The sequence below is a fragment of the Brassica rapa genome, chromosome A03 (assembly GCF_000309985.2).
Source record: "Brassica rapa cultivar Chiifu-401-42 chromosome A03, CAAS_Brap_v3.01, whole genome shotgun sequence".
Classification (NCBI taxonomy): domain Eukaryota; kingdom Viridiplantae; phylum Streptophyta; class Magnoliopsida; order Brassicales; family Brassicaceae; genus Brassica; species Brassica rapa.
In genome coordinates, this window is record NC_024797.2 from 34,693,681 (window position 1) to 34,765,769 (window position 72,089).

A 72,089-nucleotide genomic window follows, 5' to 3' on the forward strand; every position below is an offset into this window, starting at 1 on the left:
ACCGTCCCAACATTCATGGTCATAGATTGGGAATCCGAGCACCCGCCGTGGCAGCCAACAACTTTGAGATCAAGTCAGGACTCCTCAACGTGATTGAGAACAACAAGTATCATGGCTTGGCTCTAGAGGATCCATTTGATCACTTGGACAGGTTCGACAGCTACTGTGGGTTGTCAAAAACCAATGGTGTGTCCGAAGATGCCTTAAAGCTCAAGCTATTCCCTTTCTCTTTGGGGGATAAGGCACGTCAGTGGGAGAAGTCTCTACCCAGCGACTCCATTACCACTTGGGATGACTGCAAGAAAGCATTCTTGGAGAAGTTCTTCTCTACTTCAAGAACTGCTAAGCTGAGAAACGAGATCTCCAGCTTTCAACAGAAGGGCTTGGAAGGTTTCAGTGAAGCCTGGGAGAGATTCAAGGGCTATCAAGCTCAATGCCCACACCATGGTTTCTCTAAGGAGAGCTTGCTGAGCACATTCTACCGTGGTGCTCTACCTAAGTACAGAGCCAGACTGGATACAGCTAGTAATGGGTTCTTCTTGGGGAGAACTGAGGAGGATGCAGAGGAGCTGGTTGACAACATGGTTAAGAGTGATGCAGTCTACAGTGGAGACCACGACAGAAGCAGTAGAACTGAGGATAAGCAAACGAGGAAGGAGTTGAAAGCTCTACAGGATAAGATAGACATCCTCCTTGCTGATAAAGCTACCCAAGAGCAGCTGCACTTTGTCGGCAACCCAAGCCAAGAGACACCAGCTGTTGTCCATGAAGTTGAGGGTTTGGAAGGTCAGGAAGAGCTGTGTTTCATCAACAACAATGGTAGCTGGTACAAGAAAGAACCCAACTTTCAGTACAACAACTACCAACAGAAGTCCTATTCCAACAACCAGCAGAGTGGTTATCAGCCTCGGAACAATCAGCAAGGCAGCTATCAACCTCAGCAGAACCCTCCTCCTGGTTTCAACAACAAGGGCAACCATTCTTCCCAACAACAATCTAATCCCTCTACCTCCACCCCTCAAGTCAGCAGCACTGATGCTCTACTGAAACAAATCCTGGAGTCCCAAACAAGAAGTGAGAAGCATGTTGGCTATGAGTTGAAGAATCTTCACTCAAAGATTGATGGGAGCTACAATGAGCTCAACAACAAGTTCAGAGCTTTGGAGAACCAGTTTGCTGCCATGAACACTCAACAAAATCGCCAACAAGGTTCTCTACCTGGTAAATCTGAGCAAAACCCCAAGGAAACCATGAAAGCTATCACTCTCAGGAGTGGTAAAGAGTTACCTCAGAGAACTCTCACCAAGGATGCTGAGAAACAAAGTGAGGGGGTTGCCATCACCATAGATGATGAAGTGGTGATTGTTGATGAGAAGATCAATGACGAGATCTTGGAAAAAATTGTGGAAGCAAAAGGAAAAGGAAAGGTTGGAGAAGAGAAGAAAACAGTTAAAGATGGTGAAGTCGTCACTCCAGCAAGTGAAAATTCTTTTGTTCCTCCTGCCTATGAACCCAAGCTTCCATTCCCAGGTCGATTCAAGAGGCAGCTGCTAGAGAAGTACAAGGCTTTGTTTGACAAGCAAATGAGTGAAGTCCAAGTCACAATGCCCATTATAGATGCTTTCATGCTGATCCCTCAATACAGCAAGTTCCTCAAAGATGCTGTAGCTGCAAAGAAGAAAGAGATGGAGGGCATGGTGATTCTCACTCATGAGTGCAGTGCTATCATTCAGAGACTGGTCATTCCAAAGAAGCTAGAAGATCCTGGATGCTTCACATTACCTTGCGCTCTTGGGCCTATGGTATTTGATAGATGTCTCTGCGATTTGGGAGCCAGTGTCAGCTTGATGCCCCTATCCGTTGCTAAGAAGCTGGGTTTCACTCAGTACAAGAAGTGTAGACTTTCTCTGGTATTGGCTGATCGTTCAGTGAAGTACCCTGTGGGTATCTTGGAGGACCTCCCAGTGATGGTCGGAAATTATGAGATCCCTACAGACTTTGTGGTGCTTGAAATGGGTGAAGAAGCTCAAGATCCTTTAATCCTTGGAAGACCTTTCTTAGCCACAGCAGGAGCTATTGTTAATGTGAAAGAAGGCAAGATTGATCTCCATCTGGGTAAAGGGCATGTTCTGCATTTCGACATCAAGGAAGTAATGAGGAGACCAACAGTTCAAGGACAAGTGTTCTACATCGAAGAGATGGATGCCCTTGCTGATGAACTCCTTGAAGAGTTGTCACTAGAGGACCCTCTACAGCATGCTTTAACTGTAGAGAAAGAGGCTGAGGTGATTGAGAACCTATAGAGTACTGCCTATGGGATGATGCTGGATTCACACCAGGCGTTTCTCAGTAAGGACCAGTACGAGGAGCTTCCACAGATGGTTCACCAACAAATCTCAGTCACTCAACGAGAGGACAACCAGCAGGATGACTGGAGTGAACTAAAGGCACCTAAAGTGGAGCTTAAACCTCTTCCCCATGGTGTAAGGTATGCATTCCTTGGTCCTAATGAAACTTACCCTGTCATTGTGAGTAGTGAACTTACTGAGAATGAGCTATCTGAACTTTTGAAAACACTTAAAAGATTTAGAAAGGCAATAGGTTACTCACTAGATGACATCAAGGGGATATCACCCTCTTTGTGCATGCATAGGATACATCTTGAGGATGAATCAATGACTTCTATCGAGCATCAAAGAAGGTTAAATCCTAACCTGAAGGATGTTGTAAAGAAAGAGATTCTTAAACTCCTAGATGCTGGTGTTATTTACCCTATCTCAGATTCTAACTGGGTATCACCTGTGCATGTTGTACCAAAGAAAGGTGGTATCACTGTGATCAAGAATGACAAGGATGAATTGATACCAACAAGAACCATCACAGGTCATAGAATGTGCATTGATTACCGAAAACTAAACTCTGCATCTAGAAAGGATCATTTTCCACTACCATTTATTGATCAGATGCTTGAGAGACTTGCGAATCACCCATTCTATTGTTTCCTTGATGGGTACTCAGGATTTTTCCAAATCCCCATACATCCCAATGATCAAGAGAAAACGACATTCACATGTCCCTATGGCACCTTTGCATATCGAAGGATGCCATTTGGTCTATGTAATGCTCCAGCTACCTTTCAAAGGTGCATGATGTCAATTTTCTCTGATCTGATTGAGGATGTTGTGGAGGTATTCATGGATGATTTCTCTGTCTACGGATCTTCGTTTTCTGCTTGTTTGTCAAATTTGTGCAGGGTCCTACAGAGATGTGAAGACACCAACCTTGTGCTGAATTGGGAGAAGTGTCACTTCATGGTCAAAGAAGGGATTGTGCTAGGACACAAGATTTCAGAGAAGGGGATTGAGGTGGATAAAGCCAAGATCGATGTTATGGTTGGTCTGCCTCAACCAAAGACAGTGAAAGACATCCGGAGTTTTCTTGGTCATGCTGGATTCTACAGGAGGTTCATCTAGGACTTCTCCATGATCACTAGACCTTTGACCAGGCTGCTGTGCAAGGAAGCTACCTTCAGTTTTGATGTGGAATGTCTACAAGCTTTCAAGAAGCTGAAAGGTGAACTCGTTAGTGCCCCAATTGTCCAGCCACCTGATTGGGATCTCCCTTTTGAGATCATGTGTGACGCCAGTGACTATGCTGTGGGAGCTGTTCTGGGGCAGAAGAAAAATGGCAAAACCCATGTGATCTACTATGCCAGCCAAACCCTCAATGATGCTCAAATGAGGTATGCCACAACAGAGAAGGAGATGCTGGCAATTGTTTTTGCCTTTGAGAAGTTCAGGAGCTACTTGGTTGGGTCTAAAGTCATTGTCTACACAGATCATGCTGCCTTGAGACACCTTCTGGCCAAGAAAGATGCAAAACCCAGGCTTTTGAGGTGGATCCTTTTGCTCCAAGAGTTTGATATGGAGATCAAGGACAAACCTGGAGTTGAGAATGGAGTAGCTGATCATTTGTCCAGGTTGAGGATAGAGTCTGGTGTCCCTATTGACGAAGGACTTCCTGAAGAGCAGATCATGGCTATCAAAGGAGTGATAGCAGTTTGTGAGACTGGTAGGAAGCTGGAAGAGGCCAAAGCTACAGAGGAGAAAGAACCTTGGTATGCTGATCTAGTTAACTACCTAGCCACAGGGAGGGAACCTTTGAATCTTGTAGGCTATGCCAAGAAGAAGTTCTACAAGGATGTGAAAAGATATTACTGGGACGAGCCCTACCTCTACATTCTCTGCAAAGATCAGCTTTATAGGAGAGTGGTTGCAAATGAGGAGATTGATGGGATCCTTGCACAGTGTCATGGATCATCCTATGGAGGACACTTTGCCACCTTCAAGACAGTTGCAAAAGTATTACAAGCTGGATTCTGGTGGCCACACATGTTCAAGGATACACAAGCCTTTGTTTCGAAGTGTGATTCTTGCCAAAGAAGAGGAAACATCACCAAGAGGAATGAGATGCCTCAAAATCCAATCCTTGAAGTTGAAGTGTTTGATGTCTGGGGTATTGACTTCATGGGACCATTTCCATCATCCTTTGGCAACAAATATATCCTTGTGGCTGTTGATTATGTCTCCAAATGGGTGGAAGCCATTGCAAGCCCCACCAATGATGCTAGAGTTGTAATCAAGATGTTCAAGAGCATCATCTTCCCAAGGTTTGGAGTCCCAAGAGTTGTAATCAGTGATGGAGGTTCCCACTTCATTAACAAACTGCTTGAGGGACTTCTCAAGAAGAACGGTGTGAAGCACAAGGTGGCAACTCCTTATCATCCCCAAACAAGTGGCCAAGTTGAGATTTCTAACATGGAGATCAAATCTATTCTGGAGAAGATTGTGGGGATTACAAGGAAGGATTGGTCCAATAAGCTTGACGATGCACTTTGGGCTTATAGGACAGCATACAAGACACCACTGGGCACCACACCTTTCAACCTAGTGTATGGGAAGGCTTGCCATCTGCCAGTGGAGCTTGAGTACAAGGCACTATGGGCAATAAAGTTGCTGAACACATCAAGAGTGGAAGGCTCTTTCAGACACGAGCTTTGAGATAAGAATGGATGCTTTTGAGAACTCAAGAATCTACAAGGAGAAGACTAAGGCTTTCCATGACAAGAACATCCTGAAGAGAGAGTTTAAAGAAGGAGACCAAGTTCTTCTCTACAACTCTAGGCTTTCCAGGAAAGCTTAAGTCAAGGTGGTCCGGTCCTTTCAAGGTCAAGGAGGTTAGACCATATGGAGCAATAGTTTTGTGGAGCACTGATGGAAGAGACTTCACAGTCAATGGACAAAGGGTTAAGCTCTACATGGCTACTGCACCAGAGGAAGATGGGGTTTCAACTCCACTGTCTGATCCTACCCCGGCCTAATCTAAAAGGAGGCAAAGTCAAGCTCGGGACTTAAAAAGCTCACTTGGGAGGAAGTCCCATGCGTATCCTTGTATATATTGCATTGGTGTTTCATTTTTCATCTTTTGCATAAAAAAAAAAAAAAAAAGAGAGAGAGAGAAGTTGTATGCAGGTACTTGATCGATCCATTTTTGAGCTGGAGTCGTGTATGGGAGCGAGGTCTCACAGCGACACCTCAAAGTCGCTCCAGCTGGGAGCGAGGTTTCGAGAGCGACACCACAAGGTCGCTCGTGTTTTCGTCGTCGGATCGAGATAAAATCGCCTCAGAGCGAGGTCTCGGAGCAAGGTCGAAGGGTCGCTCCAGCTGGGAGCGACGTTATGGGAGCGACACCTCGGAGTCGCTCGTGTTTTCGTCGAAACGGACGCTCAAAAACTGACGCGGAGCGACGTCCTAGAGCGACACCTTCAAGTCGCTCCAGCTCAGAGCAAGCTTTCCGGAGCGACACTCCAAGGTCGCTCGCGATTTCGTCGACTCGCGATGCGAGGAAACGACGCGGGAGCGACCTCTCCCAGCGACACCCTCACGTCGCTCCCGACCCGGTCCAGGTAAGTTTCCTAACTCTAAACCCCGGTTTGATTCAAGTAAACCGACCCTAGACCACCCTAAACCGAACCGGACGACCCTAAACCTACCCCAACCCCGCGACTCCAACTCTATCCCCCTCACTTTCCTCCCACAAACTCACAAACTCTCTCAAACTCATCCACACCAAAATCCCCAAAACTTTCTCAATTCTCACCCAAATCAACTACTTTTTGTTTCTAAATCCAAGCTTTCGCCCCTGTAGTCTATTCCTCACCACCCATTCACCATTTCCTTTCATCCAGAGCAAGGTATTGAGTTTTTAAATTCAAATTCGTAGGTCCATGAACCCTAGAATTTGAAAGTCGAAATTTGGTCCTCTTCTTGCTAGATTGTGGTGAAATAGACTAGGGAAAGCTTATCTATCATGTTGGGTTGTTGAATTAACTGTGAAATTGAGTTTAATTTGCACTTTGGCAAAATTAGGGTTCATGGATTTGGGGATTTTTCGAATTTGACCTTAATTGGGTGTGTTTGCGGGTGTACTAGATGCGTTAAGATGTTACATTGTTGCATTGTGTTGAACTTGAGTTTAAACTGAAAAATTCATTTGTTAAGTTCATTCTTGCAAAATGTTCGCTTGCAAAGTCTTCTTTTTCTTCACTTCCATCTACTTATCCCTTTCCAAGTTTGTAACTTTTCAGGTGAAAATGGTTAAGAAGACAAAGGGCAGGTTGGAAGCTGAGAGGCAAGAAGCCGAAAGTCAAGAGTTTGCACAAAGAGGAAAAGCTTTAACCAGCGAGCCAACTGGCTCAGGGACGCAGCGGACTGTGCGACAGCAGACGTTGGCTGCAAGGAAATCGAAAGAACACGAGAAGAGGGCAGGGAAAAGTGTAGCAGTTCCCACCCATGAGGAAGGTGAAACTGAGAGTGATGATGAACCAGCACCTACGAAGAAAGCCAAGATGTCAAAGGGCAAAGGGGTTGCTGTTGATCGAGACAGGGCGAAAACTCCATCTGTAGAGGAGCTGTATGATCATTTGAAGGATGGAGTCACCTGGGCTCCAACCAGGTTCGCCGACCTCAACCTGCTGAAGGAGTTGGGTCTAAACTCTGATATTGAGGCAATGCTGGGACATTTGAAGATGCCGAAACTCCTCACCATGGCTTATCCTTTCTACAAAGATGTCACTTGTCAGTTCCTCTCCTCTCTTGTGGTCACTTACCACGACACGGCGCATGTGAGGCAAGGATGGGGAAAAATCAGCTTCAAGGTCAATGGAAGAGAGTACAACATGAACTTCAAAGACATTGGGAGGGTGATGGGGTTCCAAGACCTAGAAGACCACTCCCTTCCCAAGTGTGAAAACCTTCCCACAGAGCTTTGGAAGTTGATCACTGGAAACAGACACTCCAACGGGGCTGACAAGAACTCACACATCCGACACCCGTCTGTACGCTACCTCCACAGATTGCTAGTCCATGCTTTCTACCCACGGAAGCAAGCTGGTAATGTTACTGAGGAAGACATGCGACTGCTCTGCCCGGCTATCCGTCCCTACACTCAACCCGGAGTGTTACCCCTTCCCAGCACTGATATCTATGCTACATTTGGGATGGTCAGTTTCTTCGTGGGCCGTCTCGAACACTACAGAGACTGGGCGTGGTACACCACTGATTCGCGCTCAAATATGGGGATAGGCGGAATGATCACACCACTGCTCCAATTTCTGAATGTTCCCTTGGGAAAGGACGCAGCGGGGCCTAGGTTCATTGATGGCACCTACTTGAGGATTGCCACCTATTTCAGTGGGATGTACGGGAAAGACTACGTCTACCACTACTACTTGCACGGCAGGCCAGTCGAGGTGGTTCTTCCAAACCGGAACCTGACGAGTTTAGAGATACCTGGAGCTATCAGCTTCAACATTCCCCAGGAGTACTTTCTTGGAGAACACGGGCCTCTCGATCCAATTCAAGCAGCTCCATCAAGGAGAAGGAGTGTCCCTGCGCAACCTGAACCACCTGTTGCAGACACCTCTGAGCATATCTATGGACCTCCGCGCTACTACTTCAAGCCCCATGACGGAGTCCTTCCTCCTGGAGCTCTCCGTGATGCTCATGACCACATTGGTCGTCTCCAGAGGTGGAACAAAGCTCAGGACAGAACGATAGAAAAGCTCAAGGATAAGTGCAAGGCACTCAGCAAGACTGTGAAGAAGCAGGCAAAGACTTCAGCAAAGTTCATGAAGAAAGTAGCTGATGTTTTAACTAGGGGAGGAATAGCTGGATGTAGCTCAGCTGATTTCGCTTTCGCGAACACCTCAAACCCCCAGCCTCCACCCCCGCCTGATGCTCTTGGTTTCCCCCTCACTGCTGCGCAGCTTCAGCGTAAGTGGAGGAACCCACCCACTCAACCTTCCACTTCCGGCAACAAATCCCCATCCCTTGCTTCTTCAGACAGTGAGGACGAGATTGACGAGGTTGAGAGCCAGCCATGGCATGGAGGCTCCGGTACAGCATCCGGTGGTTACTACACCACCTTCCCTCCTGACGACGACGATGCTGGGGCATCTGCCCCTACCTACTATCCATAGGAGGTACTTCTCTCACTTCCTTGTATATACCATTTCATTCCTGCATATTAGTTTTCTTCTCGGTATCTCCTTCTTTCTTTGACAACACAGAGACTGTGTAACTCAAGTTTGGGGGAGGTACCAAGCATTTGATCATGTTTGCTTTGTTTGTGTTTCATTTGAGTCATGCATTGCACGCCTATTTGCATAAAAAAAAAGGATTTTTCATTTAGTTTGCATCATTTGCACCATTAGGAGAGTCTAGAGCATATAGGTTGCATTCACTTGCATAGGGAGCAATGATTTTAAATGCCTTGTAAAGAACACTACGTTGCACCATTGAGTAGCCATGCACCTCTCGAAAAGACTTGTATGTTTCGAGCCTTGAAAACTCTTCTTGAAACTTGTTGATTGCTGAAACTCAGTCTTTGAAGCCAACTACAACCTTATTTGAACTGAATGAACTTAATACTTCTTGCTTAGGGTCCTTTGTGTACTGAGTCATGGCTATACACACTTGAGTTGTCACATCTTTTATGCCAATCTTTTTGACAAACTCTAGTGGTAGACCACTCCCAAAACCTTTCCTTCCTTTTAAGCTTTCATTGTTTGATGAGTGAGGCCTTCTTCGGAAAGTCTTACATGCGCATAATGTTGAGAGTATCGGGAACGACAATGCTTGATCTTCATTTTTGCTAGATTGGACATTCTATTGTCTAGCTATAGGTGGGAGGGTGAGTGTTGTGATCATGATTTGGGAGAAATGAAAAATAAAAGGGGATAGACTCTTTGTGTTTAAGTGAATTGATTTTCTGGGATAAGTAGAGAACCTCTAGCTCTAGTTTTGAAAAGTCTTGGCCCCCAACCTAAAAAAAAAAAATTATAATAAAAAAAAAAAAAAAAAAAAAAGAAAGAAAAGGGGGCTAGCAAAGTTGTTAAGAGCTAAGAAATGTTTTGAGGTTGTAGAAAAATCCCTTGTAGATTTCAAAAGGAAAGAGTTAAAGTTCTTAAGATCTTTTGGTGAGAGATGTGAGTTGGGTTTGACATTTGGGAATGATTGTGTAATTGTATGTTTGGGAAAAGGGTAGAACAATGGAGATTGAGCATTGTATGCATGAGTTGGTCCCTTTCTTAGATATATTATGTGCAATGTCAAGGCTACTTGTTTTGAGAGTAAACCACCTTAAAGATCATATGTTTTGAACCTCTTGAATCACTTTAATAGAAGCCTTCCCTTACCCAACCAAGTGACTTGGACCAACGGACCATTTGCAAGAATTCACCTGATGTTTTGTGCTTAATGAATGTGAGAGTTGGTTGATTTGAATGTGTGGATGCTTGATGATGAGTGTAGGGACAAAAGGATTTGAGATAGGCCTAGAGAAGCTAGAGTGTAATAAGAGAGTGTGCTAATTATATTTGCTAGTTGTGTTTCTTTTGGCTATGAGCTCCCACCTTCAAACCTCTCTCCTTGCAAGTTCTAGAAAGTTCACTTGAGGACAAGTAAAAGAACAAGTTTGGGGGAGTTGATATCTTGCATATTTACATTGTTTTATCCATTTATTCATGTGCATTTTCATCATATAGATTAGGATTTAGCCATGTCTAGGTTGCATTTTGCATACATATGTCTCTATCAGGTAGTTGAGCACCACATGGAGTTTCTGGAGACATTTGGGTGCATTTGGAGCTCAAAAGGAGGTGATTAGAGTGGGCTTTGGACGAGCACTGCTGGAGCGACCTCTCGGAGCGACGGCATGAGGTCGCTGTGCATCACATCCCGGAGCGACTCATCCAGAGCGACTGCGCAAGGTCGCTCGCGTTTTCACGTCCGGAGACACACATTTACACCTTGGAGCGACCTTCCAGAGCGACGTGCTGAAGTCGCTCCCGAAGCTTGGAGCGACCATACCAGAGCGACAGGAAGAAGTCGCTCGCGTTTTCATCACCCGGAGACGCGAGAACGAACCCGGAGCGACCTCTCGCAGCGACACAGCGAGGTCGCTCCCGAAGCCTGGAGCGACTTGTCGGAGCGACGGGCTGAGGTCGCTGCGTGTTTTATTTCTGCTCGAACTTGTGATTTCTCAAGGGCATTTTGGTCATTTCATTATGCACGTTTTTATTTTCTAAACCTATGTTTTATTACTCTGTAAGCCACCAGGAGGCATCATCTTTGTTCTTAGAAAAAACCACCAAAAACCTTTGGAAAGTCATCTCTTTGAATCAATTGATCAGTTTATTATTGAAATTATGTGTTCTTATTTATTTTCTGTGTTTCTCTACATGATTAATCTGAAATCCACCATGGGTTTAAGAGGAATCATGGAGATTAGTGAGTAATCACCTTTTGAATTCATGGGTTAGGGAGATTAAGGGTGATTAGGTTAGAACTAGGATGTTTTAGTGTAGATCATTCATATTTCCTTGCTAGTAGAGTGAACATAAAGCATCTTCTGAGTTGGCCACTCAGTTGTTGATCCTTAGGCATTTCTCACCCGAAAGGTGTTCGATGAAATGCCCGAGACAACTCTCCTAGACTTTTAGCATACCTTGCCAAAGACATTTGTTGTTAAAGATGCTAAGATAGCTAATAGACTTGTTAGTAATGATTGCTTTCATATATTCAACCAAAGACATTTGATGTTTGAATTGTGTTAAGTAAATGAACATTCATCTAGACATAGAGTTTGTTTAGGATTGTGTCTAAGCTTAAAGTTAATAGATTGATTGATCGTTTGCCATCTTTAGTTCGAAGCTTGATCACCCGATGTCTAATCCCTATATCCATGAGTTCTCTTTTCCAATAGTTAAGAAAGTATCGTTTAGTTATTCCTATTAATTAGTCATAGTTAAAAACCCATCTAAATCATTGGTTGCACTTAGATTAAGTGATCACTTGCATTCTCGGTGCTTTGATATCTCTCAGAACTGGTTCGACAATCTTTTATACTACAACATTTGTCTTAGGAGCCTTGAAAACTCTTAACATCAGCTACTTCTAGCTTAAAAACTGAAGTACTTAGGACTAACTTGATTGATCTTTATAAGGAGTATCAGGATGGGACCCGGGGCAGTTCTTCAGGTGCTTCATCTGTTCCAATTCCACAGGATCTAGTTACTGAATCTCCTCTTGAAGATGATTTAGACAATGTAAGTTCTTAGCATCATCACTCATATTTTTCATTTACCCGGCCGTTTGGTTGCTTGATTGAACTCATTTACATGATCTAGTTGCTTCTAACTTTCAATTTAATATTAGGATCTCTTTGAACTAGAAAGAAGCCTTGGAAGTGATATGGGAAACACAAAAACACATTTAGATGTGTATTTGGAGGAGAAAAGGCTAGATAGAAAGTCATTTCCTGATTTGGATGTTTTAGGCTATTGGAGAGAGAACCAGTCTAGATTTGGTGATTTAGCTACTATGGCACGTGATATTCTTAGTATACCAATCACCACAGTTGCTTCAGAATCAGCATTTAGCATTGGTGGTCGAGTCTTAACTCCCTACAGAAACCGTTTGCTTCCCAAGAATGTTCAAGCTTTGCTTTGTACCCGTAACTGGCTGTGTGGATTTGCAGAATATGAAGGTAAATTTCATAATTTATTAAAACTATTGTATAATGTGTTTTATGCTAATTCACCTGTTGACTTGTAGGTACTACAGAAGATGTTGATGATATGTGCAAGGAAGATGATGTTGGGAAGACTACAAATGCTTCTGGAGTTGGAAGTTCAAGATCAGAAGGCTCAAGTGTACCACCATGAAACATGTTTGAGACTTTCTTTTATTATGTTTGGAAACATAACGAGAACAAGTTGGTCCCTTTGTTTTGGTAGTTATTGAACTTGTTTAAGTTATTAAGTTTGTTATTGTAATGCCACTTTGAGATTCTAGTTATTTGATTATATATTTGATGGCATCAGTCGTATGTAGCAACTAGCAAGTGAGCAACTCCATTATTCTTGTTTGGTGTCTCACAGTCTCACGACTCTCTCTTGATCCTTGGTTTTAATATGTTCCCACATTTGGGTTCAATTAATATCAAAAGTTTCAAACATTTCTTTCACAATTGATGATTTTTTTATTATTATACATGTTTTCAAATTGTTTTTATCATTTTATTTTATTTAAATTAAATTAAGTAGTGACCATTAAAAATTACAATATTATTTAAGAATATAAATTTTTGTACCATAAAATTCGATTTACAATATAATTAAAACAAGAAAGGTATGAAACAAATTAAAAAAAGAGTTAAATGGGTGTCTAAATGGATCTTAATGGGTCAAGGTAAAATTTGTGGGTTTAAATGGGGAGCCCTAATAGACCTTAAAACTAAATGGGTCTAAACGGGTTTGGGTTGTAAATGGGGTGGGTTCTAAATGGGGTGGGTCTAAATGGGGTGGGTTTACCCATTTTAACATCCCTAATTACAACAGAGAACAATCAGTCATAAAAATACAGTCTGATCTTGTTATAAATTCAATACAAGAGTAGATAAACATTGATAAAAAAAACAGTAAGAAGAAACAAAGATAATGAGCAGGAGAGATTATTACCTTGATGTATTCTTGGCTTAGAAGAAGACGCTTTGAAGTTGTTGTGGCAGCCGTTGAGTCAGTTTGGCTTTCTCCAACCTTGAGATCCCTCTTGTAGCATCTCTTCAACCGCTTTCTCAATGTCCAGAACCAGTGCCGCTGCTCGTTCGTCAATGAAGGTCCCACCTTTACGGGTGAGAGTATTTCTCACAAGGTCGGGATATGAAACTGGTTCCTCAATACCTTCATCAACTACCTACAACAAAGGGAAGAACAAAAAGTTAGACAATGAGCAGTTAAATGGAGGGAAAAATGGAAGTACAAAGAGATGGAAAGCTGACCATTGTACACGCAATATTAGCAAAGGTGTGGTCCTGCACCATGGACATGCATCTTCAGCCCTGGAGGAGAAGAACAGCAAGAAAATGATGCTGATTGGCTCTTGGCTTTTGCTTCAGGTGTTGACCAATTCACAAGGATTGTTTCCCAGTATTTCGCACTGATATAACTTGGTTGCTCTTTTTTTCTTTTTTGGCTTATGCGTCCGTAGATAATCACTTGAGTCTGAAGCTTCCATTTGAAGTAGATTTCATGATGAAATCTATCTTCCCAGTAGTATTGTTGCTACAAAAGAAGAGAAGTGATTAAAAGCAAAATACTTTTGAAAGGGAAACATGAATGGTTCAGGACCACTTACGATGAATTAGTGCCACCAGCTTGTTCTCTTCTCCTCTGGAATCTTTACCCAGCTTTGCCATAGCCCCCAATAGTTTCCCTGCCATGTTGTTCTGATAAACTCATGGACTTCAGGATCAACTCCGATCCTGCAAAGACATTGTATACCATAACAAACATCAGATAAGAACATGTAACAACATCCATTTACTACACGGTTAAGTATACCTAACACTTAGCTACTAAGTTCATTAACTACATGGTTAAGTAAATGATATCACTTGCCACAATGCTCCATCGATCTTATCAGAATGGAGGTGTGGCTGGTTAATTCTGGATAGATCACGTAGCAGAGCCTCTTCTGTTCTCCTCTCATATGTTGGAGGAGGAGGAGGAGGAAGAGCTGCAGATAAAGTGGAAGAGCTGACCATTCCAGGAGGTATTTTTGGTTGACCAGAAGCAGGAGTCGTACCATGAGGCATTGAAGCGGTTCTCATTTGGGGTCTCATGTTTCTGACATCTGCAGACAGAGAAACAGAAGAAGCGGTTAAGATTGAAACCTTGATTGAAACCTTAAATTGAAACCCTAAATCGAAACCATAAACCTTAAGCAAACTGAAACCAAACCGTAACCCCAAAACGAAACCATAACAATAACTTGAATGAAAAATCAAAACACAAACTCAAGCCTGAAACCGCAGAACAAATTGAAACCGAAAGCAATTCCAAATCTCAAATCAAAGCCCTAACTTGAAACCCAAATGAAAACCCTACTCGAAACCAAAAGCAGCCCCGAACCCCAAATCGAAACCCTAATCAAAATCCAAATTCGAAAGCCAAATCGAAACCCTAATCAAAACCCAAAATCAAAACACCAAGATTGAAACCCTAACCAAAAAAATGAATTGACAGAAATAGAGAGATCGAGAGAAATAAAAACCTTACCTTAAAGATTCAAGCTTGGAGGGTGAGGACAACAACGGTCATTGGTTGCATTTGCGGAGGAATGAGACATCGCAGAGAGAGCTAGATGAGAGATTGAGAGAGCTAGAAGAGAGATCGAGAGGTTAGAGAGATGGATAAGGAATTAGAGAGTAAACAAAGACACGAGGGGGGGGGGAGAGAATAGGTTTGTAGAAATTTTGGAAAAATACTGTGTGGAAAATGGGTTTTGGGCTGAAAAATTTAAGAGGGAATTAGTTTTGGCCCAAAAAAATTGAAGGTAATCATAACTTTTTAGAAATTTAGAAGATTTTAGGGGTTAATGAGGGTTTATAGATATGGTTTAGATAGGTTTTTCATATTTTTTTATATACTCATATATTATAAACTCATATCATACATTTTATATATTACAATTTACTACATAAAACCTTATATTATACATTCATATATCTTACAAACACTAAGAACTTATATTCTACATTCATATATCTTACAAACACTAAGAACTTATATTCTACATTCATATATATTACAAAGCATTAAGAACTTATATTATACATGTATATATCATAAAAACACTAAAAACCTGAATCAGATCCGAATCATAATCTGAATCATCTTCCACAACATAAGTTTCAAAGCGTAACATTTCACTTCGTGCAACAACTTGGTTGTGTGTATCATCTTATAACGCAGTAAGAGCAACTTCAGAAATTTCTCGAACCCCTCTAGGCACAACATTCGTACATGCCCACCAATCGTTTGCTGATGTGCCTCGAACCCGCGTATAAGGAATGAAACAAACTTGATCACAATTACCAGATAAGATAATGGGTCATACTTCTCATACTGCCAGAAGAGAGACACATCGACGATTCCCGATTTATGTTTTCGAATCCCCCGACTTACAATTGTATCAAACCACTTACACTTCAAAACCATGACTTTTAAGCCTAATAGAAACATAATACTCAACCATCATTATATCCTCGATCAACCGTAATAGTCAGTGTCCGTCGTACCCATGACTTGGACACCGTAATGTTGGGTTCTTTTATCTTGGCCATGGCCATGTGTGTGGAAGCAGTATCCTCGTGAGAAATAAATCGGCCAAGCTTTATAATTTTGTTTCGGGCCTTGTACGAAATCCAATATCCATAATGGAAACTGATATACCTTACTCGCTTCATTAACTTGTTAATTAAAATCATGTCAATGATAAATTCACATTGATAATCAAATTATATAAAAAACTTACATAGTTTTTCACCCATTCCGCATGATGGTTGTCTTTCGCTATTTGTAGATCATTACCACATATATCTGGGTTGTTGTCCATCATTAACTCCTCAAACATCTTGTTCTGTAGTTGTTATAAAATAATTATAACTGGCATTGTTAAAAATGTAAGATATAAAAACTAGTTAAAATACTTTTCGTAGGGCTCAAATGAAGGACAATTGAGCATCAAAAACGTTTGTAACACAGTATAGTCATCATCGGTTAGATGCCTCTGATTTATTTTTTCACTAACTCGACTTTCATGGTAAAACATATTTGGCACATTTGGATCATGATATGTAAAGCGAACATCTCCAGGTTGCAAAACAGTAGCTGGCACTTCTGGATTTCCAAAGTGATGTGCAGAAGCTCTAGAAATCTCCTAAGTAAGACACTGGAAAATAATGGAACCTGTAATATGTTCTTTATTTTTATTTTTTTCTTCACATGGTATATGTATCGCTCGAAAGGAGACATCCATCTATATTGCACTGGACCACCTAGAGCAGCTTCATCTGGCAAATGCACAACAAGATGCTCCATAACATCACAAAACAAAGGTGGAAAAATCTTTTTCAAATTACAAAGCTTCACCGCAATGTTTTCTTTTAAAATGGCAACATCTTTGTTCTTTAGTATTTTTGCAAAGATATCCCGAAAGAAGAGTGCTATCTCTACACAAAACATTTTTGAGTTAGTGCATGCATAGTAAGACTTATAATTTTTTTAATTAGTTGAAATTGCGATGTGGACATTTTCCAACCAGTCCTAGTTATTCCAACACCTATTCAACCAGTTGGTTCGCCTGCACAAACTACAGTTCCATCTCCGGTGACAGAATTTCCTGGTAGAGGACATAGAACACGAGCACCACCAGCTAAATATCAAGATTACATCGGTTATCATACAGTCTGTCTTAAAGATACCCCACTTGTTCAGCACTGTGCTTCTTCATTGTCCTCCGAAACTGTCTCAGGTAAGATACTTTGCCCATTAATTGAGTATATTACTGATGTGCGTTTCTCACCGTCACATCGAGTGTATCTCGCAGCTGTTAAGCATAAAGTATGGCGTCAAGCCGTACGTGGCGAAGTAGATGCTCTAGAAGAACAAGGTACTTGCGATGTCACCGATCTTCCACCCGGCAAGGTTGCCATCGCATGTATGTGGGTGTTTAAGATCAAATATAATGACGATGGTACTGTTGAGCGGCATAAAGCTCGTCTTGTTGTATGCGGAAATTGACAAGTTGAAAGAGAAGACTTCAATGAGAATTTTGCACCAGTCGTCAACATGACCACGGTTCGGGGTCTCCTTCGTTTGGCTGCAGCAAATAATTGGAAAATACATCAGATGGATGTTCAAAACTCTTTCCTCCATGATGATCTGGAAGAAGAAGTCTATATGAGATTTTCACCGGGTTTCAGTCACTCTGATCCGAAGAAAGTGTGTCGTCTGCGTAAGTCATTGTATAGACTTCGCCAAGCACCAAGGTGTTGGTTTGCTGATATCACTCAAATTACCCTAAGGAGTGACTTTACTCTCTCAAATAAGAGGTTCAATCGTAGTACTTAGGGATCGAATCCACAAGGAGCTAAGGAACCAATTAGATCTAATATTTTATGATTAAGCTAGGCTAATAGTTTTAAAGCAGTAAATAAATAAGAAAATAAAGCAGTAAACAAGATGAACAAGACAATTGTTCAGCTTGGCAGAGAGTTGTTAACAATAAGGAGAAATAGGTAGATCTAGGGATTTATCAATCAAGAGATTAAAAATACAATTCAAGGATGCTAAAGGTTTATAGATTCAGTTCTAGAACTCGATTTTAATAAGCAAGTAATCCAGCCTTCACATGCAATTACTAATCAGATGCCTAAGTCTTTGTCCTAGCTGTCGCACGCGAACAAAGAGTGAGCATCGATCGATGCTATGGCCTGAGCGTCGATCGATACTACCTCAGACAAGCATTAACGACCTTATCGATTATGTTCAACTAGATTCCTAAACCAACTATCGTATACGCCTAGGTATCTAATCCAGCAAAGCTCGGGTTCCGTTAATTAATTGTACTTTCGTGCCCCTCAATTGTCCTATGATTCTAGGTTCAAGCTATTAGTCACACTGTCGTGCTTTTCTAACTTCTCCAGATCCTAGTATTACGAATCACCCTGGTGTACAGGTCTATAGTTAACCTAGCAATCCTAATTGATTATCGGTTTGACATTAAGTTCTTGAAATCCCTAAACCTAACAAGAGAATTACTCAAACATGGAAGCAATAATAGAAATCATAGTCTGAATAATAATATAATAGAAATCAACGATAAAACCAATGGAATTCCAAGAAAACTCTCAAGGAGTTCCTCTCTTCTCTCCTAACTAAGAACAATGTATAAAATAATGCGTTGCCGTCAACAATGGCTTAGAAATAACATAAATAGGGTTTCTGGTTGTCCAAACGTATTCTGGTAATTTGGGGTTACTTCTGGGCTTCAGTCGGTCATAAAATATACTCGGACCGCATTCTGGCATCCATATCGATCGATGTCAAGAGTTCTGCATCGATCGACATACGTTCCTCTTCTCGACAGCTTTCTCTCGCGAGGCAGACTGACCTCTCCTCAGTAAACGGGCATAACGTTTGCTACATGATGCTGATTAACCTCAAACCGGTGGCATTGGAAAGATAACTTAAAGCTCTATCGTTTATCCAAAGATGAGCTCAATCTAACGGTCGGAAGGTCTTCATCCATAGCTAGACATCTGACACGTCTGTGCAGTTCTGCACCTCAAAAGACTCCAAAATCACCATATTTCTCCAGAACGTACCTGAACCTGTAAATACTCTAAATGGACTCTATATAATTGTAAATGTATATTAAAACACTTATAGACCATGGTTAAAAGTGGGTAAAATCCATGGTCTATCATTTGCAAAGCTTTCTCAAGCACTTCTAAAGTTTGGCTTCGTGCAATCTTACTCTGATTACTCTCTGTTCACTTACTCACGCGATGGGACAGAGATTAGAGTTCTGGTGTATGTCGATGATTTTGTCATTGCGAGCAGCAATTCTGATAAACTGGCTAAGTTTAAAGCATATCTAGGGAAGTGCTTCCATATGAAAGATCTAGGAAAGCTGAAGTACTTCTAGGTATTGAAGTGGCTCGCTCAGCAGAAGGAATATATATCTCTCAGCGCAAATATGTTCTCGATATTATTGCTGAAAGAAGACTGTTGGGTTCGAATCCAGTCTCGACACCTATGGAACAGAATCACAAGCTTGCCTCTGATGACGGTCCATTACTTTCAGATCCCAAAAAGTACCGGCGTTTGGTCGGCAGACTTGTGTATCTATCTATCTCTCGACCTGAACTGTGCTACTCCATCCATATTCTCTCACAATTCATGCAAGCTCCTACGGAAGCTCATTGGGAAGGAGCATTAAGAGTTGTTCGGTTTCTTAAAAGATCTCCTGGTCAAGGAATTTTGTTAAAGGCCGATACAAATCTTGAGCTATCTGTCTACTGCAATGCAGATTGGTCGTCATGTACCGACTCACGTCGCTCGCTCAGTTAATTTGTGGTGCTGCTTGCAGGTTCTCCCATTGCTTGGAGAACTAAAAAGCAAGATATGGTTTCTCTTTCATCTGCAGAAGCAGAGTATAGATCGATGGCTAGAGAAGCAAAGGAAATACGATGGCTACTTCAACTTGTTGCTGATCTTGGTGTTCCGGTTACTACCCCAGTTCCCTTCTATTATGATAGTCAAGCTGCTATTCACATAGCTTCTAATTCGGTCTTTCACGAAAGAACAAAACACATAGAAAGGGATTGTCATTTTGTCAGAAACACTGCTAAAGCTTGCCTTATTTCTCTTCGTCATGTCAGCACAAAAGATCAGCTCGCGGATATCCTTACCAAAGCACTTGGTCGACCACAATTTCATCATCTATTTTCCAAGTTGGGAGTTCAGAATCTTCACTCACCAACTTGAGGGGGAGTATTAGGAAATAGTATATTTCCTTATATCTAAAAGGGATAATTACGTTATTGTTTCGGATATATCCATATGTCTTTAGGATGTTTGCCAATTCTTCTTAGGGTTTTCAATGATTCCCCAAGTATAAGTATCATGTATTCTTCATCATTCATCAATAACAAGAACATTCAAAGTCATCCTATTACTAGATTTACACTTCTTCTCTTGATTCTCCTATATATTTTTGCTCTAGTGTTTGTCGGTGGATGCTATGGTTTCAGTTTCCGGGGCCCGGTGTTGGCCCTCCTCAAAACTGGTTACTTATGGAGTCAAGATAAGGCGCATTTGTCGGGGAAGATGCGGAGGCCGGCTCTTTTGTTGACGACAAAGGGAGCTCTCAAATTTCAAGATCTGTTTTTGATAGACTATAGATTTGACCCATTTTCATCCATAGTTTATAATTGTTTTTACTAATATTTATATTATTATAGAGTCTATTTATTAAATTTATAAGATCAGGAATGTTTTGGAGATAAGCAATTATTTTTGAGCATTTTGGAGATATTTGGAGCAAGCACCCGAGATGACCATCGAGATCGACAATCGGTCGATATTGGAAGGGTAGAATCGATCGATACACAAGTTATGGTGTCAATCGATAGCAAAAAGCGCAGAAAGCCTGTTTGGTCACAGACGACTTGAAGCCCAAGATTTCACTATTAACAATGCTTTCTTTGTGTTTCATTCTTTTATTGATAGATAGGAAAGAAGAAACAAAGTTATAATTTGTGATTGGAACTCCATTGATATTTATCTTATTTATTCTATGAAGTTTTTATACTTAACTATTGTTATGAATTGCTTAGCGATGCCTGAGTAGTTCTCTTGTTAGATTTAAGGGTTTAAATAGGTTAGAAAGGATTAGCCCCAACATAGAATGCTGAGTTATGATAATAATCTTTAGAATTGTTCATTAATGCTTATGTCTAGATTAGCTACCTAGAACCTGCTCTAATATTGATTGATAAAAGCCATAGCTAATTCTCATCCTGAAAACATTCTAATTGAACTTGTTTCTTGCTATGAGCAAGGTGAGAGCTGATCTAGTAAGCTTAGTAAGCATTCATTCAACATGCGCATAAAGCTTGACTATAGTGTGTCGATCGATATCATACTTGAATAATCGATCGACGGTGCAAAAGGTGTATCGATCGATACGCCCATTGGAATATCGATCGACACTTTCTATATATCAATATAACGAGAGTTGAGATCATAGATCTAGTTAATAGTCAACAAGTCAATGCTCGCAAAGACCGAAAGACTTGTTAATCAAATAGTTGAGCTTTACATTAATATGCATGCAACTCATTAGGCATCCAAAGAATTATAATTCCAACATTTCTCAATAAAAACCCGAAGTCTAGCTATTTCCTTTTTAAGCACAAAAAATCCAAAACTTGCTATTGAACAAATACTTGTTCAATATAAAACTGCAATTTACTTTCAAAACTCTTAAAACATCTTGCTTAACAAATCATATTAGAATCTCTAGGTTTCCTAGCTCTCTGTGAATTTGATCCCTAAGTACTACAACTCGACCTCTTATTTGAGAGAGTATAAATCACTCCTTAGGGTAATTTGAGTGGAATCAAATTTGGCACCGTTGCCGGGGAGCTTTGATCGCCTGTTTTCTAATTTTTGTTAAGTATTCTGAAAGAAATTTTTTTCTTGGATTTTCAGGTACATGCAGCACCAGAACCTACAAGGAATCATAACTGATATTCTTACCAGATCCTGCAAGTTTGGAACGAACGATCCGTAAGGAAGCGCGCTCCCTATCGACCGACAACAACACTTCCATGTCGCTCGATTCTGCTCAACCACCGTCGACCCAGACACCAGTCCTGTCGCCAGATTCTCGCTCACCTTTATCGATCGACAACACAAACCTTCCGTCGACCGATACCCTTCACCCGAAATCGATCGACATTCCAACTCGGACATCGATAGATACTGAACCGTGAGCAATGGTTGCACCTTTGATACTTGTTCGGGACAACAATGGAGACATGGATGACCAGGAGGGTCATCTGCGTAATGCAGCAAGTCAGAGAATAGATGCTCAGGGGGCTCCAATCCCTGAGCCTGATGTTACTACTACATGTACTACCTTACATGTAGATGAGGCTGCACAACCCATGACGTTGGCTGACTACAACCGTCCAGATCGCTACTACACCAACATATCAGCTATCCTTCCTCCTACCATTGAGAGGGATTTTGAGCTGAAATAGCAGTACTACACACTTGTGGGACAGTTGCCCTACCATGGACTATCCCACAAGCATCCTATGGACCATCTGGAGAGGTTCGAGGATCTGATTGCTGTTATTAGAGTCAAGGGGGTCTCTGAAGACTACCTGTTATACAAGCTTTTCAGATATTCACTTGCTGGAGAAGCTCTACACTGGCTCAAGCAGTTACAACCAGGACCTCTTAAATCCCGGAGCGAAATCAAGAATGCATTCTTATGCAATTTTTTTGATGAGGCGCATGCTGAAGACTTGAGAAGCAAGATTGCTACATTCACTCAGGAGCCTGCAAAATCATTCAGAGGCTCTTGGATCAGATTTAAGTCTTACCAGAGATACTGTCCACACCACGGATTCAATGAAGTACAGCTACTCAGTACTTTCTACAGAGGCATCGCGGTGCAGTACCAAATGGCCCTTGATGCTTCCAGCAATGGAAACTTCAACACCAAGAATCCAGAGGAGGCAGTCAAGGTAATTGAAAACCTAGCTTCCAACAACAACATCAAGAACACTGATTTTGAGAGGAAGAGATATGCCACCATCCTTGGGAATGATCAGATGGATGAGGTGAAGGCAAAACTGGACAGTGTTCACAAGCTTCTCAAGAAGCAGGTCAGCTTTGTTGAAGATGCAGAAGCTGTAGAGGGTAGAACAGAGGAAGAAGAAGTAAACTACATTGGTGGAGCTGGATTCCAAGGAAACAAGGGTGGAAACAAAAACTCCTATGGAAATAGGAGTAACTTCAACCAAAACTCGCAGTACCAGAAACCCTTCAACAACAGCTACAAAAACAACCGGAATTTTGGAAGTTCCTACTACCAGAAGCCACCCCCGCCTACTCAAGAGAGCCAGATTGAAGAGATGCTCGATAGAATTCTTGAGGCACATCAGCGAATGACAGTGGACTTCAACGGGAAGATATATTCTGTTTACACCAACCTGAACACAAAGTTTGAGACTTTGAGCTCTCATGTGAAGAAGATGGAGATACAGGTTGTGCAGAAAGGAGATACTATTAGGAGGCAAGAAGCTTCAACAAGAGGAGTAGGGGATGATGTGATGAAGCACCACGTGAATGCCATTATTGAGGATGACTTTTGTCAACTGGTGAAGGAAGAGAAGGCGAATTCGAGGTAGAAAGTTTGATGTGTTTCGGCGGGTCACATTGGTGTCGATCGACACCAACCACCTAGCATCGATCAACATACACCTATCAAAATCGATCGACAGGAGTAACAGAGCATCGATCGACAACGCCTACAGAATCAACCGCGTCTTGCAATGCCGTGAAGATTCTAACTCACAAGGAGTTTTCAGTAAAACACCCACATCCGCCTAGTCCAGAGAATATCTGAATCGATCGACATACCAACAGCAACGTCGATCGACACTCATAAGCTAATATCGATCGATACCCATCACCTCCTATCGATCGACGAGCCCCTATCACCTACCGAGTGCAAATGCCGAAGATAGATGTGGCACGACTTAACGCACTCAGGCCCAAACCTAAACCTTCAGAACAACCACCGGAGCCTGTCAACCTTCAGATGATGGAGATGATCCTATGGAAGAGGATAGGGTTTCTACTGGAAGAACCCTAAGGAAAACAAAGGAAAAAGTAGCGAAACATCTGAAGAAGGGGGCTAATGAAAAGGACAAGGAAAATTTCCAAAAGAGAGTCTTCAGGATTTCTCTACATAAGCCATTCGAAGAAGCTTATTACAGCCACATATTGTGGATGTTCTTCAGAGAAACCAGAGAGAAAGAATAAGACATTAGGAGAATGTTCTATGAAGCCAGAAAATATGAGGATAAGGATTACATTGAAGAAGAAGAGTGATCCTGGGCAATTTGGAATATCATGCACAATGCAGGGTATTGAATTACCACATGCTTTGTGCGACACATGAGCATCAGTCAACATCCTACCTAGGGTTATGGCAGACCATCTGGGTTTGCAGGTGGAGCATTCGCAGGAATTGTTCACTTATGTGGATTGTTCCCAGAAGAGCTCAGGAGGAATTGTGAGAGACCTAGACGTGCAGATTGATAATGCCCTAGTTTCAGGTTATTTTCATTTCTTGGACATCAAGTTAAACTGGAACTCTTTTCTACTTCTTGGGAGAGCTTTCTTGTCAACAATGGAAGCAGTGTGCAACTTGCAAACAAACCAGTTGTGTCTAACACTCATCGATCCTAATGCCCACTACAACCCTATTCCAGTCAAGAAGCCACATACGATCTCGAGAAGAATCAATGATCCAAGAATCATTGCAGCTTACCACCGTGGAGATGAGTACAAAACTGAATATTCTGAATCGATCGAGACTCACACAGAAACATCGATCGACAGTGGTAACCAAAAGTCGACCGACATACCACATGATTAATCAGTCGATAGTAATCCAGATGAGTGGGAGAATTATGAGATTTGAGAGCTCTGGCTGTGTATGTGTATGAGAAGCCATTAGAGGCAAAGAATAAGGTCTTGAATTAGTTGAATAAGAGGTCTGATGAAACTAGTATGAACTTGAATCAGAAACAAAGAGACTTTGAGAGATTTGATAGATTAGAGACTAAGAAAGGGGTAGATTAAGGGAATCTGATCAAGAACACACTTTTATATTTATGAAGGAGATGGGAAAACCCCCATACTCTCTTAAGAGAGTTACAAACGCCCATGAGGGTCTTTATATAGGTTTTACACTCTTGCAAACTCATAAACCTATATCTAATGGATAGAAATAACTTAAGAGGAATGGATGGTGAGGATGAGTTGGTCTTGTTGTAATCTGAGTGATGTGTGCTGATTGGATAAGCTAAGCTGGCTCACTTTAATTCAAACTAAGGCAAGCTGGCTCCTTGCTTGTGATTGGCTCTCCTTAGGCTCCTCCTAATCTTCCCATGCATCTGTCCAGGTTCATGGTCGTGGCTCCCTTCTCTTTACAGCAAGAGACAGCCTGTCCAAGACCAGAACTAGCCAATCACACACAAGGAAGCTCCCATTGGTTGTTTGCCTCCACAAAGCATCTTCTTGATTCCCTTTGACTAGATTCAAACCTTGGTGCCTTATCCATATACTATGCACACTCTTCACATCCTGAATAGTGACCCAAATAGTGAATAGTCAACCTGAATAGTGACTAGTGATTCACTATTCACTTTTACACCAACTTGCATAAACTTCTCCAATCTTACTGTGGTAACTCTCCAAAGTTACTGTGGTAACTTTGGAGTTACTGTCTGACCCAAATCTTCTCTAAATGGTGTCTAAGTCCCTCCTGGACTTAACCCTATCTTTGCACACTCATCAGACCACTTCTGAAACCTTAAGACTCTCCCAAAGCCTTAACATACAATCTCTGAAGATCTTGCCATGTCTTTGCACAAGCAACAAGTCAACTCATCACTTTTGCTTCTCCACTTCTTCTCTTCAAGTTAACAAGAATGACTACTACAACCCCAGTATTGACGCTTACACCAGACAAAATTTGCATACATATGAGTATGATGAAGACTATGAGGAAGAACGAGCCATTGAGTATAGAGCCATCCTTGATGATGAAGATAAACTCTTACACCATTCCTCTCAAAATGGACTGCACCATCGATCGACATGACGAGCTGGCCATCGATCGACACTCAACCTCAACAACGATGTCAAAAGCAAGCATCGACCTACACTACCTACTTCAAATAGCTCGAAACTGATTTCAACTCTGTGCGAGACGGAGACTACTCGATTAGTAGTTGGGCAGATAAACACCACCACGAGAGCTTTGCAGTAGAAACAGTAAGCTACATACCAGGAGCAGATAAACTACAAGATAGCTTCACAGACGAAAGGCTGCTCAACATGCAAAAGCGTGATGATACATATCAGATTCAAGCAGAAGCTGCCTGGGAAAGAACTCGTTTCAGCCAAACGATCGACACTCGTCATCAGCAATCAATCGATAAGCTTCCTCAACAATCGATCGACATCAACTATACCACATCGATCGACAACCATTCAATACCGAAAATCACTGTAAGCGAAAAAGATAAATTAGATAACCAGTATCTAACTCGAGATGAAGTTGGTACTTTCAAGGATCCTAATGGCTTCGCAAAAGCAATAGACGGCCGCACACTACACGTATCTCGAGAAGATATCGCATATATCCTTTAGACAACCAATGAAGCAAATAATATGTTCATGCATTAACGCAGCAACATCGAACAGAAGACTACGAAAGAGTTATATGACATAGCTGGTGGCATAGAAAACAGATTCAAACAACGATCTTGCCTTACAAATCATCCATCGATCAACATAGACGTTTTAATGATCACCAGACAGCCAAAATTCAGGAGAAGAGCTTTTGACCTTTATGGTAACAGGAAATTTTACTGGGAAGAGAAAGATGAGTATGTAGTCTACAGAGATGATCGAGAATTTGCCAGAGATCTAGATGAACACTCCATCTCAATTCACAACAAGGATATCAGAAGACTTCTGGAAAGAGCTTCAAGAGATGAGCCAGCCTACATATGTCTTCCTGAACATGCTAGCTCATTCACACTGACAAAGTTGGTACCAGAGATCTACACTAAGGACGAGATCAATGAGATGTTCTATGGCGTATGTGGTGAACATGAAAGGAACAAAGAAGCCTTCCAGATGAAGCTTGATGGTGTCTACTATCCATTGAATGATAGTATAAGTTGGCTAACTACTACATGGAGGAGATGAAGCAAGACATAGCCGAATTCAGAATGCGACCGACACTGTTCGACCTCCATCGCTCGACAGAAGATGACCACAATCGATCTACAGCAGACAATCACCATCGCTCGACCGACACCATCACAAATCGATCGACAACCGCCTGGCCGAATCGATCGACAACCGCCTGGCCGAATCGATCGACAACAATCCGCCAAGCCCACACACAATTAAGTCTCAACCGGATTTCAACACAAGAGAAGAGATAGATCAGTTTGTAGAAGGGATCTACAGAGCTCTGGAAACTACAGAGGAGAGGCCTAATGGGAGATGTGATGACATCTATTTCCAATGAACCTTACCATCAGTGCATTGACCTCCAAGGTTGAAGCTATACAAGGGGATTTGGTGGAGAGTCAGAGTTACATTGCACGCCGACCAGAAACATCGATATCGATCGACATGCGCATCAACAAATCGATAGACACCAATCATTCAGCATCGATCGACAGTGATACAAACCGAGGCCGGCTAGTAGCAAAGACGACATCCAACACGTCCAACACACCATACCATGGAAAGGAGATCTCAGCTGATACTTACGCCACACTTACCAGACATGAATTCAACCTTGAGAGTCTTGGTGAAAGATTGCAGAGGACTGAAACACACAACTGCAGCAATAAAGGATAAATGGCGCAGAGGGGATGAAGCAATGAGAGGCTTCACTGGTACATGGTTCAACAAGCGCAAAGAGGGGATGGATACTTGTTTTCCAACAAGTCCCAGTTCTCAACACTACTAGCCAAAACACCTCCAAAGTCAAGCTAAATGACTATAACAAAAGCGCTGAGTGGGAGGCAACCCACTATTAGGTAATATTTATTAAGTTTTCATTGATTTACTATTTATGTTGGTTTTTAATTCTTGCAGGTCATAAAAAAAAGACAAAACAAAAAGACGATCCGAGTAGACGATTGCCATCTGTATCGACCGATGCGAACAAGTCGACATCGATCGACATTGCCTTACCTGCGTCGACCGACATCAACATCCTTACATCGGTCGACATCTATTCCGGTCTGGTATATCGTTCCTACTTGTTACATTGGGTCCTTATGATTTATTTCTCACCATAACTCCGACTGAATTTACATTGGGGACAGTGTAGTTTAAGTCTGGGGGGAGGTTTACTGATATTTATTTACTTATTAGTTTTATTAAAAATGTTCTCAAATTAAGTTATTATTGAGTCAAGAAAGGGATTATGAACTTATAGATTTTGCTAGATATCTAACCACTTTTTAGCACCATTCTAGACTTACTGATTGCAGATAGTACTAGAGATACTAAAGTGGATCAACCTGTCAACTAACCACTCTTACTAAGATTGTTTTGAAGGAACCAAAGCTGACCTCCAACAATAAACCTGACACAACTGCTTGTCTTGGGGCTTGGTATACATGAGATTGGATTCTTCAAACAAGTCTTGAAGGTAAAGCCTTGTGTATCTAGATTTATCACTATTTTGAAGGAAGGAATTCGAACAAGACTTGGTGGCTACAACCATTAAGGCTTGCTTCATAAGAATTTAATAAGTAAAGGATTAGAACATGACTTGGTGGCTACAACCATTAAGGCTTGCTTCACAAATTATCCTAGGATATAGGTCAAAAAGAAGTGAACAGGACTTGGTGACAACCACCATTAAGGCTTGATTCATGGAAGCATGTCCAATCTTGGTTAATGATCTTGCATATAAGCAGATTTTTAACCAAGAGAGAAAATTAGTAGAGAGAGTGGATAAGAACTAATGTTTACCTGCAGGTCTAGATACTTGTTTGAAAATCTTTGAATCATGTGATCGATACTCCCAAGGTAAAGCCTTCACTTTTATTTTATGCTAAGAAATGACGTTGGTAGAGGGGAATGAAAGACAAGATTATGCTAAGTTGTTGGCTAGATGAATTTGGTTGCAAAGCTAGGATATGGTATGATGTGCTTTTCTGATTATGATTTCTTAGATGTGGATTGCAATATTATAGAGGTGATGATTCTAAGTTTTAAATCATGTGAGTCCCTGCTGTTTATAAAACCTCTTTCAGAGAGACAGCCTGTTTGTTTTGCTTGAGGACAAGCAAAAGGGTAAGTCTGGGGGAGTTGATAGACTACGGATTTGCCCCATTTTCATCCATAGTTTATAGGTGTTTTTACTAATATTTATATTATTATAGAATCTATTTATTATATTTATAAGATCAGGAATGTTTTGAAGATAAGTGATGATTTTTGAGCATTTTGGAGATATTTGGAGCAAGCACCCGAGATGACCATAGAGATCGACAATCGATCGATATTGGAGGGATAAAATCGATCGATACACAAGTCATAGTGTCGATTGATAGCGAAACGCTCAGAAATTCCATTTGGTCAAAGCCGACTTGAAGCCCAATATTTCACTATTTTACAAGATTGCCCCTAAAGTGTTTTACCCTAATTATATAAGCTTTGCCGCCATGTTAGAGGCAGACAGTGCTTTCTTTGTGTTTCATTGTTTTATTGATAGATAGGAGAGAAGATACAAAGTTATAATTTATGATTGGAACTCCATTGATATTTATCTTATTTATTCTACGAAGTTTTTATACTTAACTATTGTCTGAGTAGTTCTCTTGTTAGATTTTAGGGTTTAAATAGGTTAGAAGAGATTAGCCTCAACTATAGAATGCTGAGTTCTGATAATCATCTTTAGAATTTTTTATTAATGCATGTGTCTAGATTAGCTACCTAGAACTTGCCCTAGGATTGATTGATAAAAGCCATAGCTAATTCTCATCCTGAAAACATTCTAATTGAACTTTGTTTCTTGCTATGAGCAAGGCAAGAGAAAATCTAGTAAGCTTAATAATCATTCATTCAACATGCACATAAAGCTTGACTAGAGCGCGTCGATCGATATCATACTTGAATAATCGATCGACGGTGCAAAAGGTGTATTGATCGATACACCCATTGGAATATCGATCGACACTTTCTATAGATCAATATAACGAGAGTTGAGATCATTGATCTAGTTAATAGTCAACAAGTCAATGCTTGCAAAGGCCGAAATACTTGTTGATCAAATAGTTGATCTTTATATTATCATGCATGCAACTCATTAGGCATCTATAGGATTATAATTCCAACTTTCCTGAATAAAAACCTAAGTCTAGTTATTTCCTTTTTAAGCACCAAAACCCCAAAACTTGCTACTGAACAAATACTTGTTCAATATAAAACTGCAATTTACTTTTAAAACTCTTAAAACATCTTGCTTAACAAATCATAATAGAATCTCTAGGTTCCCTAGCTCCCTGTGAATTTGATCCCTAAGTACTACAACTCGACCTCTTATTTGAGAGAGTATAAATCACTCCTTAAGGTAATTTGAGTGGTATCAGTTTTGGGGATTTATTTTCTCATCAGCGATGGAGGTACGTGTTGGTTGGTGAATAATCTTTCGGAGTGGTTTTGTTTGTCAGACCTTGTCTCCGGTGTGGAGTGTTGATGTTAGATTTAGTTACCCTGTCACTTTGGTTGATCCATGCCCATGGAACTGTCTATGCTTCCATGTGCGCAGGGCCGGGCTTGAAAAATTTTGGTCCAGAGGAAAATTTTTTTTTGGTCTCTTTATCTTTAAAAGTCAGAGAAAGTAGTTAAAATTTATGTCTTATGAATCAAAGTCTTAATCTCTAATACGCAACCTGAAGTATATACCAGTAGAGCTATGTAAAGTTGATGATAATATTGGCCCTCTAAATTAGGGGTGGGCACTTCGGTTATTTTATCGGTTCGGTTCGAGTTTGGTTCGGTTTGGTTAGTTCGGTTCTAGAATTTGTACAACTGAAGTAAACCATAGTTAGTTTGGTTTGGATCGGTTTCAGTTTGGTTATATTCGGTTCGTTTAAGTTCAGTTTGCTTTGTATTCGATTCAATTTGCGTTTCGGTTTGGTTTAATTGGATTTCTCTTAGTTTATTTTTGTGTGCATTCAAGTTAGTAGTTCCACTTGTAGCAGGATTGCATGAATATGTTTTACCATAGTAGTTGCAGGAACACCTCGAGTCATCATCTTCAAGCCTAGTAAAAACATTCCATGCAAGTGATTTTGTAGGCAGTTTTCTTTTAGACTGGAGACTGTGTCGGACAATCAAACTCTTTTCTTTTTTTGTTGGTCGTTTTTCCTTTATCCATCTACAAACATATGAATAATCGTTAGTAAGCTAAAAGAATAATTTGATGTTTTCACTTTTCAGTTGTATAAATATATGTAACAAATTCTTAGAACTTGATATTAAAAATCTCACCTGAAGTTATTAGAATTCACACCACCAAAAGAAAAACATATGCAGGAAGGAGAGTAGGAGACGCAAAAAAAGAGACGCTGTGGAGAAGTTTGTTTTTAATTAGACTTGGTTTAGGTTTTAGCTTTAGTCTTTAGGATTTAAAAATATACGCTATTGAAAAAAAGGAAATTACGTGGGCGTTATCTTAGGATTTTAATATTTTGATATTTCTAATATTTTTAATTTAAATAATTATAAAACACTTCAGTGTATTAGTTTGGTTCGGTTTTACCGTTTGGGTTGAAAAAAATTTCAACCGAATGATTTTAAATGAACTTTGGTTTGGATTGAATCGGTTTCGGTTCGATTCGGTTTGGTTCGATTCGGTTATTTTGCCCACCCCTACTCTAAATATATAACACTTATTTGGCCCTGATCCACATGCTTTATGTGCGTCTATTCAAGCACGGCTCTTCATGTCTATTCTGACCAAACTTCTCCATTATATTTCTCTTTCTTCCTTTCGTCTCGCCATCTGAATATCACGAGTCTGGATTTGAGCTATCCAGTTTTGGGTCGTGTTGGATTTGTTTGTTTTCGTTTGTGTTCGATGTTCTCTAGTGCGGTCTGAATTTATAGATAACATCTTGTTTGCAAAATATAATAGTTTTTGGAGTCAAAAATATTTTTATAATATTTTAATAAAAAAGAAGAAAGGACTTGGTATCGATTCTCACAACTTACTCACATGCTGAGCTAGGAGAAAAAGAAACGTAATCACATGTTCCTGAAAACTGCCAAAATGATTTTGTGATGTATCCACAATATATACAATTATTGAACAACTAGGACTTGGTATCGATTCTCACAATTTAATCATGTGATACTTATCCACCATATACCCAATTTGTGGTCGTTCCTTTTCTCTGGAATTATCTTTGGAGAAGATATTATTATTTTTTGGTAACTTCGTTATCATTATAGCACCTAGTGCCCCTAGTTGTAAGGATGGACAAAATATTTTGGATCTGTGATCCGATCCGTTATCAGTTAATCCGATTCAAAAAGTTCAGACATTGGTCTCATTTGTTCAGTTGATTTAAAATATTGAAAAAAATCCAAATCCGATTTGAATCCTTTTTAAATATAATTTTAAATATACAAATTATTCATATAATAAATTAAAATAGTTTAAATATTAAAATATTACCAACACTATATTATATTTATCCAATGTTGAAGTATTTTTCAATATCTAAAATTTTACAAAAATAACCTTATTTTTCTGTATGATAATTGTATTTAATTTATTTTATGTAATATTTAATTTATTTATTATTTTGATAATTTAATAATATGATTTAATTATTTTAGTAAATTCCATGGATTTAGAAATATTTCTGTGTTGACATAGGTAAATTGGAATATAATTTAATACACTGCCTATTTAGTAACAACAATTCTTATTATCTCGTATTTTTTAGAGAAAAAATATCTTTTTTATAAATATTCTTTTTGATCTAAATTGAGATCTAGTTTCTTCTTCGTTTTTTAGTTTTTAAAAGTTCTCAAGTGATTATATTTCCATGGATAGATCGCAAGAACTGCTGTTGTAGTTAATGTTCAATCATTTCTACCCCTATTGTTTGTTCATGTTTTCTTTCAGAAGAAAGTAATATATTTGCTAACCGAGATTAATATCTTTTATATCCACAAAAATTGTGTGCTAAAATAAAAAGCCATGAAGTTGCCAGAATAACCACAAAATGAGAAACATGGAAATTTTATGTGAATTTTTTTTTGTAAAAAGCCATGAATTTTCTACGAATTAAACCGTGGAAACAATAGTAACGATATTGCAAAAAAAATTACCGTGGCAAAATTGCAATGAAATATAACATAGAAACTCGTGGGAACTTTAGCAACAGTTTTCTATAGTTTAATCGTGGCTAAAAATATTTGCAGTAAATAATGTTAAATTTAATCATGGCAATTTCTTGGCTAGTCCACCAAAAAACGTCCCACCAATCATTTCGGGTACTGACAATAGTAAAAAATAAAAAAGCCACAAATACATGTCATGGCAAAATTCGTAGTAAGTATCCATAGTGCCATACCATCCGATAGAAAAGGGCAGAAAAATATGTGATATATTCAAAAAAAAATTCATGTAAACACTCGTCACAAAATTCATATGGATTTATTTGTGAAATAGCTAAGAAAAAAAAATTAGTTTTGTAGAAAGATGCTAGAGAGATAGAAAAAGAAAAAAATGAGAGAGGGTGTGATTTTAGTTAGTTAGTAAATTATTGTTTTTTTTTATAGTTATCTCACACAATTTTCCAAATTCGTAGCAATTTTTGAGGCAAACTTGACAAAAATCATGGCAAGAATCATAGGAAAAACCTGGCAACTATTTTCTATAAAATCAAACATGCCTTCACTCTCGTATTGTAAGAAGCTTGAAACGTAAACTTAAGAGAAATAAATTTGAGAATTCAGTGTCTAATAAATTTTAAGCAAGAAAGTGGATGGATCGATACATTTTGATCTTATCCATAATTATGTTTAAAGAGAGTTTATGGAAGGTGTTGAAGTATTTATCACATTTGCTTCTAATCAAAATTCTTCAACCAGAGGAAACCCATGTTATGTCTTTGTGGAAGATGTCAAAACCAAAAGAAATGTGATGCAAGAACATCTTTGAGACTCATCAACTGATTCGGCTTCAAGGGTAATTAATGTATTGTCAAGCTGTGGAGAAAATTACTATGATGTTGGAGAATCATTAACGGCTGATCAATTTATAAGAGAAGAAACACAGTATGCTAAAGAAGAGTCATATAAGCAAAACATAAATGTTAATATGGGAGGAGACATTGGGTCAACCCATATATTGGAGAATGCAATGAAAGTACCTAATGATGAGGAATATTAAGATCGAAGGTTTCAAACTTTTGAAGCCGCCAATCAACCACTATATGATAGATGTATTGAAGGAATTACTCAATTATACTTGCCTTCATGTTTAATGAAAGTAAAAACCAATCATAATTTAGTGGAGTCATGTGTGGATGAGATATCATAAACTTTTAAAGATGTTTTGCCACAACCAAATAAAGCTTATGCGTCATATTATGAGACAACGAAGTTGATGAAAGCGCTTGTCTCCATGTTGTCAAGATTGATATTTGTTAGGATAATCACATGTTATTTTAAGGAAGATCATCAGCTGTTATTGTATCGGTTTTGTGGAAAAAATAGGTATCACAAGAAGCATGGGAAGGGAAAAATCTTCTAAAACAAAGAATGTTTTATATACCTATTATGGAGAGATTGTAGCATCAACTAGGCGATTGCATCACAAATATGATGGCATACAAAATATGTCTCTCATGAAGGATAAATACATCACCTTTCTGACTAAGCAACGTAGAAGCATTTTTACGAGGTATATCCTAATTTTGCTGCGGAAAATTGAATTTATCTAAGATTATCAACATATGGATTTAATCCAGTTGGTATAAACGGTGAAACACTAGGTCTGGCCCGTAATTTTAACGCCATATAACTTACCTCCCGGTATATGTGTAAAACGAAATATTTATTTTTATCGGTACTAGTTTCCAGGCCAAGACATCCAAAGAAGATCAATGAAAATAATCTGCAGCCGTTGATTGAATAATTGCAAAGTTTATGGAGTGATAGGGTAAAAAGCATATGATATTCCGAAGAAGCAAAAATTCACAATCCATGCCGCATTATTTTGGACAATTAATGACTTTCTAGGTTATGACATGATGTCAGGTTGGATGACTCAAGGTCTTTTAACTTGTCCATATAGTTTATATGATATGAAGTCATTTTGGTTACAACATGGAAGAATACATAGTTTCTTTGACAATCATTGAACGTTTCTGCCTATGGGTTATCTCTACAGGCGACATGTCTAACCGTTGAGATAAGGAATAAAATAACTGATTCTCCTTTACTATGGTTGACAGTAGAGAGGAAATTCTTACTGACAGAATAAACAACATTGAAGGAGTGCACAAAACAGCCGATTGTGGAGGAAATGGACACAAGAACCTTTCTCGTAGTGTATATGATTAAGGCAAATATAACAATTGGGGGAAGAAGATTATATTTGGGACTTTCCGTATTATATGAACCTTTGTCTTCCCCACAACTTGGACTTCATATAGGTTGAGAAAAAGCTCTTTGATGATCATATTAGAACTTTTCTGAATGTTCCCGGAAAGAAAAAAGCTAATGCCAAGTAAGCGATGGATCTACCTAATTTTTTCATAAGACAAGAGTTACATATCAAAGCACCGTTAGGATTTGGATTTGGGTTTTATATTTGGGTTTTTATTTCAAGTTCAACTTGAGTTTCAATTTTGGGTTTCAAGTTCCTGCTGATATTTTAACCAAGGTGGTTTATGTTAGGAAGTTTAAGGAAGCTTTAAATTTCCATGGGATGACCGAGAGCATCGGTGTCATCCTACAAAAGCATGGGTTTGCTTAACCTAAGTAATGGATCGTTTTTGATGTCATCAAGGGGGAGTTTGTTGGGATTTGTCAAAGACTGCATCAGAGACTACGTGAAGGAATCCGTTAGAGACTTCGTCGGGGTTTGGTGATGGAAATCAACCAAGATCGCATAACTTAAACCAAGACAAGGACGTCAAATTAGGAAATAAAAATATCATTTTCATGGAGTTATGGAAGTTGATAGAATCCTGGAAATATTACTTTCATGGTTTATAGAAGTTGGAAGTATTTTGTAAATATTCCTATTAGGTTTATGGAAAAGGGCGAATGCCCTAATCCAACTATGTAAATGTAATATGGTTTATGGAAGAGGAGCTTGTCTGTTCTCTTCTCTCTTGTCTAAGTAAGCCTATTGTAAGCTTATGAAAGAGAGAGGTTCTATATCTTTGTTCTTAAGATTATAGTGGATTGCCTCTTGCCAGGACCCATAGACATAGCCATTCTAGATGAACTCTAGATAAACAATTATTTGTGTCTATCCTCTATATTTTCAAGTTCTTCTTATGTTCTTCATAATTATACAAATTTATAGTTTGTAACTTACGTCGGCGAATCTGTCCGAAAATGTGTCGGAATTTGTGTGTTTGATTATGTTTTAAGGTCAAACAATTTTGCTAACAAAGTGGTATCAGAGCAAAGTTGGTGGTTATCAATGGCGAAAGCAAGAATTGAGGTTGGACGGTTTGATGGGAAGGGAGACTTCTGATTGTGGAAAAAGAGGATTCAAGAAGAGTCTACGTCACCTTCTGTATCAGCGATTCGGAAGGATGAAGACGAAGATGTTTACATGGAGAAGGTGGTGAAAGAGGAAGCCGAAAGGCATGAAAGATCAGAGAAAAAGATGAACCTAATCATTCTCAATGTTGGAGATCACGTGTTAAGGAAGATCGAGTTGTGTACGTTAGCTGCTTCTACATATTCTAACTGGAGAGATTATATCTTTCAAAGACTTTACCGAATAGAATTCACTTGCAACACATATTTTATACATTCAAGATGGTTGATATTCGGAGTATGGATGAGAATATTGATGACTTCTTGAAGATTATCTCTTACCTTTTAAGTGTGAATATAAAACTCTGTCAGAGGAGATTCAAGCGGTTGTGCTTCTGAATCCGCTTCCTTCACTGTTCAAATCTCTCAAGGAAACACTTAAGTACGACAAAGACACATTGTCGTTGGAAGGGGTGACAAGTGCAGTAAGGTCTAAAGATTAAGATCTCAAGACCTCTACGGCTTCACATGATAATGGTGAAGGATATTATGCTAGAGGAAGGACTGACAAGAAAGATCCAGTGAGGAATGATAAGGGCAATTCTAGATCAAGCTCAGGGTCTATAATATCTTCCTGGTTCTGCAAGAAAAAGGGATACACCAAGAGGGAGTGTTATGCATACAAGAAGAAATATGGCAGAGTAGAAGACGAAGCTGAAGCAGCCGTTGTGATAGATACTTATTCAGGGGATGATGCACTGTCGGTTTCAGATAGGTGGCATCATGATAAGTTGGTAATTGATTATGGATATTCCTACCACATGATGTGTTGGTGGGATTGGTTTCACACGTTCTAAGAGCTAACTTCGGGGCAAGTTCTTCTTGGTAATGATTGCACGGTTGGAGTGCAAGGGATTGGTACAATAAACATCAAAGCTTATGGTGGTTCTGTGAAGACACTCACGAATGTGGGAACCAAAATTCACATCATCGATTACCATAATCGGAGGAAAGCTAGGAAACCCTAACTTTTCTTGAGGTCCCGGATTCTGTGCGAGAACCAACGACAAGTGACCAAATAAATGCGGAAAATATGAAAAGATAACAAAACAAATTTACGGGGAAAGTATATCTTTATTTCGAATCTGTGTAAGAGCGTTGCGATTATTACAAGAGATTATAAAAGCTTCGGCCGCAAGAGCTGTCAGCGAGTTCCCTAGTTCTAGCCACCAACAACAAACGAAAAAGATAAAAATAAAGGTTTTGATTGATTTCGACTGAACCTTATGAAAGGCTGCCTACGTACCCCTTTCGAAGATCAAGCCGGACGTAGTTCAGTTGAAAGAGTGGAACAAGAAATCAAACTGGCTGGGCGAGGTTGTCTAGTAATCGAGTGCCAATCATAGAAACATAACATGTCGAGAAAAATGCATAGTGTTTCTAAGTGCAAAGAGTTGTAAGATCCTAAAAGAATCGTTTCTTCGAGAGATTGAATGATCCTTTCCGAGAAGCTTCTCTTGTAATACACTTAAACTACAAATTTTTAGTGTTCTGTATTTTTATTTTCTTTTTAGAAAGGTTTCTCGAGGACTTTCCCACATTAATTTCATCGTAAACATTTTTTGACCCCAACAGCGGGCTAGCGGTCCAACTAGCCATAGCCAGATATAGGTCCAACTCGCCTGATGGCAAGTTGGCTAGCCAGCTAGCAGTCCAACTCGCCTGATGGCGAGTAGGCTAGCTGACTAACCGTCCAATTCGCCCGATGGCGAGTTTGCTAGCCGGCTAGTGGTCCAACTAGCCATATGGCAAGTTGGCTAACAGACTAGTGGTCCAACTTGCCAGATGACGAGCAGGCTAGCCGGCTAGCGGGAGAATGCGCTAGTGGGCTAGATGGCTCTTTTCTTCCGTTCTGATTCTCTCTATTGATTGCTTCGTAGACTTTCAGAACTATTTAGTTTGTTTTATGTTTTTACGTATGTATTTTCCGAAAGCTATTTCTCAGAAGTTTTTAGACGTATATTTTGCCATGACCGATTTTGACCCCAATAGTTAGCCTCCCAGCTCGTAAGATTTTACGTTTGTTCTCTTGCGAGGTAGTGATAAGCGTATTAAGTGGAATCAACGGCTAAGAAGTTCCGTTGGAATCAGTGGTTGGCTTACTCATGAGAACGGAATGTGAGATGATTGGGGCTGCGCCTTATGAAGGCTGCCTACGTACCCTTGTCGAAGGGATCAAGCCTTTCGTAGTTCGTCCTAGAGTTAAGGTTCTTATGACATGTTTTCTTGTGAGAACTTTACGGTCTAGTTGTGTATCATGTAGAGATTATCGGGCATGTTGCTGCCGATGGCATTGTATATTGGACCTTTATCAGCCTCGAGAGTAGCCTTGTTGGCTGTTTGGTTTGGTCGAGTGTGGTCACTTTTATATTTTCGCGATTAGCTATGTGTGGCTTTGAATCCCTGCCTCTTCGCAGCTTCTTTTTAATTAATTGAGTTTCGTGTTTTAAGAGCATATTTGTATTCGTGTGAATGTAGAGGGAAGATTATGAGTTGTCATCTCATATTCTAACTCTTTGCTAGATCGTCGTATTCGTTGTTCGTTTTAGGTGAATTTGAAAAATCTAATTTTGCGAAGATTCGTGAACGTTGGAATATAGGAAAAGACAACTTTTAGGATCTCGTATCGTTAGATACCATGCCCTGAGATGCTAGAGACCAGTGTGCTGGGTTTAGGATAAGACCTAGGTTTACCATCAGTTTTAGGGTGTGCGATGAATACTTCGGTTTACGTATCCCGTATCCGATTTCAACCTGATTCGTACCGATTTATAGTCCGCGATAGGTTCCCCGCTTATACGACTTGTCTGGTAGGAATCGAGCATCTCTCCAACAACAATTTCTAAGTTGAGAAAGTGTTGACCAAAATTTCATGTTTATTCTATAGCGCTATTACCCTTCTGTCAGATGTTTGAGAGCTATCTTTATGAAATGGCTAAGTCTGTTGAGTCTTCACGAAGAATACATGTTTAAGGAGATGTTAGTGCGTATGACTGTTTGGTCTTCCAAGAGGGTGTCTTTATCGAGGAAGGTAATTTTGTCGACAAACGGTTGTTCAGGCATCTACGACGTCCCATGATGCTGAAGATTGGTTTTTCTTTCGTGTGCCGCATTTTGTACTTGAAATGTTTGCGGGCTTGAAGATGTTTCACGATATTGCAAGGGTTTAGTCTTAACCCTGTTTGGATGTAAAGAAGTTTGATTAATGATAGATGAATTAGGACCATGGGGTCGCATAGATTTGTCCCTGGGAAGAAGTGTTTTCCTTCACTGTGCTCTGTGAAGAGTTGGCCCCCGAAGATTTATTTCGTGTATTCTTAAAGGATGTTTCATGTAGCTCTAGGAGCTATGTTACAAAATTTTCCTTACATGTCACGTTTTATGGGTAAAACGTTGGAGGCTAAGCTGAATCGAAGAGTCTTTACCATATGATTTTTGACAATTTCAAGTTTTTCGTTAACTGTTTGGATGTTAGGACTGAGTCTCATTGTAAAGTCTTTATCATATGATTTCCATTTCTGTGTTATACCATAATAAATTGCGTAATCGTCACTTGGTATTTTAGACAAATCAGGGATTGTCGTTTAGCCGTTAAGTGATCGATGGAGCGGTGGTTGCTGAAATGCTTTGGCTTGGCATGAAGGATGTGTTCAGCCGCATAGCCGAGGACGTAGCTGGTCAAGGATTAGACCATGGTACTTTCGTGTTAACATGAAGGTCATGTTAGTTTAGAATTTTCCTAAAGGGGACGCCGAATTCTGGTTCGGACTTTTACTGGAAGGCGCAATTGGCCGAGGGCCAAAGAGCGTTTTGAGATTGATAGACCAAGTATGCACTGGTTGCCCTTGTTAATATGGCCGATAGTTGTAGAAAACGATTTTTTGCTTTAGGTTTCAGTTATCCAATAAAAATGTTTCGTATAATGTTTCATATAGTTGTATGAATATTGTTTCGTTTTTGTCTGAGGAAGGCGAAGCCTAAGAGGTTTGATACATAACCCGTGCGGAGTCAGTTTCAGGATGATTGCATGCTCGGATGTGACTGAGGGGAATGAAATGCAGAAGCAAGCGAGCCGCATGGCTAATAAATGAGATCTATAAGATCGTAGTGTGAAGAGATAAAGTTTAGATTGGTCGTGTAATAACCATCTTTAAAGAGTAAAACACATACAAGGAAAAATCATGTAACAGCCGAGAAAATTACTCATATAAGTGGAAGTCGGATTAATCTTTTTCCGTGGATGGTTCTGGATCCCAAGGTACATAAGAAAAATTTAGAAAGTCTTAGAATAGTTTTACATCTGAAGAATTAAATTCTTCAAGAAATTTAGTAGATTGAAAATGCTCACGGTTCGGCCTAGAAATTCTTAGTCGGACGAGAAAATTAATCGAAAATTTATTATAGAGCCTTAAGAAAGGAATGAACTTAGAATTAATTTAGAAATGTTTTAGTCTAATAAATCTAGGATTTTTTCAAAGATAAACATTCCCGCCAGCTCGGATCAGCTTATAACACATTCGGGATTTAAATACGGCCCATTTGGACCCAAGTGTTAAGCGTGTTTGAAAGCTTCCAGAAGATGCAGCTACTTGCTTACCTCCTTCAAGCAGCTGGACATGTGTTTCTCCTTGACTGGACCACCTCTAAGCAATTCTTGTCTCATTTCTATTGGATGCTTTGGTGGCTAGCCATAAAGCAGGGTTTTATTTGCCAAAATTGTGGCTAAGACACCAAGTTGTCTCCTATCGGTTGGTTTGGGAGGCAGAGACACCTCCTGCTCTCCATGCACGACCAAAACCCTCCCATGAGATCATTCTCCAGCCTATAAATAGCAGACCACCCCCATGAGATCATTCTCTAGCCTATAAATAGCAGACCACCCCCTTAAGGTAACGTTTTGGTCTTTCGCTTTCTTTTTTTTTTAATTAGCTTTCTTTTTTTTTCTTTTCCTTTCATATCCTAACCTCCATGTGTCTATATTTCTAAAGTTCTAGAGTTTTCCCGATAAAAGTTCAAAGTGAAGCCGACCGCGAGATAGGAGAGTTTCCAGTCCGAAACTTTCTTCTAAGTGTCGAGGTGAGTCGCAGTTATGGATTATGATTGTTGTGTTTGCGGTGAGCGCCAGAAAATAAAAGTATTGCTAGGTTGCATGTTTAGATATATAATGATATGATAATGATTGATGTTTGTGAAAGATATTGCGCTATATCGTCGGGCCTCGGCTCGAGGGGTATAACATGTTTCTGATACATTGATATTGTGTTTCATATACTTGTGTCATTGCATTATATTGTTTGGGCTTCGGTTCAGATAATATAACATGTTTGATCATGTCTTAACGGGGAAACCGTAAATCCATGGACTTGATCTGTGAGGGTCCGACACTCGGGTGGACTGTCGTGAGAGTCATTGGTGTCCACTCGAGGCCCTTTCCTTGTCTGGGGCCTTACCAAAATTATTTCTAGGCAGGACGTGAAGACACTTGTGATAGCGCTAGCTACCCTCGACCGTGTAGCTGCATGACGATGCAGCAAGTGTGTTATCCGGGACATCGACTATTAGATGTTTAGAGTCAATGGGCGCAAGAAGGGATATGTTATGGACTTCATATCAAGATAGAACCAATGGCGAGAGGCAGTCCTCGACGATCAATAATGATCTAACCACTCGTGAAGAGTGGATGCTTGTTTACGTGATTGCTTTATTTTTGCATTGCATATTTCTTAATATAATTGATCTTTGTTGCTGGATGTTTGATGCATAATGGAGGGGGGATAAATAATTGTTAGGAAACCCGACTCACAGAGCAAAATAGTTACTCATCAGACTCTTTTTTTGCAGGTAACCTGTAGTAGGTTCCATTTGGGATCGGAGGAGCACAAAGCTGTTGGCGTTGATTTTCTACCTTTTACAAACATGTATGTTTTGTAATACGTAAGATATGGTTTTGAATATCGGCCGAACATGTATAAAGTTTTGATGTGGTTGAACTTAAAGGATATATGAATAAGAAAAAGTTTGTGAAATGCTTGGATTCCATATGATACTAGTCCTAGTCCGAGACAAACTAACTAACAATTTCAAATTCGGGTTGCAAAGCCTTAACTTGGAATCGCTAGGAAACCCGTTCTTGGACATATGATCTTGGGATTTTGGATCTGATCCGAGAACCTCAGGTCAAATGTTTAGGCATGTGGTAGTAGTATCTTCGATCTGGTTAGAGTTCTTTAGTTCATCGTGCATGTTCTTGTTTGATTGGAGCATGGCAAACTAATTAACTTTTACTTATTCCAGATCGGGGGTGTTACAACTAAGGTGGTATCAGAGCATGGTTTACTTTGCTCACTTGGAAACCTGTTTTCAATAATTTATCGAGTCAAAGGTGTCTCAAAAGGTAGAATAGGAAACCAACATGCTCCTTTGTTAGATAAGTTGGGATTAGTACTTACCTTGGGTTGTACTACTGTATGTTTCAAAGACGTACAAGGAGTGAGGAGCCAATGATGACACCACCAAGATATGGACAATGTAATTCTGAAAACCGCTGAGTCTATTCAAACCTCGAGGTAACAGATGATTCTGTGATAGCACAAGGAAATAATCATTACTATGAACACGAACATGAGTCGACAGGGAGAAATCCGACGGATTCACATATGGGCTATGAGCAAGGAGAACAATATGAGGATTTGAGGTAGAGGAATCAAGCACCTGAGATGTATGGATCAAGGCGGAATTATGCAACTTCACATAATCCAAGGCGGAATGAAAGGACGCCCGAGCCATGTTGTAGGCAAGAACAGAGGACAGCTGGGAGTTTGGATCCTCTTATAGTATTGGTGCAAGGCTTGCTAGGTAGACTTGATCAGAGAAACGATGAATCATCAGAGCAAAGACCATCATCCCCTCCTGATTACCTGAAGATGGTCACATTAATGAAGAAGTTTGGAACCGTTAGATACCCTGGAGGAACATATCCCTTCGAAGCGTCAGCATGGCTGAGGAATTTGAAGAAAAACGTCTGGGCTATCCACTACCCTGATAATTTCAAGAAGGATGTGGCAATATACTACTTGACCAAAGATGCTTCTGATAGATGGGATAATGTTGAAGAATACTATATGGGAAGAGAGATCAATTGGGAAGATTTTAAAAAGGAGTTTGAGCGGAAATACTTCCCACCTAAAGCAAAAGACCGATTGGAGATTCAATTCTTGGAGTTAACTCAAGGCAACCGCAAAGTAAGGGAATATGAGGCAGATTTTACAAAGCTAAGGAAATATTCTCCTTATGGACCAAGGAATGAAGGTGCACTAATTCGAAGGTTTATAAGAGGATTGCGAGCGAATTTGGCTAGCCGACTGCAAGTAGTGGAGTTTCATAGCCTTTATGAATTGGTGGAGATAGTGGTAAATGTTGAAGGTATAGAAAAGGAACAAGCCATAATGAAGCATGTAGAGCCATCTCGCAGAAGTGAAGGGCTAGGAATACGAAGAATGAATAATAAAGGACATTTTAATCGAGGGAGAGGCCGAGGAAGAAGGAATGACAGAACGAATGGTCCAAATGTGTGTTACACTTGTGGTGATACATGCCATTTTTCTAGAAGTTGTCCTTATAGTGAGGGAAGGAAAACCCCTGATTATATTACTTGGTTCTCGTGTGGTGAGAATAGGCATTATGCCAAGTTGCCCCCATAAGAGACATGTAACGCTTCCAGCACCACCCACTAGACTAGCGATTCAACCATCCCCAAAGCGCCAGGCAATTGGAAAGAAAGTGAATGGTTTAGAGTTAGGAAAGCCCGAAGCACAACAGCCCCACCAAGGTAAGTAGGGTTTTAACTCATTGCTGGTTTGTGTGAATTTGATGCATGAAATATAAAATGTGAAATAAATATTGTTAGGAACATTGTGTGTTGGTTGATTATGTGCATGTTCTCTTTGACTTGCGTGCCACACATAGCTTTGTGATACCTGAGGTAGTGTCGAGTTTTAAGGGAACCTTTATTAGAGTTAAGGTAGGTGTTTCGATTAGAACCCCTAGGAACCATAACCTTCATGCCGATAGTTGTGTACTTGGGATTCCAATCCATGTGGGATCAATGGTATATCCGACATACCTGCTAGTTGTTCGTTTAGGACAACATGAAGTGACTGGCTGTCGAGATACTACGCGCAGTTGGATTGTGGTTGAGGAAGAATTACACTTGAAGAAAGAGGACAACCATCAACGTATACTATGGGATACATCCAAGTTCTGGAGTATCACGTGTATCTGCTTTATGAGTTAAGAATGATTTGATCAAGGGACACAGTTGGAAGAGATACTAGTATTAATACAATACCAGGATGTATTCCAGCAATTGGAAGGATTTTCCCCACCACGAAGTGATCCTTTCACCATTACATTAGAGCCGAGAGCAGCCCCAATAGTGAAGGCACCTTATCGAATGGCTCCAGCTGAGCTTGCTGAATTAAGGAAGCAGTTGGAGGATTTGATAGATAAAGGATTTATTAGACCGAGTTCTTCACCATGGGAAGCACCAGTCTTATTTGTGAAGAAGAAAGACGGCACCATGCGGTTATGCATCGATTATAGAGGGATTAACAATGTTTCAGTAAAGGACAAGTATCACTTGCCAAGGATCGATGAATATATGGATCAGCTTCATGAGGCAAGCTGATTCTCAAAGATAGATTTGGCATCAGGATACCATCAAATCCCTATATCAGAGTCTGATATCATGAAGACGACTTTTAGGACCCGGTATGGCCACAATGAATTTGTGGTAATGCCGTTTGGTCTTACAAATGTGTCAATTGCTTTCATGTGCTTGATGAATGATTTATTTTGTGATTACTTGGATAAATTTGTAATCACCTTCATTGATGATACTTATTTATTCCAAAAGTAAAGAGGAACGTGCAGTTTTGTAAGTTGTTCGCCAAGTTTAGTAAATGTAGTTTCTGGAAAATGGAGATTGGATTCCTTGGTCATCGAGTGTCAGAGAAGGGTGCTGCAGTAGATCCTGAAAAGGTTGAAGTAGTTAAGGATTGGCCACGCCCTACCAGCGCTACCGAGGTTCGAAGCTTTCTAGGATTGGCTGGGTGTTATCAGAAGTTTGTGAGAAATTTTTCCATCATGGCCAAACCCTTGACGAGGTTGACTGGGAAAGATATATCATTTAGATGGGATAAGAAAGAGGAAAAGGCTTTTACACAATTAAAGGAAGCTTAGACGACAACAACCTATTCTCGCATTACCTACTCCAGGAAGACCTTACACTACATACACTGATGCTTCTCGAGTAGGACTGGGTTGTGTACTGATGCATGATGAAAAGGTCATTGCCTATGGTTCAAAACAGTGAAGGAAGAACGAGGAGAATTACCCCACCTACGATCTATAGATGGCCGTAGTGGTATTTGCTTTAAAAATATGGAGATCCTATCTTTATGGCGAGACGATTCAAATCTTTACTGATCACAAGAGTCTCACGTATCTCTTCACTCAGTCAGAATTGAATTTGAGACAAAGGAGATGGATGGAGTTTATCATGGATTATGACTTACAAATCCAATATCACCCAGAAAAGGCGGATGTGGTAGCAGATGCACTAAGTCAGAGGAGAAGTGATACATCTATTGAGAAAGACTTAGAAGCCTCAAACGCAGAATTCAAGATGGTTAGTCTTTCAGCCATAGAGGGCGAGGGCAGCGAGCCATTGGGATTACGAGCAGTGAATCAAGAAAACCTCTTGCAAATAATTCGAGAAGAGCAGAAGGAAGATGTGAAGTGTTGGGGTCAAAAACGGTTACGACAGAATTACCACCCGAAAATCCTCGGAGATTGTATTTCCGAAAGAGATAGTAAAAAGAAAGATATAACTTTCGTAAAATATAACCAATACGAAGTTTTTACGAAGAAGTATCCTTGAAGATTCAAACCAAACAAACCAAGCTCGGTCGTTGCGTAATTACCGCGCATACACGCCGTCCGGTCGCTACGTAGCAACCAAGTCCGGGCTGATATCGGCCCGCTACATAGCGACCGAACGTCCGACCCACTCGGTCATTACGTAGCGACCGAGCGATCGTCCCGCTCGGTCGCTACGTAGCGACCGAGCTCAAGCCGAAGCTCGGCCGCTACGTAGCGACCGAGCGCTCGTCCCGCTCGGTCGCTACGTAGCGACCGAGCTCGAGCCAAAGCTCGGTAGCTACGTAGCGACCGAGCGATCGTCCCGCTCGGTCGCTACGTAGCAACGGAGCTCAAGCCGAAGCTCGGTCGCTGCGTAGCGACCGAGCGCTCGTCCCGCTCGGTCGCTACGTTGCGACCGAGCGATCGTCCCGCTCAGTCGCTACGTAGTGACCGAGCTCAAGCCGAAGCTCGGTCGCTACGTAGCGACCGACCGCTCGTCCCGCTCGGTCGCTACGTAGCGACCGAGCTCAAGCCAAAGCTCGGTCGCTACGTAGCGACCGGGCTCAAGCCAAAGTTCGGTCGCTGTGTAGCGATTGAACCCTTCCGAACATCGATACGACACCAGTCCATGCATTCTCGTCAAACCTTCGAATGCTATCTCCCGAAGACCGTAGCAAGCGGTCCATGACCTTTTTTCGCAGTCCATGATTTCCGCTATTTTAACTCATCAATCAAACTTCGCGGATTAGAAACCGCGGAAAATTTGTAGTAAACGTGTCGAGTCGGAAGACGGCCCATAGGAACCTAAAACACGACTCGAGGCCCATCCTACGATTTCCTAACCAAAAGCCCGTAATCCACAGCACGGTTTACGCTTGGCCCACAAGGAAGGATAAATGTCAAGTTTCCGCGGATAAATACGGAAGTTTTGAAGATAATTGTGAAGATCGGGAAAAATGGAATATCTCCATTTTTATGCTATGACGGCTTAAGGGCAGAAGAGTAAAAGCGTAAACCGACCGTGGAGATAGTATATAAGGAGCCCTAGGCGAGGAGCATGAAAGGAAAACTTTTTTAGAGCAAACTTAGCACTTAGAGCAATTTAGGTATTTTTCCGTTTTTGTTATTTCAAGCTGCGACTCAATTAGGTTTAGCCGTCTTAGGGTTGCTAGAACTAGGAATCTCGCCGACAGCTCTCGAGCCCAGGCTTATACCTTGTTGTAATTGCTCATACGCAAATTCGGAATAAGATCTTCTTTGCTCTCTTTTTCGATTTCTTATACTTTATTGTTGTTATTCTCGTGTTCTGATTGCTTGACGTGTGGTAATTAGCAGATATCAGGGTCCTCTGGGAAATTTGGGTTTTCCTAGTTTCCTTATTTAAACGGAAATCGACAGTGCGAATTTCGGTTCCCACAGTTTGGCGCTAGAAGGAGGGGGGGGGGTACGGATCAATCTAACCCACAAAAGCCACATCACTCTCAATCAGACATGTCAACTAACGACGCAGATAACGTGCAAACTCCTCTTAACGGAGGCAGCGGCACCGATCTCCACACTCCAGTAGTGGACGTATCCGCGGCCAACGCACAAGCCAACGCCGCGACGCTCGAGGAGTTTAAAAAGATGTTCGCCACCTATGAGAAAAGGTCGGAAGAACATGATAAGCTCGTGAATACCTTGACCAAACAGGTTGAAACCTTAACGGTAAGGACCCAAGCAATCCGTCCCCGCAGAACCACCAAAATCCGCGGGAAGAGGCTCGACTTCGCTACCCCACTCGATAGATCAGGAGTCGCGCAGGAACGACCTTCCGGTCAAAACCCTAGCGAGAAATCTCCCCTCGAAAAGGGGAACCCTGAAAGTCTTCCTCCCCCTGCAAAGGACTCGGAGGATAACGAAGCCGAACACATTGACCTGGTTCATAGCGATGTCTCCAACGACACCGACGAGGACGTCGACAGACATCCAAGAAGGACTAGAAGCCGATCCACTCGGGAAGGCTCCCCGTTCGAAAAATCAATGACGGAAGAAGAGGAAATCGCCTATTGGAACGAACAAGAGGAGCTGGCTGAAAAGCAAACCGAGCTCACTCGCAGTAAACACCGACATGCTCGGAAATCCACTGACGAGACATCGGATATTCGCGATCTTCGCGACTACATCACCAAGACTGCGGCAGAAGTGAGAGCCGTAAAGTCTCAAATCCATCATGCTACTAGTGCTGCCCCCAAGATCGATCGACTGCTGGAAGGACCTCGAAAGACCCCCTTTACCAGTCGCATTTGAGACATGAGGGTGTCCGATCCGGGAAAAATCAAAGTACCAAAGTACGATGGTACGGCCGATCCAAAAGCGCACCTTCAGGCTTTCCACATCGCGATGGGAAAAGCAAGACTGAAGGACGGCAAAAAAGATGCAGGCTACTGCCGCCTGTTCGTTGTAAATCTTGAAGGAGCAGCGCTCGTATGGTTCGCACGCCTTCGTCGCAACACCATCGGGAGTTTTCGACAGCTCGCATCGGAGTTTCTCAAACAGTACTCTGTATTCATAGACAGAGAAACTTCCGATGTTGATCTCTGGAGTCTCTCCCAGAGGGAAGACGAACCCCTCAGCGAGTTTATCAGTCGGTTCAAGCTGATAATGTCCAGGGTCAGCGGGATAACCGATAAAGTGGCCATCGACGCGCTGAAAAAGACGCTCTGGTACAAGTCGAAATTCAGAAAGTGGATAACTCTCGACAAACCGCGAACGATCCAGGACGCCCTCCACAAAGCAACAGACTACATCATAGTCGAGGAAGAAACTAAAGTCTTATCGCAAAAACATAAGGCGGCAAGACCATCCTCGAAAAAAATGGATCCGAATGGGAAAAAGAAGAACTCTCGTAACGACAAATACGTCCATCACGAGGGGGAAGATCTCCAGGGGGCGCATAGCTACGCGATCAATTCGGATCAGGGCCGGACCACGGGCAACACTTGGACTCGCAATCAAGGATATGACGAAAACACCTTTTGCGAGTTCCATCAATCCCGAGGACACTCCACGACCTACTGCAAAGTCTTGGGAGCAAGACTGGCCGCGAAGCTACTCGCTGGAGAGCTCTCGGAAGTAACTAGCGTCAAGGATCTCATCCTCGATTCTGATCGCCCTCCAAAGACGGACAGAAACCCGCCCGCTGAAAAATCCCCTCAACGAAATCAGCCTGGGGATAAACACGGTAGGAGGCCGGACGACAAGGGGAACGATAACAATCGTCGCAGAGTCAACATGATCATCGGAGGGTCACAATACTGCGGCGATACTGTGTCGGCCATCAAGGCTTACCAACGGAAGGCAGAGTCGAGTGCAAATTGGCCTACATGGTCTCCTCCTCGAGATGGCCAAAATTGCTCAATCACCTTCACAAAGGAAGAAGCCGGCGGCAACGACCAACCTCACTGCGACCCGCTCGTCATATATCTCGTCATACGAGATTTAGAAGTCGCAAAGGTACTCATCGACACAGGAAGCACGGTCAACGTAATCTTCCGCGACACTCTCAAGCGGATGAGCATCAAACTCGGAGAAGTAATTCCGACGCCAAAACCACTCACGGGTTTTTCAGGCTAAGTGTCGATGACTCTTGGATCGATCCAGTTGCCAGTCATGGCCAAGGAGATCACGAAAATCGTCGAGTTCACGGTAGTTGATCATCCCGCTATCTACAACGTGATCATGGGAACCCCATAGCTCAACGCCATGCAGGCAGTTCCATCAACCTACCACCTGGGTCTCAAATTCTCAACCACAAGCGAAGTCGCGGCCATCTGGGGATGCCAAAAACAGTCGTGGCTATGCTTCCTCGCAGAGCACAAGTTAAGGCAAATCACGACTTCTGCAACTGCAAACGGCAAACGCACGAAGATAGATCGATCTTCGGCCAAAAACGCCCTAGGAAAAGACCAATTAAATTCGTCCACCAACGCAAACATATCGGATGTCGAAGCTCGACATGAGTCCGAAGCCCACGCTACAACTCAACCGGAACATCCGGAAAATAGCGTTGACCCAGCCACGATCGACATGGTCAAGGCGGACATCGCGACATCTACCGCCGAGTAATAACACTAGCGGCATGAAACAGAACTATGAGATAGTTTGATCCTCGAAAGGGGTACGTAGGCAGTTCGTCAAAAGACGAGTTCAGCTATCCCCCTCTCTAAAAGGGGGGGGGGGAGTGGGTGCGTATTCTCGTATACTCCCACTTAGAAGAATCGCCATTATTGTAATCGAGTTTTTAGAAACTTCAAAAACTTTTACTACAATATACGTTGTCCTTTTTATCGAAAACATTTACGCTTCAGTAAAACACAAAAGAAACTTCCAGGACACGCCTGGAAACATTAAGACTCTTGTCTGCGGCCTCATCCGGTCCAAAAATCGTAAAAATTATCATCTTTTCAAACACGCAAAGATACACGTATAATCCCTGAAACAACTGCGAGACGTCGCAAAAGTTAAAATTCGAGGATAATACTAAGAAATTTTCCAAACGCGACCACCAAAACCTTACACCCCGTTCGTCGATTGGCCCCGACGAACACGCTAGCCGTCTTAAACAAACGCAATTCGATCACTCTTTTGATCTTCAAAACGTCCAGCACAAGGACAAAAGCGCGCTACAACATAAACCCGAAATTTTGGTTTAGCACTTCCAGTTGACTCTGAGAAGATGCTCGAGTCGTACCATACAAGTCATATAAGCCGAGAACATATCGCGGACTTTAAACCTAGGAAAAACGATAGCCGGCTAGTCACCGCACAAACCTTAACCGAAAGTAAACCTAGGTCTTGCCCTAAACCCAACGCTCTGGTCTCAAACATCTCAAGGCATGATATCTAAAAGATACGAGATCCTAAACCATGTCTCTCCGTTCGTATCTAAATGTTCTCGAAAATCGCAAAGATAGGTAATTCTTACGAAAATCACGAACGAACCAACAGATTGAACGTCTCATCGGAATTACATATGAGACGACAACTCATATTTACTTCGAACCTACTCAGGAAAATTCGAAAAAACGAAACATTCATCATATAAATAACCGCGTAAAGCGGTAAGGGGATTCAAAGCCACCAAAGGCCAGTCCCGATAAGTAATAAAAACAGCCAAAACAGGCCCATACAAATATCTCGGCCAAAAACATAAAACAGAAAGACTAGCATCTTTCTTTCGATAACTATTCCACCTCTCATAATCCAAAGTCAAAATTCCCGGAAAACGAAGCACCGAACGCATCCGCGGGACGATCCACTTCGTCGCCACCGTTAGGAAACCCGGTCGAAACCTCCTCGGTATCAGGGGATATCGGGATGGAATCCCAGAACCCTTGAATCCGCTCGTTGATCGAAGGGATGAGCGCCTCAGCGTGGGCATGTTCATTCATCCCACTCTTCATCAAGCTCATTTCCTCCTCGAACACATAGTCATCGGCTCGCGTCCTCCAAAGACTTCCGACCGAACCGCGGCACTCACGGAAATCACCCACCGAGGTAAAGGCATTCTTGAGGTTCCCATACTCAACCTGGAATTGAGAGGCACGAGTCTTCATCACCTCGACGATTTCCCTTTTGCCCTTCCTTTCCGCTTTGCGGATGGCTCGCGCATGATCACGAGTAAGCTATGTCTCTCGCTCCAACATCTCGCCTTTCACGCGAGCGAGATCTCTCTCCGCTTTCTCCGCTTTGAAGCGGTAGACCATGGCTTTTCTATGGCCCGCCTCAATGGCCGAGCCCAGCAAGCTCAGGCCCTGCAAAATCGATTGACATGTTATGAAAAAATATATATACATAGGACAATCACCAAGAAATTCTCAAAAAACTAACCCCATTGATGATGCGAGATCCTTCCGCGACGACTTTCGGCCTCGCCGATTATTTCGTAGGTGGAGGAGCATCGAAACCCGGTGGTAGACCAGCAAAGAAATCATTGAAATCCGGAATAGGGACCTCGCTCGAACCACTCCCATTGCCGTAAGCAAGGTTCGGATCCCATCCTGGAAGCATCGAGTCATCCATCGAAAATTCTATGTCGCCAAGATCGATATCTTTTCCCTTCCAAGAGCTCGACTCCAGCATAGCTGCTGGAGCTACAACGGGATCCTGGTCGTCAGGTTCGGAGTCGCTTCCCGTGTCCGCAACCGAAGCGGGACCGGGGTGCACGAATCTCAGTGCCTTCCGTACCCTCTTCGGCGTAAAAGAAGTCCAGAAGAAGGGACCGTTCCTGAGAAGATCCCTCACCGCAATGATGTCCTCAGGGAACGGAGCAAGAGGATTGATGAAGGGACGATCGTCCGGCAACCTCCAGAACAGTGAAATGCAACTCTCTTCGACGGACGCAGCGTCTATACGAACAAAGAAAAAGAACTTCTTCCACGAGTTGAAGTTCGAAATGAACTTCTTAACCACTGACATAAAGTTCCGAGGGACCAACCTATGCTTGTCCGTATCTTTGACGAGTTGAAGCCTCAAAAGCGCTTCATAATGATCGACGGAAAGAGAAAGGCCATGCTCGTAGCTCAGGATCAAGATCCCAATAAGATGCTGAATGGCGAGGGGAGTCAACTGGCTTATCGCAACCTCGAAACGGTCCAACACTCGGACGAGGGTTTCGGGGATTGGGAACCATAAGCGACAACGCACTACGAACGCCTTGTAGCAAGTGAAGTAACCCTCTGGGGGGCTGTTAGCACATTCCCCGCGGCGGGGAACCCGGAACTCCACAGCATCCGGGATATGGTAGAACGATCGCATGATTGCGAGAAACTCGTCGGTACTCCTGCTTGCATCCCCTTTCTCGACTCCACGATGGGTCAGGACCGGGAACGACTTCTCTTTGGGAAGGGTCATCGAACCATAATGAGCAACCCACCATGCCTCGTTCTCGGCGGGATGTACCGAGTGAGGCACGAACTCCATCTTCGAAACAATGAGCTCTTCGTAAGCACTCGCGAATGAAGACCCTTTTTCGCAGTCTTTTTCTTGCTCGACATCTTTAAACTTCACTTGAGAAAGTAGAGGAAAAGGGTGGAGAGAAAGGAAGAAAGTTTTTCTTAAGAAAGATCTTAGAGAAAGACAAGAAGGTGAAAAAATTATGAAACAAGTTACCTCCCTACTTATAGGCATGAGGATTTACTATTCAATCTCGGACTTTCGGATATCAATTCCATCCATCACGCCTAACTTGCCAAACATGCCTAACCGCACGCTAGGATCCTACGATGCATGATCCTAACGGGCTGGAGGGCTAACTGTTGGGGTCAAAAACGGTTACGACAGAATTACCACCCGAAAATCCTCGGAGATCGTATTTCCGAAAGAGATAGTAAAAAGAAAGATATAACTTTCATAAAATATAACCAATACGAAGTTTTTACGAAGAAGTATCCTTGAAGATTCAAACCAAACAAACCAAGCTCGGTCGTTGCGTAATTACCGCGCATACACGCCGTCCGGTCGCTACGTAGCGACCGAGCTCGAGCCAAAGCTTGGTCGCTACGTAGCGACCGAGCGCTCGTCCCGTTCGGTCGCTACGTAGCGACCGGGCTCGAGCCAAAGTTCGGTCACTGTGTAGCGATTGAACCCTTCCGAACATCGATACGGCACCAGTCCATGCATTCTCGTCAAACCTTCGAATGCTATCTCCCGAAGACCGTAGCAAGCTCAGTCCATGATTTCCGCTATTCTAACTCATCGATCAAACTTCACGGATTAGAAACCACGGAAAATTCGTAGTAAACGTGTCGAGTCGGAAGACGGCCCAAAGGAGCCCATCCTACGATTTCCTAACCAAAAGCCCGTAAACCACAGCACGGTTTACGCTTGGCCCACAAGGAAAGATAAATGTCAAGTTTCCGCGGATAAATACGGAAGTTTGAAGATAATTGTGAAGATCGGGAAAAATGGAATATCTCCATTTTTATGCTATGACGGCTTAAGGGCAGAAGAGTAAAAGCGTAAACCGACCTTGGAGATAGTATATAAGGAGTCCTAGGCGAGGAGCATGAAAGGAGAACTTTTTCAGAGCAATTTAGGCATTTTTCCGTTTCTGTTATTTCGAGCTGCGACTCAATTAGGTTTAGCCGTCTTAGGGTTGCTAGAACTAGGAATCTCGCCGACAGCTCTCGAGCCCAGGCTTATACCTTGTTGTAAACACTCATACGCAAATTCGGAATAAGATCTTCTTTGCTCTCTTTTTTGATTTCTTATACTTTATCGTTGTTATTCTCGTGTTCTGATTGCTTGACGTGTGGTAATTAGCAGATATCGGGGTCCTCTAGGAAATTAGGGTTTTTCTAGTTTCCTTATTTAAACGGAAATCGACAGTGCGAATTTCGGTTCCCACATGAAGCTAAAGAAGATTATAAAAGAACTTGAAGAATCAGGCGAAAGAAATGATAGCGGTTATCATTTGGCTGATGACAGAACCCTCCTACTGAACGTAAGGATAACAGTACCTATAGGAAATGAGTTACAAGAAGAGATCTTGAAAACCGCACACCACTCAGTATTCAGTATTCATCCTGGAAGCACCAAGATGTACCAGGGTGTACGTCGAAACTATCCCTGGCCAGGAATCAAATGATCAGTTGCTAAGTGGGTAGCTCAGTGCCAGACCTGCCAACAAGTTAAAGCTGACCATCAAGTGCCAGGAGGATTATTGCAAAGCCTACCAATCCCAGAACGGAATTGGGAGTCAGTGGCTATAGATTTTGTAACAGGACTACCTCGAGCCCCAGGAAGAGGGAATGATATTATATGGGTGGTGGTAGACCGACTAACTAAGACTGCTCACTTTCTACCATTAGAATTGTTGACAAGGTAGAAGTACTGGCAGAACTTTACTTAAAGGAGATAGTACGATTACATGGAATTTCTGCCAACATAGTACCTGATCGTGACCCAAGATTTAATGCTCAATTTTGGAGAGCTTTCCAGCAAGTATTGGGGACTGATTTTCATATGAGTACGGCGTTTCACCCAGAAACTGATGGGCAGACGGCGCGAACAATCAGAACCTGGGAAGATTTGTTAAGGATGTGTGTTTTAGACTGGTCAGGTACATGGGAACAATACTTGCCTTTGGTATAGTTTTCTTATAACAACAGTTACCATGCAAGTATTGGGATGTCCCATTTTGAGGCAGTATATGGACGACCTTGCCGCCCACCACTGTGTTGGGCTGAAGTTGGAGAAAGACACCATATGTAGTAGATGAAATAACAGAAAAGATAAAGATTGTCCGGGAGAATATGAAGAAAGCTCAAGACAGGCAGAAGAAGTATGCCGATCAGAATAGACGTGAAGTAATATTTCAAGTTGGTGATCGGGTATATTTGAAGGTGGTTGCACAGAAAGGGAGAGATAGATTCGGAAAATTGGGAAAGTTAGCCACTGGATATATGGGACCATACCGAAGTAGCCTATCGATTAGAGTTACTATCAGATATGGCAATTCACCCAGTTTTCCATGTCTCGATGTTAAGAAGGCATATACGAGATCCTACCGAAGTAGAGCCGCAAAGAATAGAAAACCTTCGTTCCAACCTCACTTACCCTGAAGGACCACTTCGAATCGGAGAAAGACGAATAAAAAACTGAAGAATCGAGAGATCCCTCAAGTGCAAGTATTTTGGGGAAAACAGCGCAGAGTAATTATGACATGGGAAGAAGATGAGAGGTTTAGAGCAACTCATCCTGAACTGTTTTAGGAAGATGAAGAAGATCAGATGGGTGGAACATCAAAACACTAAGAATTCAGGATGAATTCTATTGAGCGGAGGAGAATGTAATAACCCTCTTCAAAGATTAAAACACAAACAAGGAAAAATCATGTAACAGCTGAGAAAATTACTCAAGTAAGTGGAGGTCAGATTGATCTTTTCCCGTGGATGATTGTGGATCCCAAGGTACATAAGAAAAATTTAGAAAGTCTTAGAATATTTTTTCATCTAAAGAATTAAATTCTTCAAGAAATTTAGTGGATTGAAAATGCTCGCGGTTCAGCCTAGAACGTCCTAGTCGGACAAGAAATTAATAGAAAATTTATTATAGGGCCTTAAGATAGGAATTACCATAGAATTATTTTAGAAATGTTTTGGTATAAGAAATCTTGGTTTTTGTCAAGGAGAAATATTCCCGCCAGCTCAGATCAACTTATAACACGTTTGGGATTTAAATACGGCCCATTCGGGGCCATTAATGATGTGTTAAGCATGTTTGGAAGCTTCCGGAAGATGCAGCGGCTTGCTTACCTCCTTCAAGCAGCTGGACATGTTCTTCTCCTTGACTGGACCACCTACAAATAGTTCTTGTCTCATTTCTATTGGATGCTTTGGTGGCTGGCCACAAAGCTGGGTTTTATTGGCCAAAATTGTGGCTAAGATACCAAGCTGTCTCCTATTGGTTGGCTTGGGAGGCAGAGACACCTCCTACTTGCCATGCAAGACCAAAATCTTCCCATGAGCTCATTCTCCAGCCTATAAATAGCATACCACCCCCATTAGTTCATTCTCCACTTTTAAAACCGACCATAGGCACCCAAGAGAACCCGAGAACACTTGAGCCTTAAGGTAACGTTTTGGTCTTTAGCTTTCTGTTTTTTTTTAATTAGCTTTCTTTTCTTTCTTTTACTTTCATATCCTACCCTCTATGTGACTATATTTCTAAAGTTCTAGAGTTTTCCCGATAAAAGTTCAAAGTGAAGCCGACCGCGAGGTTTGAGTGTTTGCAGTTCGAAACTTTCTTCTAAGTGTCGAGGTGAGTCTCGGTTATTGGTTATGATTGATGTGTGTGCGGTTAGCGCCTGCAAAATAAGAGTATTGGTTGATGCATTGCTAGGTTGCGCGTTTAGATATATAATAATATGATAATGATTGATGTTAGTGAAAGATATTGAGTTATATCGTTGGGCATCGGCTCGAGGAGTATAACATGTTTGTGATATATTGATACTGTGTTGCATATACTTGTGTCATTGCATTATATTGTTTGGACCTCGGTTCAGATAATACAACATGTTTTATCTGTCTTAACCGGAAAACCCGTAAATCCACAGATTTGATCCGTGAGGGTCCGACACTCGGGTGGAGTGCCATGAGAGTCATTGGTGTCCACTCTAGGCCTGTGCCTTTTCCGGGGCCTTACCAAAATTATTTTTGGGCCGACGCGAAGACACAGGTGACAGGGGTAGCTACCCTCGACCGTATAGCTGCATGACGATGCGGCAAGTTTGTTATCCGGGCCATCGGCTTTTTAGACTTTGTGTTTAGAGTCAATGAGCGCAAGAAGGGATGTGTTATGGACTTCGTATCGAGAGAGGAACAATTGGAAAGAGGCAGTCCTCGACGATCGATAATGATCTAACCACTCGTGAAGAGTGCATGCTTGTTTACGTGATTGCTTTATTTTTGCATTGCATATTTCTTAATATAATTGATCTTTGTTGCGTGATGTTTGATGCATAATGGGGGGATAAATAATTGTTAGGAAACCCGACTCACTGAGCAAAATAGTTGCTTATAAGACTCTTTGTTTTGCAGGTAACCCGTAGTAGGTTCCATTTGGATCGGAGGAGCACAAAGCTGTTGATGTAGATTTTCTACCTTTTGCAAACATATACGTTTTGTAATATGTAAGATATAGTTTTGAATATCGGCCGAGCATGTAAAAAGTTTTGATGTGGTTGAACTTAAAGGATATATGAATAAGAAAAAGTTTGTGAAATGCTTGGATTCCATATGATACTACTCCTAGTCCGGGACGAACTAACTAACGTTTTCAAACTTGGGTTGCAAAGCCTTAACTTGGAATCGCTAGGAAACCCGTTCTTGGACATATGATCTTGGGATTTCGGATCTGATCCGGGAACCTCGGGTCAAATGTTTGGGCACGTGGTAGTAGTATCTTTGATCTGGTTAGATCTCTTTAGTTTGTCGTGCATGTTCTTGTTTGATTGGTGCATGGCAAACTAATTAACTTTTACTTATTATGGAGCTGGGGTGTTACAGGTCATCCAATGTCGGATCATACAACTTTGTTTTTGCTATACGAAAAAATATTTTTTCGTAAAACCTGTTATGTTTACTTTCGTAAGTTGCTTCGTATGACTTGATATGATTGTACGATGGAATTTTTGGGTAAGTAAAGGGCGACTGGTTTTATGAAAGTAGTAAATCTGTGGTATGTATGGACATGTCAAAGTAGCGTTGTTTCTGCAGATTTTGCTAGAAACATTTATGATTTGATTTTGATTATTGGTGAAAGTTTCTTGTAGTTACTTATTGAGTGTTACCGAAGTTTATTTTGCTACGATCTAGTCGCAGAACGTTTTTTCTAGGCTTTTGAGAGGATTCTCATGATATATTCGTTTCTGGAACGAATTGGTTAACCAGCGGTAGATCTAGTCAACGAGCGGGGAGAATGCATTCCCTTTGTTATGGTCGCTGCTACTTTTATTCTGAATTTTTCTTTGTCGCAAATGTTTTCGATGCTTTTCTGTGACTCACTTGGTTCAACGGAAATTGAAAGCAATGCTTTGATTCTTGAAGATTGCTCGTATAATTTTTTTTATTTTATACGAAACTCGCTTTATTAAGTCGAAAAGGTCTTCAAGACATTGACTAATCGTCGAGTTTCAGTTTTATATTTGTACAGGTTTTCAAAACGCATGATTGTGTAAAGAAATTCGGTAAATTCCTCGAGATTGTTCGTGATGGTTTGTGGGAACCGAAATTCGCACTGTCGATTTCCATCTAAATTAGGAAACTGTGGGAACCGAAATCCGTTTAAATAAGGAAACTAGGAAAACCCTAATTTCCCAGAGGACCCGGATATCTGCTAATTACCACACGTCAAGCAATCAGAACACGAGAATAACAACGATAAAGTATAAGAAATCGAAAAAGAGAGCAAAGAAGATCTTATTTCCGAGTTTGCGTATGAGCGTTTACAACAAGGTATAAGCCTGGGCTCGAGAGCTGTCGGCGAGATTCCTAGTTCTAGCAACCCTAAGACGGCTAAACCTAATTGAGTCGCAGCTCGAAATAACAAAAACGGAAAAATGCCTAAATTTCTCTAAGTGCTAAGTTTTCTCTGAAAAAATTCTCCTCCTATGCTCCTCGCCTAGGACTCCTTATATACTAGCTCCAAGGTCGGTTTAGGCTTTTACTCTTCTGCCCTTAAGCCGTCGTAGCATAAAAATGGAGTTATTCCATTTTTCCCGATCTTCACAATTATCTTCAAAACTTCCGTATTTATCCGCGGAAACTTGACATTTATCCTTCCTTGTGGGACAAGCATAAACCGTGCTGTGGTTTATGGGCTTTTGGTTAAGAAATCGTAGGATGGGCCTCGAGTCGTGTTTTAGGTCCCTTTGGGCCGTCTTCCGACTCGACACGTTTACTACGATATCTTTTGACAATGAATGAACTTTCCGCGGTTTCTAATCTACGAAGTTTGATCGATGAGTTAGAATAGCGGAAAACATGGACTGAGCCTGCTATGGTCTTCGGGAGATAGCATTTGAAGGTTTGACGAGAATGCATGGACTGGTGTTGTATCGATGTTCGGAAGAGTTCAATCGCTACACAGCGACCGAACTTCGGCTCGAGCCCGGTCGCTACGTAGCGACTGAGCGAGACGAGCGCTCGGTCGCTACGTAGCGACCGAGCTTCAGCTTGAGCTTGGTCGCTACGTAGCGACCGAGCGGGACGATCGCTCGGTCGCTACGTAGCGACCGAGTGGGTCGGACATTCGGTCGCTACGTAGCGGCCGATATCGGCCCGGACTTGGTTCCTACGCAACGACCGGACGGCGTGTATGCGCGGTAATTACGCAACGACCGAGCTTGGTTTGTTTGGTTTGAATCTTCATAGATACTTCTTCGTAAAAACTTCGTGTTTGGTTATATTTTACGAAAGTTACATCTTTCTTTTTACTATCTGTTTCGGAAATACGATCTCCGAGGATTTTCGGGTGGTAATTCCGTCGTAACCGTTTTTGACCCCAACAGTTAGCCCCCCAGCCCGTTAGGATCATGCATCGTAGGATCCTAGCGTGCGGTTAGGCATGTTTGGCAAGTTAGGCGTGATGGACGAAATTAATATCCGAAAGTCCGAGCTTGAATAGTAAATCCTCATGCGTATAAGAAGGGAGGTAACTTGTTTCATAATTTTTTCACTTTCTTGTCTTTCTCTAAGATCTTTCTTAAGTAAAAAAACTTTCTTCCTTTCTCTTCACCCTTTTCCTCTATTTTCTCAAGAGAAGTATAAAGATGTCGAGCAAGAAAAAGATTGCGAAAAAAGGGTCTTCATCCGCGAGTGCTTACAAAGAGCTCATTGTTCCGAAGATGGAGTTCGTGCCTCACTCGGTACATCCCGCCGAGAACAAGGCATGGTGGGTTGCTCATTATGGTTCGATGACCCCCCCCCCCAAAGAGAAGTCGTTCCCGGTCCTGATCCATCGTGGAGTCGAGAAAGAGGATGCAAGCAGGAGTACCGACGAAATTCTCGCGATCATGCGATCGTTCTACCATATCCCGGATGCTGTGGAGTTCCGGGTTCCCTGCCGCGGGGAATGTGCTAACAGCCCCCCCAGAAGGTTACTTCACTTGCTACGAGGCGTTCGTAGTGCGTTGTCGCTTATGGTTTCCAATCCCCAAAACCCTTGTCCGAGTGTTGAACCGTTTCGAGGTTGCGATAAGCCAGTTGACCCCCCTTGCCATTCAGCATCTTATTGGGATCCTTATCCTGAGCTACGAGCATGGCCTTTCCCTTTCCGTCGATCATTATGAAGCGCTTTTGAGGCTTCAACTCGTCAAAGATACAGACAAGCATAGGTTGGTCCCTCGGAACTTTATGTCAGTGGTTAAGAAGTTCATTTCGAACTTCAACTCGTGGAAGAAGTTGTTTTTCTTTGTTCGTATAGACGCTGCGTCCGTCGAAGAGAGTTGCATTCCACTGTTCCGGAGGTTGCCGAACGATCGTCCCTTCATCAATCCTCTTGCTCCGTTCCCTGAGGACATCATTGCGGTGAGGGATCTTCTCAGGAACGGTCCCTTCTTCTGGACTTCTTTTACGCCGAAGAGGGTTCGGAAAGCACTAAGATTCGTGCAACCCGGTCCTGCTTCGGCGGCGGACACGGGAAGTGATTCCGAACCTGACGACCAGAATCCCGTCGAAGCTCCTGCAGCTGTGCCGGAGTCGAACTCTTGGAAGGGAAAAGATGTCGATCTTGGCGACATAGAATTTTCGATGGATGACTCTATGCTTCCAGGATGGGATCCGAACCTTGCTTACGGCGATGGGAGTGGTTCGAGCGAGGTCCCTATTCCAGATTTTGATGATTTCTTTGCTGGTCTGCCACCGGGTTTCGATGCTCCTCCACCTACGAAAGAATCGGCGAGGCCGAAAGTTGTCGCGGAAGGATCTCGCATCATCAATGGGGTTAGTTTTTTGAGAATTTCTTGGTGATTGTCCTATGTGTATATATTTTTTTTTTATAACATGTCAATCGTTTTTGCAGGGCCTAAGCTTGCTGGGCTCGGCCATTGAGGCGAGCCATAGAGAAGCCATGGTCTACCGCTTCAAAGCGGAGAAAGCAGAGCGAGATATCACTCGCGTGCAAGGAGAGATGTTGGAGCGAGAGGCGCAGCTTACTCGTGATCATGCGCGACCCATCCGCAAAGCGGAAAGGAAGGGCAAAAGGGAAATCATTGAGGTGATGAAGACTCGTGCCTCTCAATTCCAGGTTGAGTATGGGAACCCCAAGAATGCCTTCACCTCGGTGGGTGATTTCCGTGAGTGCCGTGGTTCGGTCGGAAGTCTTTGGAGGACTCGAGCCGATGACTATGTGTTCGAGGAGGAAATGAGCTTGATTAAGAGTGGGATGAATGAACGTGCCCACGCTGAGGCGCTCATCCCTTCGATCGACGAGCGGATTCAAGGGTTCTAGGATTCCATCCCGGTTTCCCCTGATACCGAGGAGGTTTCGACCGGATTTCCTGACGGTGGGAGGAAGTGGATCGTCCCGCGGATGCGTTCGGTGCTTCGTTGTCCGGGGATTTCGACTTTGGATTATGAGAGGTGGAATAGTTATCGAAAGAAAGATGCTAGTCTTTCTGTTTTATGTTTTTGGCCGAGTGTGGCCGAGAGATTTGTACCGGCCTGTTTTGGCCGTTTTTATTTCTTATCGGGACTGGCCGTTGGTGGCTTTGAATCCCCTTACCGCTTTACGCGGTTATTTATATGATCAATGTTTTGTTTCGAGTTTTCCTGAATAGGGTCGAAGTAAATATGAGTTGTCGTCTCGCATTTAATTCTGATTAGACGTTTGATCTGTTAGTTCGTTCGTGATTCTCGTAAAAAATTACCTATCTTTACGATTTTCGGGAACATTGAGATGTGAACGGAGAGACATGGTTTAGGATCTCGTATCTTTTAGATATCATGCCTTGAGATGTTTGAGACCAGAGCGTTGGGTTTAGGGAAAGACCTAGGTTTACTTTCGGTTAAGGTTTGTGCGGTGACTAGCCAGCTATCGTTTTTCCTGTTGCGATTTCTTCCTGACTCGCACCGATTTAAAGTCCACGATATGTTCTCGGCTTATATGACTTTTATGGTACGACTCGAGCATCTTCTCAGAATCAACTAGAAGTGCTAAACCAAAATTTTGGATTTTTGTTGTAGCGCGCTTTTGTCCTTGTGCTGGACGTTTTGAAGATCAAGAGAGTGATCGAATTGCGTTTGTTTAAGATGGCTAGCGTGTTCGTTGGGGCCAATCGACGAACGGGGTGTAAGGTTTTGGTGGTCGTGTTCGGACAATTTGTTAGTATTATCCTCGAATTTTAACTTTTGCGACGTCTCTCTCTTGTTTCGGGGATTATACGTGTGTGGGAACCGAAATTCGCACTGTCGATTTCCGTTTAAATAAGGAAACTAAGAAAACCCTAGTTTCCCAGAGGACCCGGATATCTGTTAATTACCACACGTCAAGCAATCAGAACACGAGAATAACAACGATAAAGATAAGAAATCGAAAAGAGAGCAAAGTAGATCTTATTCCGAATCTGCGTATGAGCGTTACAACAAGGTATAAGCCTGGGCTCGAGAGCTGTCGGCGAGATTCCTAGTTCTAGCAACCCTAAGACGGCTAAACCTAATTGAGTCGCAGCTCGAAATAACAAAAACGGAAAGTTGCCTAAATCGCTCTAAGTGCTAAGTTTGCTCTGAAAAAGTTTCCCCCTCTGCTCCTCGCCTAGGACTCCTTATATACTAGCTCCAAGGTCGGTTTACGTTTTTACTCTTCTGCCCTTAAGCCGTCATAGCAAAAAATGGAGATATTCCATTTTTCCCGATCTTCACAATTATCTTCAAAACTTCCGTATTTATCCGCGGAAACTTGACATTTATCCTTCCTCGTGGGCCAAGCGTGAACCATGCTGTGGTTCACGGGCTTTTGATTAGGAAAATCGTAGGATGGGCCTCGAGTCGTGTTTTAGGTCCCTTTGGGCCGTCTTCCGACTCGACACGTTCACTACGAGTTTTCCGCGGTTTCTAATCGAAGTTTTGATCGATGGATTTAGAATAGCGGGAAACATGGACTGAGCTTACCACGGTCTTCGGGAGATAGCATTCGAAGGTTTGACGAGAATGCAAGGACTGGTGTCGCATCGCTGTTCGGAAAGGTTCAATCGCCACACCGCGACCGATCTTTGGCTCGAGCCCGGTCGCTACGTAGCGACCGAGCGGGACGATCGCTCGGTCGCTACGTAGCGACCGAGCTTCTCTCGAGCTCGGTCGCTACGTAGCGACCGAGCGGGACGATCGCTCGGTCGCTACGTAGCGACCGAGCTTGGCTCGAGCTCGGTCGCTACGTAGCGACCGAGCGGGACGATCGCTACGTAGCGACCGAGCTTTGGCTTGAGCTCGGTCGCTACGTAGCGACCGAGCGGGACGATCGCTACGTAGCGACCGAGCTTTGGCTCGAGCTCGGTCGCTACGTAGCGACCGAGCGGGACGATCGCTCGGTCGCTACGTAGCGACCGAGCTTGGCTCGAGCTCGGTCGCTACGTAGCGACCGAGCGGGACGATCGCTCGGTCGCTACGTAGCGACCGAGCTTGGCTCGAGCTCGGTCGCTACGTAGCGACCGAGCGGGACGATCGCTCGGTCGCTACGTAGCGACCGAGCGGGACGATCGCTCGGTCGCTACGTAGTGACCGAGCGTGGCTCGAGCTCGGTCGCTACGTAGCGACCGAGCGGGACGATCGCTCGGTCGCTACGTAGCGACCGAGCTTTGGCTCGAGCTCGGTCGCTACGTAGCGACCGAGCGGGACGATCGCTCGGTCGCTACGTAGCGACCGAGCTTGGCTTGAGCTCGGTCGCTACGTAGCGACCGAGCGGGACGATCGCTCGGTCGCTACGTAGCGACCGAGCTTGGCTCGAGCTCGGTCGCTACGTAGCGACCGAGCGGGACGATCGCTCGGTCGCTACGTAGCGACCGAGCTTTGGCTCGAGCTCGGTCGCTACGTAGCGACCGAGCTTGGCTTGAGCTCGGTCGCTACGTAGCGACCGAGCTTGGCTTGAGCTCGGTCGCTACGTAGCGACCGAGCGGGACGATCGCTCGGTCGCTACGTAGCGACCGAGCTTTGGCTCGAGCTCGGTCTCTACGTAGCGACCGAGCGGGACGATTGCTCGGTCGCTGTGTAGCGACCGAGCATGGCTGAGCTTCGTTGCTACGTTGCGACCGAACTTGGCTCGGGTTTGGTTTGAATCTCAAAGGATACTTCTTCGTAAAAACCACGTGTAGGTTATTTTTACGGAAATTACATCCCTTCTTTTACTAACTCTTTCGGAAATGCGATCTCCGAGGATTTTCGGGTGGTAATTCCGTCGTGACCGTTTTTGACCCCAACAGTTAGCCCCCCAGCCCGTTAGGATCATGCATCGTAGGATCCTAGCGTGCGGTTAGGCATGTTTGGCAAGTTAGGCGTGATGGGTGGAATTAATATCCGAAAGTCCGAGCTTGAATAGTAAATCCTCATGTCTTATAAGAAGAGAGGTAACTTGTTCCATAATTTTTTCACTTTCTTGTTTTTTCTCTAAGATCTCTAAAAAAAAATTTCTATCTTTCTTTCCACCCTTTTCCTTTATCCTCTCAAGAGAAGTGCAAAGATGTCGAGCAAGAAAAGGATTGCGAAAAAAGGGTCTTCGTCCGCGAGCCCTTACGAAGAGCTCATCGTTCCGAAGATGGAGTTCGTGCCTCACTCGGTGCATCCTGCCGAGAACGAGGCATGGTGGGTTGCTCATTATGGCTCGTTGACCCCTCCCAAGGAGAAGCCATTCCCGATCCTGGTCCATCGTGGAGTCGAGGAAGAGGATGCAAGCAGGACTACCGACGAGTTTCTCGCGACGATGCGGTCGTTCTACCACATCTCGGATGCCGTGGAGTTCCGGGTTCCCTGCCGCGGGGAATGTGCTAACAACCCCCCGGAGGGTTACTTTACTTGTTATGAGGCGTTCATAGTGCGTTGTCGCCTCTGGTTCCCCATACCCGAAATTCTCGTCCGAGTGTTGGATCGTTTCGAAGTTGCGATAAGTCAGTTGACACCCCTTGCCATTCAACACCTTATTGGGATCTTGGTCCTAAGCTATGAGCATGGCCTTTCCCTCTCCGTCGATCATTATGAAGCGCTTTTGAGGCTTCAACTTGTCACGGATTCGGATAAGCATAGGTTTGTCCTCGGAAATTTATGTCGGTGGTTAAGAAGTTCATTTCAACTTCAACTCGTGGAAGAAGTTCTTTTTCTTTGTTCGTTTGGACGCTGCGTCCGTCGAAGAGAGTTGCATTCCACTGTTCCGAAGGTTGCCGAACAATCGTCCTTTCATCAATCCTCTTGCTCCGTTCCCCGAAGATATCATTTTGGTGAGGGATCTTCTCAGGAATGGTCCCTTCTTCTGGACTTCTTTTACGCCGAAGAGGGTTCGGAAGGCACTGAGATTCGTGCAACCTGGTCCCGTTCTGGATGCGGACGCGGGAAGCGACTCCGAACCCGACGACCAGAATCCCGTCGAAGCTCCGACAGCTGTGCCGGAGTCGAGCTCTTGGAAGGGAAAAGATGTCGATCTCGGCGACATAGAGTTTTCGATGGACGACTCTATGCTTCCAGGATGGGATCCGAACCTTGCTTACGGCGACGGGAGCGGTTCGAGCGAGGCTCCTATTCCGGATTTCGATGATTTCTTTGCTGGGCTGCCATCGGGTTTCGATGCTCCTCCTCCTACGAAAGAATCGGCGAGGCCGAGAGTCGTTGCGGAAGGATCTCGCATCATCAATGGGGTTAGTTTTTTTTTTTTATTATCCTATGTATGGATTTGTAACACGCCCATCGAATTTGCAGGGCCTGAGCTTGCTGGGCTCGGCCATCGAGGCGGGTCATAGAGAAGCCATGGTCTACCGTTTTAAAGCGGAGAAAGCGGAGCGGGATCTTGCTCGCGTGCAAGGCGAGATGCTGGAGCGAGAGGCACAGCTCACTCGCGATCATGCGCGGGCTGTTCGTAGAGCGGAGAGGAAAGGCAAAAGAGAAATCGTTGAGGTGATGAGGACTCGCGAATCTCAGTTCCAGGTTGAATACGGGAACCTTAAGAATGCCTTTACCTCGGTGGGCGACTTTCGCGAGTGTCGTGGTTCGGTCGGAGGTCTTTGGCGGACGCAAGCCGACGACTATGTGTTCGAAGAGGAGATGAGCTTGATGAAGAGTGGGATGAGTGACCGTGCCCACGCTGAGGCGCTTATCCCTCCGATCGACGAGAAGATTCAAGGGTTCTGGGATTCCATCCCGGTTTCTCCTGATACCGCGGAGGTCCCGATTGATTTTCACGATGGTGGTGAGGAAGTGGATCGTCCTGCGGATGCGTTTGGTGCTTCGTTATCCGGGGACTTCGACTTTGGAGTATGAGGGGTGGATCAGTTATCCTTGTTTTCGGCCGAATGTGGCCCTTTGAATTTGGATTTCGTTTAGGCCAAGATGGCCGTATTTGTATTTCCGGGACTGGCCGTTGGTGGCTTTGAATCCCTTGCCGCTTTTACGCGGTTTATTTATATGATAAATGTTTTGTTTCAAGTTTTTCCTGAGTAAGGTTGAAGTAAATACGAGTTGTCGTCTCGTATGTAGTTCTAATTAGACGTTCAATCTGTTGGTTCGTTCGTGATTTTCGTAAAAATTTATCTATCTTTACGATTTTCGAGAACATTGAGATACGAACGGAGAGGCATGGTTTATGATCTCGTATCTTTTAGATATCATGCCTTGAGATGTTTGAGACCAGAGCGTTGGGTTTAGGGCAAGACCTAGGTTTACTTTCGGTTAAGGTTTGTGCGGTGACTAGCCGGCTATCGTTTTTCCTGTTGCGATTTCTTCCTGACTCGCACCGGTTTAAAGTCCGCGATATGTTCTCGGCTTATATGACTTGTATGGTACGAGTCGAGCATCTTCTCAGAGTAAACTGGAAGTGCTAAACCAAAATTTCAGATTTTTGTTGTAGCGCGCTTTTGTCCTTGTGCTGGACGTTTTTAAAGATCAAAAGAGTGATCGGATTGCGTTTGTTTAAGACGGCTGGCGTGTTCGTCGGGGCCAATCGACGAACGGGGTGTAAGGTTTTTGGTGGTCGCGTTTGGACAATTTGTTTAGCATCGTCCTCGAATTTTAACTTTTTGCGACGTCTCGCAGTTATTTTCGAGGATTATGCGTGCATTTTTGCGTGTTTGAGAGGTGATATCTTTTTTGGGCCGGATGAGGCCGCAGACGAGTGTAAACTGAAGCGTAGGCGTTTTCGATAAAAAGACAGTATATATTGTAAAAATTTTTATGTTTCTAAAAACTCGATTACAATAATGGCGATTGTGGGAGTATATGAGTATACGCACCCACTCCCCCCCTTTTAGAGAGGGGATAGCTGAACTCGTCTTTTGACAAGCTGCCTACGTACCCCTTTCGAGGATCAAGCCATCTCGTAGTTCTGTTTCATGCCGCGAGTGTTCTTACTCAGCGGTTGGTGTCGCGATGTCCGCCTTGACCGTGTCGATCGTGGCTGGGTCGACGCTATTTTCCGGATGTTCCGGTTGAGTTGTCGCGTGGGCTTCGGGTTTATGTCGAGCTTCGACATCCGATGCGTTTGCGTTGACAGATGATTTTACTTCGTCGTGGTGCGGGGCGCTTTTGGCCGAAGATCGATCTATCTTCGCGCGTTTGCCGTTTGCAGAAGCCGTGATTTGCCTTAACTTATGCTCCGCGAGAAAGCATAGTCGCGACTGTTTTTGGCATCCCCAGATGGCCGCGACTCCGTTCGGCGTTGGGAACTTGAGACCCAGGTGGTAAGTTGACGGAACTGCCTGCATGGCGTTGAGCCATGGGGTTCCCATGATCACGTTGTAGATAGCGGGATGGTCGACTACCGCGAATTCGACGATTTTCGTGATCTCCTTGGCCATGACTGGCAATTGGATTGACCCGAGAGTCATCGACACTTCGCCTGAAAAACCCGTGAGTGGTTTTGGCGTTGGAATTACTTCTCCAAGCTCGATACTCATCCGCTTGAGAGTGTCGCGGAAGATTACGTTGACCGTGCTTCCCGTATCGACGAGTACCCTTCCGACTTCTAAATCTCGTATGACGAGATCTATGACGAGCGGGTCGCAGTGAGGTTGGTCGATACCGCCGGCTTCTTCCTCTGTGAAGGTGATCGAGCAACTTTGGCCGTCTCGAGGAGGAGACCATGTAGGCCAATTTGCGCTTGATTCTGCCTTCCGTTGGTAAGCCTTGATGGCCGACACGGTATCGCCGCAGTATTGAGATCCTCCGATGATCATATTGACTCTGCGACGATTGTTATCATTCCCTTTGTCCTCCGGCCTCCTACCGCGTTTATCCCGGGTTGGTTTCGTTGAGGGATTTTCAGCGGGCAGATTTCTGTCCGTTTTTGGGGGCCGATCAGAATCGAGGATGAGATCCTTGATGCTAGTTACCTCCGAAAGCTCTCCAGCGAGTAGCTTCGCGGCCAGTCTTGCTCCCAAGACTTTGCAATTGGTCGTGGAGTGTCCTCGGGATTGGTGGAACTCGCAGAAGGTGTTCTCGTCGTACCCTTGATTGCGAGTCCATGTGTTGCCCGTGGTCCGGCCTTGCTCCGAATTGATCGCATAGTTATGCGCCCCTTGGAGATCTTCCCCCTCGTGATGGACGTACTTGTCGTTACGAGAGTTCTTCTTTTTCCCCTTCGGATCCGCGTCTTTCGAGGATGGTCTTGCCGGCTTATGTTTTTGCGATAAGACTTTAGTTTCTTCCTCGACTATGATGTAGTCCGTTGCTTTGTGGAGGGCGTCCTGGATCGTTCGCGGTTTGTCGAGAGTTATCCATTTTCTGAATTTCGACTTGTACCAGAGCGTCTTTCTCAGCGCGTCGATGGCCACTTTGTCGCTTATCCCGCTGACCCTGGACATTATCAGCTTGAACCGACTGATAAACTCGCGGAGGGGTTCGTCTTCCCTCTGGGAGAGACTCCAGAGGTCCACATCGGAGGTTTCCCTGTCTATGAATACAGAGTACTGTTTGAGGAATTCCGATGCGAGCTGTCGAAAACTCCCGATGGTGTTGCGACGAAGGCGTGCGAACCATTCGAGCGCTGCTCCTTCAAGATTTTCGACAAACAAGCGGCAATAGCCGGCATCCTTTTCGCCGTCCTTCAGTCTTGCTCTTCCCATCGCGATATGGAAAGCCTGAAGGTGCGCTTTCGGATCGGCCGTACCATCGTACTTTGGTACTCTGATTTTTCCCGGATCGGACACCCTCATGTCCGAAATGCGGCTGGTAAAGGGGGTCTTTCGAGCTCCTTCCAGCAGTCGATCGATCTCGGGGGCAGCACTAGTAGCATGATGGATTTGAGACTTTACGGCTCTCACTTCTGCCGCAGTCTTAGTGATGTAATCGCGAAGATCGCGGATATCCGATGTCTCGTCAGTGGATTTCCGAGCCTGTCGGCGTTTACTGCGAGTGAGCTCGGTTTGCCTTTCGGCCAGCTCCTTTTGTTCGTTCCAATAGGCGACTTCTTCTTCTTCCGTCATTGGTTTTTCGAACGGGGAGCCTTCCCGAGCGGATCGGCTTCTAGTCCTTCTTGGATGTCTGTCGACATCCTCGTCGGTGTCGTTGGAGACATCGCTAGGATCCAGGTCAATATGTTCGGCTTCGTTATCCTCCGAGTCCTTTGCAGGGGGCGGAAGACTTTCAGAGTTCCCCTTTTCGATGGGAGATTTCTCGCTAGGGTTTGACCGGAAGGTCGTTCCCGCGCGACTCCTGCTCTATCGAGTGGGTGGCGAAGTCGAGCCTCTTCCCGCGGATTTTGGTGGTTCCGCGGGGACGGATAGCTTGGGTCCTTGCCGTTAAGGTTTCACCTGTTTGGTCAAGGTATTCACGAGCTTATCCTGTTCTTCCGACCTTTTTTCATAGGTGGCGAACATCTTTTTAAACTCCTCGAGAGTCGCGGCGTTGGCTTGCGCGTTGGCCGCAGATACGTCCGCTACCGGAGTGTGGAGATCGGTGCCGCTGCCTCCGTTAAGGGGAGTTTGCACGTTATCCGCGTCGTTGGTTGACATGTCTGACTGTGTGTGGCTTTTGCGGGTTAGATTGATCCGTAAGGCCCCCCTCCTTCTAGCGCCAAACTGTGGGAACCGAAATTTGCACTGTCGATTTCGTTTTAAATAAGGAAACTAAGAAAACCCTAGTTTCCCAGAGGACCCGGATATCTGTTAATTACCACACGTCAAGCAATCAGAACACGAGAGAACAACGATAAAGATAAGAAATCGAAAAGAGAGCAAAGTAGATCTTATTCCGAATCTGCGTATGAGCGTTACAACAAGGTATAAGCCTGGGCTCGAGAGCTGTCGGCGAGATTCCTAGTTCTAGCAACCCTAAGACGGCTAAACCTAATTGAGTCGCAGCTCGAAATAACAAAAACGGAAAGTTGCCTAAATCGCTCTAAGTGCTAAGTTTGCTCTGAAAAAGTTTCCCCCTCTGCTCCTCGCCTAGGACTCCTTATATACTAGCTCCAAGGTCGGTTAACGTTTTTACTCTTCTGCCCTTAAGCCGTCATAGCAAAAAATGGAGATATTCCATTTTTTCCCGATCTTCACAATTATCTTCAAAACTTCCGTATTTATCCGCGGAAACTTGACATTTATCCTTCCTCGTGGGCCAAGCGTGAACCATGCTGTGGTTCACGGGCTTTGGATTAGGAAAATCGTAGGATGGGCCTCGAGTCGTGTTTTAGGTCCCTTTGGGCCGTCTTCCGACTCGACACGTTTACTACGAGTTTTCCGCGGTTTCTAATCGAAGTTTTGATCGATGGATTTAGAATAGCGGGAACATGGACTGAGCTTGCTACGGTCTTCGGGAGATAGCATTCGAAGGTTTGACGAGAATGCAAGGACTGGTGTCGCAATGTCGCATCG

The 72,089-nt window shown here is 42.8% G+C and overlaps 1 protein-coding gene, 1 long non-coding RNA gene and 1 other non-coding gene across 7 annotated transcripts; 2 read left to right on the plus strand and 1 right to left on the minus strand.

The window, feature by feature from the left end:
* Positions 1–344: 344 nt before the first annotated feature.
* LOC117133131 lies at positions 345–451 on the minus strand. The gene has a single exon (XR_004456972.1). It is a non-coding gene; the product is annotated as a small nucleolar RNA R71 (small nucleolar RNA).
* Positions 452–25,509: 25,058 nt separating this feature from the next.
* LOC103849611 lies at positions 25,510–46,625 on the plus strand. Of its 5 annotated transcripts, none has more exons than XM_033288238.1 (3): positions 25,510–41,514; positions 41,614–41,701; positions 42,091–46,625. In XM_033288238.1, exon 3 carries the CDS (start codon positions 43,342–43,344, stop codon positions 44,323–44,325), a length of 984 nt encoding a protein of 327 aa, XP_033144129.1. In that variant the 5' UTR covers positions 25,510–41,514; positions 41,614–41,701; positions 42,091–43,341; the 3' UTR covers positions 44,326–46,625. The 5 variants fall into 5 exon arrangements, with proteins under 5 accessions (XP_033144129.1, XP_033144130.1, XP_033144126.1 ...); XM_033288239.1 differs by having other exon boundaries at positions 42,467–46,625; XM_033288235.1 differs by having other exon boundaries at positions 25,510–41,701.
* Positions 46,626–54,717: 8,092 nt separating this feature from the next.
* LOC103849616 lies at positions 54,718–59,497 on the plus strand. The gene is made up of 2 exons (XR_004456544.1): positions 54,718–57,349; positions 57,648–59,497. It is a non-coding gene; the product is annotated as an uncharacterized LOC103849616 (long non-coding RNA).
* Positions 59,498–72,089: the final 12,592 nt, after the last annotated feature.

Bases quoted from the DNA above. Each gene is read 5' to 3' on its own strand.
- LOC103849611 (XM_033288235.1), top strand. From the start codon at position 43,342: ATGTATGGATCAAGGCGGAATTATGCAACTTCACATAATCCAAGGCGG.